Source organism: Nyctereutes procyonoides, unplaced genomic scaffold (assembly GCF_905146905.1).
Source record: "Nyctereutes procyonoides isolate TBG_1078 unplaced genomic scaffold, NYPRO_anot_genome, whole genome shotgun sequence".
In the NCBI taxonomy this organism is placed as follows: Eukaryota; Metazoa; Chordata; class Mammalia; order Carnivora; family Canidae; genus Nyctereutes; species Nyctereutes procyonoides.
The window spans coordinates 786,476-853,919 of record NW_026575024.1 but is presented as its reverse complement, the minus strand read 5'-3'; the positions used below and the strand labels follow the sequence as shown (position 1 = coordinate 853,919).

General features: G+C 64.4%; 3 protein-coding genes across 4 annotated transcripts; 1 reads left to right on the top strand and 2 right to left on the bottom strand.

Annotated features, from left to right (window-relative positions):
- Window positions 1-23,429: 23,429 nt before the first annotated feature.
- Window positions 23,430-36,009, bottom strand: YTHDF1 (YTH N6-methyladenosine RNA binding protein F1). 2 transcript variants are annotated; one of them, XM_055304551.1, is made up of 6 exons: window positions 35,872-36,009; window positions 35,638-35,662; window positions 34,389-34,468; window positions 26,889-28,409; window positions 24,647-24,712; window positions 23,430-24,519 (listed from the first exon to the last, which is right to left on the bottom strand). In XM_055304551.1, the coding sequence occupies exons 1-5, from the start codon at window positions 35,896-35,898 to the stop codon at window positions 24,686-24,688; spliced, it is 1,680 nt and encodes a 559-aa protein (XP_055160526.1). In that variant the 5' UTR covers window positions 35,899-36,009; the 3' UTR covers window positions 23,430-24,519; window positions 24,647-24,685. The 2 variants fall into 2 exon arrangements, with proteins under 2 accessions (XP_055160526.1, XP_055160517.1); XM_055304542.1 differs by having other exon boundaries at window positions 23,430-24,712.
- Window positions 36,010-48,191: 12,182 nt separating this feature from the next.
- Window positions 48,192-51,990, top strand: BIRC7 (baculoviral IAP repeat containing 7). Its single transcript, XM_055304385.1, has 7 exons — window positions 48,192-48,516; window positions 49,172-49,271; window positions 49,560-49,641; window positions 49,773-49,818; window positions 50,820-50,891; window positions 51,094-51,291; window positions 51,961-51,990. Exons 1-6 carry the CDS (start codon window positions 48,192-48,194, stop codon window positions 51,285-51,287), a joined length of 819 nt encoding a protein of 272 aa, XP_055160360.1. The 3' UTR covers window positions 51,288-51,291; window positions 51,961-51,990.
- A 304-nt stretch (window positions 51,991-52,294) lies between these two features.
- On the bottom strand, window positions 52,295-66,944 carry NKAIN4 (sodium/potassium transporting ATPase interacting 4). The gene is made up of 7 exons (XM_055303907.1): window positions 66,880-66,944; window positions 61,468-61,605; window positions 61,111-61,191; window positions 60,018-60,212; window positions 55,206-55,266; window positions 53,867-53,951; window positions 52,295-52,786 (listed from the first exon to the last, which is right to left on the bottom strand). Exons 1-7 carry the CDS (start codon window positions 66,931-66,933, stop codon window positions 52,777-52,779), a joined length of 624 nt encoding a protein of 207 aa, XP_055159882.1. The 5' UTR covers window positions 66,934-66,944; the 3' UTR covers window positions 52,295-52,776.
- Between the last annotated feature and the right edge of the window lie 500 nt (window positions 66,945-67,444).

Sequence of the window (67,444 nt, the reverse complement as noted above, 5' to 3'; positions counted from 1 at the left end):
CGGGCCCCTCCCACGTCTGGTCGGGACTCCCAACTCGTCCAGGTGGTATTGCAACATCCTCGGTTTCAAATTCTCCTACGTCTTTTCTAAACAAAAGAAGCAGGACAGCCCGGGTGGCTCAGCGGTTTAGCGCCCACCTTCAGCCCAGGGCGTGATCCTGGGGTCCTGGGATCGAATCCCCCATCGGGCTCCCTGCATGGAGCCTGCTTCTCCCTCTGCCTGTGTCTCTGCCTCTCTCTGTGTCTCTCATGAATAAATAAAGAAAATCTAAAAAAAAAAATCTTAAAAAAAAAAAGAAAGAAATGGCAACGCCAATCAGAGAGTCTTCCCACCAACTTTCTTCCCAAGGGGCTGGTCCCAATGTCCACTAGAAGCTCCCTCCGAGAGGACTGGCCAGGACGGAGCAGGGTTGACCCTCGGCTCCCCCTGGCCTGGGGCTGGCAGCCGGGCCCTGGACGCAGGCCCCATCGCAGCACCGGTCAACTCCTGCTCTTCCTAGTGCGTGAAGCTGACAGTTTGGCCCATGAAGCAGCAGAAGGACAGAGCCTGGGCATTGTCATATCATCCCTTCACCAACAAGACACAGGGTGGGGTGGGGGTGCTGAAGACACGCACCCGTGGCCCCCAAGGACTTGGAGTTCGGGGACCCGGCTGGGACCAGGTGCAGCAGGCATCTGAGGACGTCGCACCTGGGCCTGCAGCCTGGGCCTTCATCACCACCGTCCCCAAGGAAGGGAGGTGCCAGGACACCCAGACTGAGCGCAGGGCAGGGGAGGCAGGCAGTGGGGCCACACAGGTGCGCCCCAAGGGTCTGAGGTCTGCTGGTGGAAGGACGGCTCCTTTCCGTTCCCTCCTTGCACACACACCCAGACACACCTGTGTGCAAACGCAGGTACACATGTGCACACACCACGGCACAAAGACGTTTCCACCGCAGCCTATGGATTACTGGCTCGGGCTTTAGGGAAAAAGGAAGAGAGGGATGAATCGCTAGGCAACCAGCCAGGGTTGCTATGGCATCTGGGAGAGCAGCCGGGCCAATCAGGGCTGCGTGCGGGCTGGCGGCTGTCAGCGCCGACCGGGTATAGACCGGGTATAGCAGGCTCGGCGTGGGGGGCGCTGGATGCAGACCCGGCCTGATGAGGACAGCGCGCCTCATGAATATTCATGACACTGGTGGAGGCAAAGCCAATTAACCACTTGGTGGCTCCAATAGTCCTGGATCTGTTTTCTCTTCTAAGGGCTGGGCGGCCACAGGGGGGGCTCCCCTGACTTCCCTCCTGGCCCCCGGAGTGGTCTACACAGTCATACTGCTTGGGTCTTGCCAGTCCCAGCTCTGGCGTCCCGGCCACCCTGCAGTCAGGCCCTGGGGCCGTGGCGGTGGGGTTTAAATTCCTGCCCAGGACCCAAGAACATCGCGGTGGGATTCCTGAAGGTCACATCCACTCCCTCCCTCGCTCCTCGCTCCCCGACAGGGGTGGTGACAGAGCAGTGACCACAGACTCAGCCAGTGTCTCCCATGCCAGTCCAGCCACTTCCTGGGGCCTCAGTCCCTGTCTTAGCCCGGGTCCCCAGAAGGCAGAGCCTGAGGCAAGGGTTACAAACCTCATGAGCAGAGAGACCAGAAACTCAGCCAAGGAACTCTGGGGGACAAGGTGGGGGGGGCAGCGTGTGACCACGGGCCACCCTGAGGACCTTCTGCAGGGAGTCATCCCAGCCGGACGCCCAGAGGACGAGACAACCCCTGCCCCAGGCCCACTCCCATCAAGTTTGCGAGAGAGGCTGCACCTCAGAGCTGGCCACGGGGAGAGGTGGGTTTCTGTGCCTGGTCCCTCCTGTCTCCCCTTCCCTCGGGCCTCAGAAGCCCACCCCGTGTGTGTCCCCTGCTGCTCTCTGGGGTCACTTGGGAAGCCAGCTCCATGGGCAGCACTTAATCCAAATCTGGGGGTGGCCAGGTCAGCTCTGGCCACAAGAGGAAGCAGGGGTGGGGGCGTGGGGGAGGGGAAGGGGACTGAGCTGTGTGACCCTCCAGGCTCCTGGGGCATCTGCCCCCCTCCCCCGCTGGAATGCGGCCCTGGGGGCTCCCCGAGGAGCCTGTGCCTCCACATCCATCCTTGTCTTGGCTCTTTGTGTGTGTTTAAGGACAGATGAGACCTGCCCATCCACCCAGGCCTGGCCCCCCGGGCTCCAAGCTCGAGGGGGAGGGTCCAGGCCTTGTACCACCACACTGCTCTGGGCCCGGGGCACAGGGGATGCTCGGGAGCACGAGAACCCCGTAGCTTCCCCACCGTCCTCGGAACGGAAGCTTATCTGCGTCATTCTTTACTCTGACACCAGCCGTAGACGGGACTCCGAGTGGCTGCCCCCTGGCCTGGCTGCTGACCAGCCCACATGGCCAGGCCGGGGCTGCGGGTCCCAGGAGGCTGGGCTCAGCAGAGCAAGCCTGTCCCCCCCGGGCCACCTGCCACTGGGGGTGAAGGCCCAGCGCTCAGGGCTGTGGGGGACGCACTCTACCTGTGGGGCCTCAGCTTCCTCACCCCTAGGGGGAAACACCAGGACCCCCATGAGAAGACCCCCTGGGCCTGGCCATGTGTGGTCCAGGGGAGGGTGCTGTGGCCCCTGCCCAGCACTAACCGGAGCAGGCGCCAGGCGGGCCCAGCCACTGGCCCCTCTGGGCCCTGACCCCACCGCGGGGCCCTCCCGAGTCTGAATCCTGCTCGCGGGACTCTGCGGACCCTCCCCTGGAGACACAGCCGCCGGTCCCCATCCCCACGGGCCCTGGGAGCACGCCGCGGCTTCCCCAGACCCTGCCTCAGCTGCCCTCTCCCCAAGTCTGGAGGAGATACCCCCGGCCCCCAGCCTTCCGGGGCCCCGAGCCCCGCACGCCGCCTCGTGGGCCGGGATCCAGCCACGCCAGCTAGCGGCCAGCAGCTCAAGGGCCACGTGCCCATGCAGCGCGCCGCCGAGACCGAGAGATCTCTGTGGGCACACGGGGGAGAGGACGCCCGGTCACTCCTGGTCCCGACCTCCCCTTACCAGCTAAGGGCCCCGAGGGGCCACTGCCGTCTGAGCCTGTGTCTCAGCCAGAGAGACTCACGAGGCCCCTCCCCTGGTGCCGCCAGGACGTCCTACCACGCGGAGAACAGAGAAGAGAAATGGGGCGACCTCCACAAATGCCTCCCAGCCCCGCCTCTCCCCATCCGCTGTCCCGCCCTTGGGCCTCCAGCGGTCCAGGCAGGAGAGGGGGTCTGTGATGGCCCCACGTCCTCCCTGCCCTCCCTCCACCCGCCCCTGCCCCTGCCCCCGCCTGCCCCTCGCCCTCCGGAGACCCTGCAGGGCCCGCCCCAGCCCCTGGAATTGGGCGGCCACCCTCGGTCACCTGGGCTGCTGTCCCGACACGGGCTGGGCCTGGCCTCATGGGCCCGGGGTGGGTCCCGGAAACAGACAGGCCTGGGCAGCTTCCCCGGGTTCCCTCCTCGCCACCCGAGCCTTGGGGTCCTCATCTGAGACGTGGGGACGTCGGCAGCTCCTGCCCTCCCGAGCCAGGCAAGCGGCGCTCACAGCTCCGAGTCCCCGGGGAATGGGCCCTTCAATCGGGGGCAGGCAGGGCCACCCACCTCCCAGGGGGCCTAGTGCACGTGACGGGGAAGCTGCCAACAGGCAAACACGCCCGGTGTCGCATCAGACCTTGGGATCGAGATGGAAGCCTGGGGGGACTGGGGTGGGGGGGGCTGCTGCGGGTGGGGGCCGGGTGGAGGGGCCAGGGAGATGAGGGTGGGGACCAGACAGGGAGGCAGGGCCCGTCCTGCAGGGCCTGGGGCCACGGCACACTCGGGAAGCCGGTGGGGGGAGCACCCAGAGAGGACCGTGTGTCTCTGGGGAGTGGATTGCTGGCGGGTGGGGGCTCCGGCATCCAGGAGAGAAGGGTCCCAGCCCGGGGGCGGCAGAGGCGGGGCTGCTGGGGGACCACGGCACAGAGAGGCCCTGCCGTCACTGGGGTTGGGACGGGGTGTCCTGGCCAGTGCTGTGGGGACAGGTGACCCAGGTCCACGGGGAGGAGGGGGCAGGAGGCCTGGCGCCCCACAGGCCTCGGGGTGGGGAAATCCGCAGGGAGCCCTGGAGGGTGCTGAGCCCCTCCTCGTCCTGCGGATAAGGCCGGCGCCCAGATCAGAGCGGGGCCGTCTCAAGGTCCAGGATTGCCGGACGGCCGTCGGCAGGGCGCTATTGCACGAGAGGTGGACGTGGACGCTCCCAGTCCTGGGGGTCTCGAACCTGCCCCTTGCCAGGCTCCCTGAGTCTCCACCGCCCAGACCGTGGGGTGTGAGGCTGATGCACACCCCACACATTGGCGGTTGGATACGGGGCTTCTGCCCCCGTCACCCGTGAGCATGTTTTTCCCGAAGGCCTGTGCGGGCAGGGGGCGCCTTCTGGGTGTCCGTCCGGGGAGTCAGCCCAGCCAGCGCTCCCTCGGGGGCCAGGGGGGCCAGAAGCCCCCACGTGCCCCGAGCCTGAGGCCCCGCCAGGGGGGGGGCGGGGGGCGGGGGGCCGAGGGCAGCAGGCCTCTGATGTTCTGGGTCCCAGGACCACCCCGTGGCCCGTTTCTGGACACTTCCCTTCTGGCCCCTTGCCCAGTCCCGGCGGGGAGCAGACACCCCGATCGAGGCAGGTCGCTCCCAACGGGAGAAGGCGCCGCTGAACAAGGCTTCCCGGGACCCTCCGCGGGGCTTGCACTTTCATTCAAACGTTATCTCTACAAAGGAAACCCCCATCCCCGCTGAATTCTCTCCCGGCCGGACGGCAGGAGCCGCCGACGTCCCCACGTCTCTGGTGAGGCTCGGGTGGCGAGGAGGGAACCCGGGGAAGCTGCCCAGGCCTGTCTGCTTCCAGGACCCACCCCGGGCCCATGAGGCCAGGCCCAGCCCGTGTCGGGACAGCAGCCCAGGTGACCGAGGGTGGCCGCCCAATTCCAGGGGCTGGGGCGGGCCCTGCAGGGTCTCAGGAGGACGAGGGGCGGACGGGGGCAGGGAGCCCCTTGCCGCAGGGTCTGTGCGGGGTCACCTACGATGGGCGCACCCAGCACAGCCCCCCCAGCACCGCCTCTCATTGACGATGTCGTGGGAACCTTCCACGAGGCCCCGCACCCCCTCGACCCAGGTCCCTTCTGGGGTCTGGGCGGGCCGTGTGCGGCCTCCCGGGCTTGCAGCAGGGTCTGGTCCGTGTGGCTGCCCCAAGTCACCTCCTGGAGGAAGGCAGAAGGCAAGTGGCTGAGAGCTGGGGTGGGGAGCCCCGGGGCCCCGTCCACGATGGACAGGCCAGCACACGCCCGCACAGCAGCCCCCCTCAGAGCAGGGGACACAGCTCTGTCGTGCACGTCCTTCACAGCACTGTGAAGCCCCTGGAAGGCCCCAGGAAGAGCTGCAGCCACAGCGGCTTGGAGGACGGCGTGTCCCACGGGGACAGGAGAGAAGAGACACCAAGGCAGAGCCCCGAAGCCTCAGCTTTGAATTAAAGCAAACCGTGGACACCGGGCCCATGGGGGGGCCCGACGGCAGGGCCAGCAGGGACCAGGCCCCCACGCCCCTGCCAGGAGCAGTGCCCGGGGCACACGCCCGGTGCCTCCTGGGCTGAGCCGGGCTCACCCAAGGCCCGCGGGCACGGCCGCTGCCCCCCAGCGGAGGAAGGGGCCCTGCCCACACAGCAGGCCTGCGGGCTCCGGCTGCCGCGTTCTCTTGCACACAGGTAATGACTCTCCTCCCAGGGACCCACCGTGTCCCCAGCAACGGACCCCCACGTCCCTGCCTGCAGCCAGGGCCAGGAGGTGGGTGCTGCTTAAAGGCATGGAATGGGAGGCGGCTCGGTTCCCTCCAGCCGGGCCCCACCCCTCCCCTGGGCCCTAGGCTCCCTCGTCCTCCTCCCCCCACCTCCCTGCCTGGAGAAGGAGGCACCGGGGCCCCCGGCCTGCGCAGAGCAGAGCCCCACTCCCCTCCCTCGGGCAGGAGCAGCGCCCTGTGCTCACAGCCCTGGCTGCTGGCCCTGGAAGCCCTCCCCCGCCTCCCCTGCCCCCCTTCTTTCCCTGCAATCTCACCATCAGCCTCTCTACCCATCCCCAGCCGGGAGGCCTCCTGGAGCACAGCGTGCCCGTGCCCGTGCCTGTGCCTGGCCGGCAGGACAAGCTGCCATCGCCTCGGTGCTTGCAGGTCAGGCCGACCGGCAGGGCAGGGGCACGTGCGGCGCGGTGACGTGGGAGGCTCCGGAAAGGGGCACTGACCACGGCGTGGGCAGGGGCAGGTGGGCCACAGACAGCCAGGGGAGCTCGCGGGGCAGGGCAGGGCGCTCGCAAGGGGGCCACCGGGTAGACGCTCGCCCGGCCTCCGCCCTCGGATTGGCTCATCCCTCCTGCGGATTGGCTCGTGCCTCCCGCAGCCAAGGCCACCTGAAGCCAGAGGCGCGGAGCCCAGGGAGCCCAGGGCCAACGTGCAGCTGCCGAGGGCAGAGGGGGCAGCACACAGCCACACCCGAGGGGACACCAGCTTCGCGCCCACACACCGTGTCAGAGTCGGCACCCACGCGCGTTCCTGGGGAGCGTCCAGTGACCATGAAGGCTGTGGGCGGCCCAGGGAGGCCGTGACAGTCTCCTCAGCGTGCCCAGGGCCGTCCTTGCCTCTGCCCCGCCCAGCGGCCACCCAGCCCTGCGGACCCCCGGGGGCCTGGCTCAGTGCTGAACACTGTCCCCCGTCCCCCGGGAGCCTCTGCCCGCAGGCAGCCCGGCCCTCCAGCGCCCCAGCTCCGCACCCACGCCGGGCGCACCTCCCAGCAGGCAGGCTCTGGCAAGCCCAAGGCTGACGGAAGCCTTCTGTGCGGACACAGCGAGCCCCCCGCCCCGGGAAGGAGGCCCCCGGCAGACGCCCAGCGCTCCCCTCCTGCTCTCTCGTCCACTCTTCTCACTAAGGGACTGTGCCTCAGGGAGCTTTACATCCCACTGGTGGGAAACCACTGGCACCTGCGCTCAGGAAGCACACAGCGGGTGGACACCGGGAAGGCCTCGCTGGACGCCACGGACATCGAAGCCTCCCGTGCAACGCAGGCTCACCGCCCCCAGGCCCTTGTGCACACCCCCAGCCCGAGGTGGGCAACCCCCCGACCCGGATCTTGGGGCTCCCTACTGCATCTCCTGCACCCGCCGCTGGGCAGGTCCCCGTCCGCCAGCCCCACGTCCCTCCCCACACCTTCCTCCCTGAGCTCCCAGGCATGCGGCCCCAGCTCGGCGGCCACCCCCGGCCCACAGCACCTGCAGCACGAAGCCCCGGGCCCCTGTGGAACGGGCCTTCCCCAGGGTCCACGCTCAGACAAGAGAGCTGACTTTGCTGGGGCCCGCTGTCCTGCTCGGTCCCAGGGACCCGGGCTCGCGGTGACCTCCCGCCCCCTCCCCAGACCTGGGTCCCAGGAACACGTGGGGGGCTATCTCCTAGGGGCAAGGACGTTCTGGGCAGGTCTCCCTGCGTGGGACAGTTCCCGTGACTTTGGATTTGCTGTGTAGGGGCCACCCCTGAAGAGGAAAGCAGGAGCATGCTCCTGCCCCAGAGCAGATGAGGGTAAGCGGCCCCTGCCCCCCAGGGACCCCACTCTCCTGCCAGAATCACGCAGGAGAAGCAGATGGCCGGGCCCTGGAGGCAGGTGTGGATCAGGGAGGAGGAGGGAGCCAGAGACCCTCAGAGGTGGAGAGAGGTCCCGGGCCAGAGAGGGAAGGAGACGGGGTGGCCGGGAGACAGCCGGGTGAAGGAGAGAGAGCTGGGGGGCAGGGCTGAGGGTGGGCGCGGCCAGACTGCGGGACAGGAGACACACGGGGACCTGAGCGGGCCGGGCCGCACTGTGTCCCATCCCGTGACCAGATCTGGCCGCGTCGGCCCAGCCGAGGGGCTCCTGCTGTCCCGAGCCCGCCGTCCAGGACCCCACGTGCAGGACCCGCTGTGGGCCGGCCGGGCTCGGGGGCGCTGTGGTGGGACGCCCTCGTGTGGGCCCTGGGAGCCGAGGGGGCGGGGGCCACCCAGCCGGGCAGGCGCAGGGCAGGCCACCCCCTGGGCTGAACCCGCTCTGCCTCATGATGGGGGGCTGGCTGAGGGCCGGGCACTCCTGCCCCCACTCAGAGGTGGGGTTGGCCCCCAGGGGGGAGCCGGCCCTCCTCACCTGCTGCCCCGCTGGGTGGGCGGCCCCGGGGAAGGAGGGTGAACAAAGCCCCTGAGCAGAGCACTCAGGAGACAAGCGCCCCCACCCCGGGCCAGGCTGGCTGTGGGGAGGGGCCCCATGGAAGGAGACCTGAGGCCAAGGGTGTCCCTGCCCCTAGCTCCCAGGTTCTAGAAGGAATGTGGCTTTACAGGGCGTCCTTGCCCAGGGCATCCTGCCTGCCACCCTAGGGGCCGGGCCCTGCAGCCAGAGATCTCTGCGCCCTGCAGGCCCTGCAAGAATCCCGGGGAGACCGGACCCCAGAGGCCCGTTCCAGGGCTCTGAAGTGCTTTCTGGGGGACAGGAGTGGGGGTGAGCCCTCCACCCTGCCTTCCAGGACCACTCTGAGGACACCAGGACCCTAGGTGAGGCCAGTGGGGGCCGGCCCGGGCTCCCTCCCCACAACACAGCCTCTGGGACGGCTCCAAAGCCCGGACCCAGTCCAGTGGGGTGGAGAGGTCAGCCCGGGGAGGGGAGGGGGGGTAGGGGCTGGGAGGCTGGTGGGGAGGCAACTGGCCTTGCTTCTGCTTCCTAGCTGGGTGGCCACAGAGCTGCCTGGAAGCTCGGGGAGGTCCAGCAGGGGCGCCTCGGGGAACAAAAGGCCTGTTCCCGCCACTGGCCAGGCATCCCGCCTCCCCTCACGGCGGCCTAGGGGTACTGCACTGGCCTCCAGGGCACTGGCCTGGCCCGGCCCAGGTGCGGCACTTACCTGGCCTCCCGCAGCAGCCACCGGCGTGCCAGCAGTCCAGAGGTTCCACAGCCCTCGGGCCCAGAGACCAACCCTTCAGGGATCCGGTGGAGCCGGAGCCGCTCTGCGCCTGTTGGGCCCTGGGTCCGCCCGTCTCTCCCGGTGGGGCTGGGCGGGGCCGGGGAGGAGGGAGCCAGGGGCGGGAGCGGCAGGGAAGGGGCTGTGGCCTCATCTCCAAGCAGGGGCCCCCGGCCCCTGGGGGCCCACCCCATTGTGTGCCTGGCCTGGCTCACAATCACAGCCTTTGTGGTGGCCTCTCCCACCCGGGGGAACTCAAGCGTGCTGGGGGTCCTGGCCCCCACCAGCTTCAAAGGGCAAGTTCCTCCTCCCCAAATCGGCCCTGTGCAGACCTAAGCCCAGACCTAAGCCAAGGAACAGGCGGCTGGCTCCAGGCGGGGACCTGAGCCCGAGCTGGGGGGTTTGCTGTGTGGTTCCCCCACCTCCTAGTCATACGGGGAGAGGCAGCGGGGCCAAGCACGCTCTGAGCACGTGGGGTGGAGAAGGAGCAGCGGGCGCCCAGAGGGTCCCTCTCCTGGCCCGTGCCCCACCCCTGGGGGCCTTAGTCTGGCTGTGGGAGGAATGGGGAGGTGCTCAGGCACCAGGGCCAGGACCTGGGTCCGTCCCTCAGGGGAGACGGGATCTGTGGATGGAGGGGACAGGGCAGGTCTGTGGGTGGGGCCCCCCAGGTCAGGGTTGGAAGCTGCGGACCATCTTGTGGCTACAGGGGACCCAGAGCAGGGACTGGGCTTGAAGCCCCTTGCAAACTGTCCCCTCCTCCCTTAGGCTGGAAGCGTCAGCCTCCCCTCCCCAGGCTTCATCCACACTGAGCACCTCCAGCCACACCGGTCTCTCCCCCACCCCCTGCGGATGGGAAGACCCCAGTCCCCTCCTCCCCCACCTGGGAACGGGGGCAAAGGTCAAGCAGCCAAGAGCCAGCTGTTCCCAGATGTGACCGCGGCCCCACCCCTTTCTGGAGGAGCGCGGAGCCTCGCGCCCAGGAGGGGCGGGGGCGGGTGACGAGGCAGCAGGAGCCGGGAGGGCGGGGGTTCTTCACCGGTTTCTGTGGGTTTGCTTAATCCCACGCCATTCTCCATTCGCAGGCTTCCGAGGAAGGCGGAGGGGAGAGAAGGGGGAGGGGGTCTCAGCCCACGTCCCGCCCCCAGGAAGACACCTGACCCGTCTCCAAGTTGCCGGCCCGTGGCGAGAGGGGCCTTTGTGCGCGTGGAGGCGGCTGCCCGGGACCCGGAGCCCTGAGCCACCCCGGCTGCGCCGCCTCCCTGCGCCCTTCACGCCCAGCCGAGGAGCTCGCAAATAAATCCACAGACACAAAATCTTGTGTGCCGGGGAGAGACTGCGGCGTGGGCAGCGGCGGAGAGCAGGTGCGGGGCGCAGCGAGGCTGGGCGCGGGGAGGCTGGGCCCGCGCCCGCCCAACGGGAGCACAAGCCCGCGCCGGGGCCTGGCAGCAGTAAGTTGACTTGCCCAGACCTTCGGAGGCTCCAGGCCCGTCAGAAGGGGGAAGCGGGGCGGGCAGGGTGGAGGCTGGGGCGGGCTCCACCCCACACCGGGGGCGGCCCTTCCTCCCAGGGGGCCGGGGTGACGGGTCGCTGGGTACCGGGAACGAAGGGCTGAGCCTCGGTGCTCAGGACTCTGAAACGTAAAAATGGCAAAGAGGAAATGCCTGCCGGCTGCGCAGAAATCTGGGCTGATCCTAGAGAAGAAGCGCAGCACCCCCACATCTGCCCCGCCTGCGGAGAGGACGCAGAGGGGCGGCGTGCAGTGCCGGCCAGGAAGGGAGCGGGGGCGAGGGGCGGTGACCTGCCCGGGGCCACCTGGAGCCAGCCCCGTGGAAGAGGGACCCGAAGGAAGGTCTGGGGTCCAGTCTGTAAACCTGAGGACCCCCCCCCCCAGAATGCCAACGAGCTTCAGGGAGCTCAAAGCCAGAGCCGGCCTGGGCCTCTCCGGGAAGCCAAGGCTGGAGGGTGGGTGTCCACTTGGCACCCCTGGGTGGGAGAGGATGGGGTGAAAGGTCCAGAGGCCAGGTGGGAGGGGAGACCGCTTCAGGGTCGGTTTCAACACCATGGACAGCGGGTCCCCTGCCGCCAGAGGGGCTGTGCCGGGTCCTAGTAGGGTGACAGGAGCGTCCTCCACCACGCTGACTGACGGAGGCCCAGAGCGAGACAGTCCCTGACGAGGCTTCAAGTGCCAGCTGCCCCGGGGCCCCTGCCCTCCAGCCCACCCCTGAGGGTCCAGCCTGCGTCTGGCCATGGCGGTGAGCCCCACAGGCTGGAGGGGCCTTCCTCAGTGCTGGGCTGGGGGAGGCGAGGGTTCCACTTGCGAGTGGATGAGTGTGTTGCACGTCTCCGGCTGGAGAGAAGCGTCACCCTGACCCTGCAGAGGACGAGAGGCTGCGGCTCCAAGGGTCAGGCTGAAGCTGCACCAGACGGGGAGGGCCGTCCTGGTGGGCTGAGGAGGGGGCGGGGTGGGGGCAGAGCGGCTGGTGGGGGGCTCCCCAGGCTGGGGGGGTAGAGGGCCGAAGAGGAAGGGCGCAGGGCGGTGCACCCGGCGGGGAGGCCAGTGGGCTCTGCTGTCGGGCCCAAGGCGCGGCACCGGGTGGGCCTGGAGGGAGGGAGGGGGGCGCAGAGGCGTGCGGGGGGCGGGCGGCTGGGGCTGCCTCACCTCGCCCTGTGCACGGGAACAAAGGCCCGTGGGGGAGGCCCGAGGTGGCGCTTAGGGGAGCGGAGGAGCCGAGCAGGGCCAGTCCTCGCCGGGCTCCGGCCTCCGGCCTCCAGCCTCCAGCCTCCAGCCTCCAGCCCGGCGGGCGCCGGCGCGGCCCAAGGCCCCCGGTGCTGTCTGCGCTCCCGCGGCCCGGGGCTCGGCGTCCCCATCCCACCGAGGACGCGGGAGGGCGGAGCGGCGGGATGGGGCCTCCGTGCCGCGTGGGCGCCGGGGAGGGCGCCCGGGGCCGGCGGCTGTGCCGGTGCGCGTGGCCTCCGCTTGCGGAAGGGCGGCGGGGCGCGGTGCGGGGCGCGGTGCGGGGCGCGGTGCGGGGCGCGGTGCGGGGCGCGGTGCGGGGCGCGGAGGGGCAGGCACCGGGGCCGGGCGCGGGGCCGGGGCGCGCGCGGGCGTGTGCGCGGGCGGCCCGGGGCGCAGTGCGAGTGCGCGCGTGTGCGCGGCGCGCGTGCCCCGCAGTTCTCAAGGACACCTCGGGGAGGCGGCGGCGGGGCCGGTGTCGCTGACGTCACCGCGCGCCCCAGTATAACCGCCCGGTGCCCGAGCCCAGCGCGGATACGCGCGGAGCAGCTGCGGCGGCGGCGGCGGCGGCGGCGGCGGCGGCGGCGGCGGCGGGCGCGGGGCCGGGCGGGGCGGGGCGGGGGCGGCCGGGCCGAGCCGAGCCGGAGCCCCCCGACCCCGACCCCGACCCCGACCCGACCCCGACCCCCCCCGCCCGCCCCCCGGCCCCCGGCGCCCGCGGACTTGCCGGCGTCCAGAGCCCCCGCGCCCGGGCCGGGGCTGCGGGGCGGCGAGGAGCGGCTGCGAGGAGCGGCGGCGAGGAGCGGCGGCGGCGGCGGCGGCCCCCGGGGACGGGTAACTGCGCGGGGCGGGCCTGGCCCGGCCCCTGGGGCTCCGCGTGCGGCCCGGCCCGGGCGGGGAGGGCGAGCTCGCGGGGGCGAAGGAGACGCCGGCGTCCGCCCCCGAGCCCCGAGGCCCTTTCTTTGGGCCGCGTCGCCGCGCGCTGGCAGGCCCGGGGAGGGGCGCGGCGGGGAGGGCGCCCGGCTGCCCCGAGGCCTCTGCGCCCCCGGCCCGCGCCCCGGCCGCCCCCGGGGCCGCGCCGGGCCCCCTCCCCGGGCTTGGGCCGCGCGCGCCGGGCTCCCCGGAGCTGGGGGCGGGCCGGGCGGGCCGAGGGAGCGCCGTCGTGGCGCAGCTCCCGCCCCGCGGAGCGCCGGTGGCCTCGGGGCCGGACCCCACGCGCGCCCGCGCCCGCGCCCGCGCCGCGCCCGCGCTCGCCGCTGCCTGAGGGCCCCTCTGCGTGTTCACAGCGGACCTTGATTTAATGTCCATACAATTAAGGCACGCGGTGAATGCCAAGAGAGGCGCCTCCGCCGCTCCTTTCTCATGGAAATGGCCCGCGCGCCCCGCCCGCGGAGGGGGGCGAGCCCGGCCCCCGGCGGCCCCTCGCGCCGCGGACAAATCCGGGGAACAATGCGCCCGCGCGGAGGGCGGCCCAGCTGCCGGGCCGGGACCAGGCCGCGGGACACAAAGGGGCCGCTCGCCGCGGGCGCCGCAGGGCGGGAGGGGGCGCGGCCGCGGGGCTGCGCGCACCCCGCCCGGCCGGCCACGTGCGTCCGCAGCTCGGGGCACCGCGAGGTCCGGGCGGCGGGCGGCGGGCGGCGGGGCGAGCCGGGCCGGGAGACAAAGAGAGGGGCGGGGGCGGGGGCAGCGCGGCCGGGGCTGTCGGGGCGGGCGCGGGGAGGCCGCTGCTCGGGGCCGGGCGCTGTCCGCGGTGCTGGCGGGGCGCGGGCCCCCGCGGGGCAGGAGGCCGCGGGCGCGGGGCCAAGCGCGTCCCGAGGGCCGCTCGCCCCGACCGCCCGCGGGCCCTCCGGGCAGTTGCCGTGGCAACGAGGGAGGGAGCGGGCTGGGGTCTGAGGTCACTGCAAAGTCTGTCCCTCCTCGGGCCGCTGCGCCCCGGGCTGGGGGTGCCCTCCCCGAGCTCCTGGCACGGCCCCCCTGCGCGGAGGAGGTGACTCCAAGAGGGATGCGGGGGACGGGGAGGACGCGTCCACACCTGCGTCCAGGCCCCGGACGGGGACAGGTGCGTGCGGCCGCCCGCATTCCTCCCGAGACCTCGCTCTGGACTATGCGGGACTCGGGCACGTGAGGCTCCGCAGCCGAGGGGGGGATGGCACGTCCCTCCCCCACCATCTGCAGCCGCAGTGACACCCACTCGGGTTTGCTGCAGGCATTTTTTTTTTCTGTCCTCAGGAGCCAGCGCCACCTGCTGGTGCCCTGGCAAGCGATCTGTGTGGGCTCCTCCTGCCTCCCTTCAGCCGCGGGGCTCCCCCATCCCTGCCTGCGCCCGCCCCGGTCACTCAGCTGCCTCCGCCCCGGGGCAGACAGGCCCTCCGGGTCCGCGGTCCGTGCGGAGCCACGACCCGCGCGTCCCTTCCGCTCTGCAAGGCCCCAGCCCGGGTTTGCAGCTGGGCAGGCAGGCTTTCCTCCTCCAGCCCGGGCAGGGGCTTCGGTCCCCCCACGTGTTCCCTAGACAGCACAAAAAGGACCACTTAGGTTTCAGGGTGTGGCCCCCTCACCCTCACCCCCACCGCCTCCTGCAGCTGCAGGGCAAGAAGCTTGCCTCCCCAGCTCTTTCTCAGCCCAGACATCCATCCTGTCCCTGAGATGCACGCTTCAGGCACAAGAAGCCAGGGGACCCCATTTTCCCAACCCCACCCAGGTCAGGGTCACTGCAGAGGCAAGGAGAGTCCCCCTACCTCCTGCTCCCGGAGAACCGGGAAGCGCCAAGGTGGCCCCAGCAAGCCCCAGCCTGACCATCGTGCGGGGAAGCGGACCCCAGAGCACTGATCTTGAGCTTGGTGGCCCCTTCTCTTTCCTTCTCCAAAGGCATTTCTCATCTGGAGGGGACCCAGGGTCACTCCAGGACAGCACCGAAGGGCCTGGGGGTACAGCCCCGGGCCTGGGGTCCCTACTGGGCGTGGAAGGAGTGTAGCCCTGTTCGGTCTGAGCTTTCTCCTGGGGCCGCTCAGAACGTTCCCGGACAGGCAGAGCGGACGCTCCGTTCCCGGCAGGTGGCCCCTGCCTCCCGGGCTCTCTGGACCAAAGATGAAGCCGGGCTTTGTGCCTCCCACCTCTCCTCCCGGGGACTTGGCTCCTGACAGCCAGAGAGGGCAGAGGAGGACCCTAGAGCTGAAAGATGGCCCTCGCGCTTTCCTCTGGGCTGGTGAGTCTCTGCTGGGGGTCCCCCAGGAAGAAGCTGGGGAGCTTTGTCCTTCTAGAACCTTCCCACATAGGACGCCTGAAGTCGCAGAGCACCTACACCCCAGTCCCCTGGGTGGGTCCGAGTTCTGTGGGAGTCCTGGGCCCTCCAAAGAGCAGGCCTCCCAGGGCTGGGCCGCAGCCGAATGCTGCATTGCAGGGGGGCCGTGTGCCGTGGCCAGAGCCTCGACTTCAAGGCCTGAGCCCCAAACCTGCACTCTGCACCAGCCTGGCGCTATGTGTCTGTGCTCAGCCTCCCTCTTCCTCACCCAGGGACGCACATACACCCACACACAGACCACTGACCCCACTCCAGAGGAAGAGCTGGACCCCCGGACCAGTGCTAAGTGCCCCCAAGCTCCCGGCCAGCACCTGGCCCACAGGATACCCCCTACAGAGGTGCTGGGGGGTCCCCCTAGGGGACAGCAAGCTTGGATAGTGCTCAGAACACCCCGAGATCCGGCTAGGCACCAACTGTGGTCCAGCTCTGGGCTCTCCAGCAAGGGGCCACCCCCAGTGTGGGCCACTGAAGAGGACATGACCAGATGGCAAGGGACACCCCCGCCGTTTGGCCTGCCAAGGATCTAGCCCTGCAGAGAGGACTTCTCCACTATGAATAAAGCCTAATAAACTGCCAAGGCTGGTGCCGCCCAGCCACAGCCCCCTCCCAAACTCATCCAGGGGTCCCCTCTAGATTTCCCAGCACCAGCTCTCTCATGATGCAGCCACGGAGGGAGGGGCTGCAGGGCCGGCGTGGCCACATCCCCCCTGCTTGGGTCCCCTTGGCCCTGCTCTGGCTCTACCTCCCAGGCAGGCCTCTGGCCAGCGCAGAGATTGGGAGCCGGGGTCTCTGGGCTGTTTTCCCTTGGCCACCTCCTGGCCCAGCCCATAAGCGTGGACACCGGTAGCAGATGGTCCCCTAGAGTGCAGACCCTCAGCAGCCCTGCCTTCACCTATGGGCTCCCAGTAGCCAGATGGAGTAGGGTGCAGGGTAACGGTGTCTGGGAGAGTGAAAAGTCTGGAAGTAAGAAGGGTGAAACGTTGCTTCCCCCTCAGACCGCCCTGGCTCCCTTGCGGGGGAGGTCAGCAGCAGCCAAGATGAGCAGCCACAGAGACGGACGCGCACCTGCCTTTCCCAGGCCGACACCCCACCTCCACCGGCCAGGCTGATCCCCAAACCCTCACCAAGGGAGCTTGCAGCAAGAAGGCAGGGGGTTCCCTCTCCAAGTCGTTCCTACAGATGCTCTGATGGCGGGGGGGGCCCCGCTGAAAGTTGAGGGCAGCCAGTCCGCTTCCCCAGGCCAGGGGCGTGAGACTGAACAGGAGAAAAGGGAGCCTCTTTAGATAACAAGGCTCTGCTCACGGGGTGCCGAGCCCCATCTCGGGTGCTCAGCCATATTCAGCAGGTCCTTTCTGGCTGCCCTGAGATACCTGTGGGGGGCCCCTGCGGCCTCTCCCTTCCCCGCTCCCCGTCTGGGGCTGCCACGGTCTCCAGGCTGGGCTGGACTTCACAGTCACCACCGGTGGGGACCTCCACATTCCAGCCTGGCCAGGATGTATGTCAGGAGCTCTAGACACTTGGGAGGGCACCTGAGCTATCCTGGGGTGTGACCACTCCAGATCCTTCTATTGAGACCCCCCCTCCCCAGACTGGGACCAACACTGGTGAGCAGCCCCAGGGAAGTCCAGCCCCGCGCACACCAGAGGGATGGGGGACAACAAGAACAGGCTTGGGACACTCTGAGCCCTGGGCTGCGTCCCGTCATGGCTCCAAGTGCACAGTCCCCACTGCACCTGTCCCTGCAGGTGGCCCACACCGAGCTCAGGTAGGATCTCCAAGTACAGTGGGGCAGCACGGAACCCTCCATTCAGGCACCTGTGGACACCTGGATCTGTCACTGGACCCTCCTGCAAGGGCCCACAGTCACGACATGAGGATTCTGTACCCGGACAGGGCCCAGAGGGACCCTGGGCGGTGCACGGACAGCAGAAGCCAGCCCCGAAGGCCGTCTTTTCGAGTGTGACAACAGAGGCAGCCCCCTCCCCACCGGGAAGGAGCCCCTTGCCACAGCACCTCAGACCAGGGGAGGAGGGACACCCAGGCCCACACGAGGTGAGGTCCCCACCCCCCTGAATACTCTTCATTCATTCATTCAACAAATATTTCTGAGCCCCGCATAGGGGCCAGGCTACAGGTGCCTCCGAGATCTAGGCAAGGCTGCAGAGCACGGGACCCTGATGGCAGCGGATAACACAGATTCCCGCGCCCGTCCCTCCCGGGCACCCAGCTGGAACGGAGTCTGGGGCAGAGCAGGAGCCTCTTGGTGACGGCAGACAGGACGGTGGGCGCCCTGCAGCCGTCACACGTGAGCAGTCGCAGGCCTCACCCAGTTCTTTCTCCTCTCTGTGCCTCTGTTCCCTCGTCTGTGGCTGGAGAGGGAGCGCGATGTGGTCAGCCGACGTAAGCGGTTATCATGACCGCCACCGCCACCACCGTCACCGCCACTATCTTTACAATTGTGTCACCAGAGCCCACGTGTACACACGTGCGTGTGTGTGCATAGGCTTGAGTGTGCACATGTTCATGTACATCGGTGTGTGCATGTTTACGTGTATGTGCATAATGGTGTGTTTAGAAGCCCGTGTGCATCCGTGTGCATGTGTGTGCTCCCGTGTGCATGTGTGTGCTCCCGTGTGCATGTGTGTGCTCCTGTGTGCATGTGTGTGCTCCCGTGTGCATGTGTGTGCTCCCGTGTGCATCTGTGCATGCTGCGGTGTGTGTGTGCGTGTACCCAGAACACAGGGCAGCTTCAGGCTAGGGAAGAACCAGCAACCCTCTGGGCCTCTTAGTCCAGGGGCTCTGGGCTTTCCTGCCCATGCTCCTGCTCTACCAACCTCACCCTCTCCCCAAACCGCCCGTCAGGCCTCAACGTGACGTTTGTCTTCTGGAGGCTTTCCTGACTACCCAGGGACAGGCGACAAAGCCCCAGTGCTCCCAGGGCACAGGCTCTCCTTTAGTCATTTCCTTATTCCTCCCCACTGGGGTCCTTCACTGGCCACCAGGGCCACCAAGAGAGGCAGACCAGAACCCTAGCCATCACCCCAGGCTGCTCAAAGTCTTCCCTTTCTCTCTAGGTTCTGCCTCCAAGCCAGGCAGGGGCTCTCCCCGCCCCACCCCATCCTGGTGTCCACCAGGTGGCGCCTCTCTGTGACCAGCAAAACCGTGAAACGGGCAAGAGCTGAACCAGCTCCACGACCAGGTGCAGATGAGAGCTGGCACCCCCAAGCCCCACCGCCCCCACAGGGGACCATCCCAGGGGGGCTGGGTGGGCTGCCGGTCTTCTGGGTAGCACCCACAGTTACCCCTGCCCTCCTGTACCCTATGCAGCTGGGACTCTGAGCACCAGGAAGTCCTCCCCCCCCAGAAGCCCGGGACCCCACCCCTGGCTCTCAGGAGTGGAGACAAACAAGGAGCCTGCTCAGGGCAGGGCCACGGCTCAGGGCAGGACCAGCTCCCAGCAAGCAGCTTCGGGTCAGCCTCCAGCTTCTGGCCTCCTCACCCGCTGCCCTGGCCACGTCCCTCTCAGACCATGGTCCTGTGCCCTTGCCCACTCCTGACCTCCTACTGCAGATGCCTAGCTGCCTGCTGCTCTCCCACCCGCACCCAAACACTCCCTCACCCCCGACCCCCCAGGTACGGGCTCCGCTGTCCTGCCCCACAAGCTCCCTTACCTGTGCTCGCTGGAGAGACCCAGACTTGCCGCACCCTGCCCCGGGGGCGCCGAGCAGTTCACAGCCCTGGTTCCTCCTGCACCCTGGCCTTCAGGAAGGCCTCGCAGCCAAGCACCCATCCACACCGCAGCAGCAGGCCGCCATCTGCTCGCTCTCTGAACACACAGTGATCCCTGGGAGTGGCTCACCCCCCAGCTGGCCCAGGGGCCCTCGGTGGCAAGGGATTGTGTCACCAAGCTCTGTTCCCTTCAAGGTAGCCAAGGACCAGAGTCGCAGAGGCTGAGTTCCAGTTTCCAGTGACTTTAGGGCTTGGGGGGTGGGGGAGTGGGGAGCGCTGCAGGAAGGAATAGTGACAGGATTCAGGTGCCTGCGCAGGAAGGAAACCCAGACACCAGCCCAGGGCGAAGGGTGCCACTCAGCCGACCAAAAGGGATGCACCACAGGCACCAGCGCCTCTGGCCTTGGCGGGACTGTCACAGGACTCGGGCATGAAGCACAGGGACCTCCTCCTGCCAGGGCCGCATGAGAACCTTCACTGGCACCCACCTGGACACAGGGCGGGAAGGAGCCATTCTGTCCACACTGCATCACTGAAACCCACAGTGGGGCGGGGGGGTGCAGATGTCTGCTGTCACTCAGGACACCACTCGGGTGATGGCTCCCATGAGCTGGCGGTTGGTGTCACGGTGAGCTAGGGGACCTCTGCGTTAACCACCCCCAGCGGCAGGAAGGGCCCATGGTGCTGCAGCTGCCAGGGAAGCAGCAACCTCCTGAGTGCCCAGGTCAAAAGGAGGGGGCATCAGCACCGAGCCAGCCCAGCCCTGGGGCCCCTGACACCTACCTCTGCTGGCACGCGCCGCCTCTCTCTGTGCCGGCCCCCAGGCTAAACCCACTTCCACTTCCAGAGGCCTACTGTGTAGGGCTTCCCTGGCCAGAGACATACTCAGCAGTCACCAGCAGCCCCTACCTCCATCGGCCGAGAAGCCCACCCAAGGGACACTGCGAAGGGTGGCCCGTCCCTTGGGCCTGTCAGTTAGGCCTGCACGGTGTATGTGGGGTGTCATCTTCCAGAGAGGGGCGGGGGTGGTCCGTGGAGTGTCGGCCTTGAGGCTTCCTCCAGACACAGGGTAAGACCTGGGCGAGAAAGCCTTCTCACCTCCCCAGAATGCTCCAAAGGACACTGTGCTAACGATCAAACCGGAATCAGGGGGTGCCTCGGGTCACGGCCCTGTCCCCCTCACTGAAGAGCCTGACCCACTGCGGTCAAAAACACCCTGGAGTATGTGGGTGAAAGATGCACTGCAGACCTCAAGTAGTGCACGAAACATGCACACATGCACATCTGCACACACCTGCATGCACAATCATGCACACCAGCACACACCCTGCAAATATGCCTGCATATATACACACCTGCATTCACTTCACACACACAACCCTGCAGTATACCCACATAACCCTGCACACACATCTGCACACAATGCCTACACACTGCATACATGCACACCTGCACACACGCAACTCTACGCATATGTACACCTGCATGCACACACACACCTGCATACATACACGAACATTTGCACACATTTGTATGCACAGAACCCTGCATACAGACGTGTACCACACATGCACACACATATACATACACAACTCACGTATACACACACAAACATGCATAGTCACATGTACAATACAAACCACACACACACACACACACATACCCACATGCATGTACACAGCAAGCACAGGACCAAGGAAATGGGGCAAAGTGTTAACAAGCAAATCCAAATTTTAAAAAAGTTGCTCTTGCAACTCTTCTGTAACCTTGTTATTCCAAAGAGAAAATCCGGGGCACCTGGGTGGCTCAGTGGTTGAGCATCTGCCTTTGGCTCAGGGCGTGACTCCGGGGTCCTGGGATTGAGTCCTGCATCGGGGTCCCCAGAGGGAGCCTGCTTCTCCCTCTGCCTCTCTCTGTGTCTCTCATGAATAAATAAATAAAATCTTTTAAAAAATTTTTTTGAAAACAAGAACTGGCTCCCCAGCTCCTGCACCCACACTCAGCTGGCCAGGCCTTCGGTACGGGTGCCCTCTACTTGGCAGGAATGCCCTCTCCCAGGGGCATGGCACCTGGGTGTTCGGGTTAACCCTTGCACAGGACACCACAGCCTCGGGGTGCCCTATCCATCTCCATGTCCACTTACAGCTCACAGGTCAATCTTGGACAGCCTAAGTCTGTCCTGAGGCCTTGGAGCTGGCAGGAAGGGGACGAGGTGGCAGGGTCACGGCTGCACAACAGTGGCACTTGGCATGTATCCAGAAGACACCTGACATCACCCATGAGCCTTGAGCTGCATCCAGCTGGTGGCAGAGGTTGGTCACTGACTCCGAGCAGACTGCACTCTCGGAGGGAGGCCACCAACATCCTGTAGGCGATCAAGACCGTGGCCTCGCATGGCCTGGAGAACCCTGTGCTGCAACGGGTGCTGGCAGGTAGGGGCACTTCCCGGGTCACTCCCAGAGCTGTCCTGCAGGAAGGCCACTTGGCAGGGGTAAAGCCTGTTACTGGCTCCTCTTGGACAAGGGCAGGTGGTGCAAGAGGGAGCCCTCATCTGGGTGCACATCTGGCGGGCACCAAAGCCTGTTCCCGGCAGCTGAGGAAGGAGGGTTCTGAACAGTTACCTCCCAGCGTGTGGCTACTTCGGTCATACCTTTACCCGGATCCTCTTCCAGGGGTGGGGGGCGCTTCCCAGTAAACAAAAATGGACTCTCAGTCCTCTGCGTGTTCTTAGCTCCAAAAAAATTCACTGTGACTCTCATCCACAGAGTAGCAGAAATGCCAACGCGGGACAACTGTTCATTTTCTAACATTGGTTTTGGGAAAAACACCTGAACACCCCAAATCTTAACTCCAAGCTGAGCGAGAGGTGATGGGCCACATGGGCACAGGCAGGGAGAGCCCAATGGGGTTGGGGGGAGGGGGGTGGAAGTGAGTCTGCAGGACCCATGGCAGGCCATGAGGAGCCGGAGGCGGCACAGGCAGGTCCAGCCAGCAACGTCTCCGTGACTCCCTCAGCAAAATGCCCACACACAAGAGCCACCTGTGAGTGTCATGCTTTTGGGTAACAACCAGAGCTGACTTGGTTGGCTACTGGGGAGGCAGATACTGGTGTCATGCAGCCCTCTATACGCGAAACCTGTCCTGTTCTCAACTGCAAGCACCCCTATAATCCTTTCCAACACATATGGTCTTTCCTTCCTCGGATGGGGTTAGCCTCAAGTGCCAGCGTGCAAGCCAACCCCTGACCTCTGCTCCCAGGGGCTGGACCGGCTGGCGGGGTGTGGAGCGAGCCTCAGACAAGGAGACATCGAAGGACTAGGCACCCGCCAGATGGGAACTGATACACCACCCGACTGGTCGCCCGGCCTCTGCTCCTTGGTAACCAACACCCGGCCCTCCCCGCAAGCCTATGAAAGCCCAGGGCCCTCTGTTGCTTCGGCCCCAACCCAAGGTGGGGGCACCGCTGAGCCAGCCATTTTGCAAGCTGGGGATCATTTAATCTCTAAGGAAGCCGGGTGAGCAAGCACACGGAAGCAAATGGCACTGCAGGAACCCACACCCACGGCCTCATGAGCACCTTCCAAAATAAAATCAGAGAAATCTTTCTGAGCTACATCTTCTGGCCAGAATACTCACCGGGTGGGGAGTGCAAAATCCCCAGCTGGACCTGTTGGGGGCAGGGTTGGGCTTCCTGTGTTCAAGTGCCCTCAGATAACTGGGTCCTGGCGGGGCACACGCCCAGGAAAGCACGTGAGCAAACCTGCTGGGGTGCTGATGTCCTGTGTCTTTATCTCTAACTTTAAAACTCTTAAGGTTTGTGCAGGTCTGTAAATTTTACTGCAACAGTAAAACTCAACAAGCATTAAACCTTTTTTTTTTTTTTTAAAGATTCTTATTTGAGACAGAGATAGCCACCGGGAGTGCAAGAGCAAGCACAAGCAGGGAGAGGGGTGGAGGGAGAGGGAGAAGCAGGCTCCCCGCTGAGCAGCTCCAACACAGGGACCCTGAGCCATCCAGGCCCCCCCAGAGACATGAGACTTCTGATGCCCATGCGGACTTAGGGAGAACATGAGAGAATCTGTGGCTGATAAGCGATGCTGGCATCCGGGCAGTGGATGCAGGACGCCCACACTACAGTATGTTCACATCTGAAAGGCCTGCATTATGTTGGGGGAGTTACAACTGATCTTTAAAAAGTTCCTCTAGGCAGTGCTGGCTCCCCAGTCAGTAGAGCACCCAATTTTTTTTTTTTTTAAGATTTTATTTATATATTCATGAGAGACACAGAGACAGGCAGAGACATAGGCAGCGGGAGAAGCAGGCTCCATGCAGGGAGCTCGACCCCAGGACCCTGGGGGCATACCCTGAGCCAAAGGCAGCTTAACCACTGAACCACCCAGGCGTCCCAAGGATGCAACTCAATCTCAAGGTCCTGAATTCAAGCCCCATGTTGGACTGGAGGAAACTGAAGAAGAATAAAAGAAAAAGAAAAAGAAAAAAGCCCCTCCGATCTTTCCCACAAACCATAATGCAGGGTGAGTGAAGTTAGGATACCGTCTCGGATCACTGGCTCCGTGGGGCAGACGAGAATACTGAGGAACACACAACAGCTTTGGGGCAGGGACACCCCCAACTGGCTGTGCAGCTAAAAACGCCATCACCCGTAGAACAGGGGTGAATGATGACAGGATGCCAGATTTGCTAAATAGTATTGTTTATTAAGGCTTGTATTCTCCAGAGGAAAATTTATCCGATGTTGTCCGTGACTCCATACAGGCAGTAACAGTTCAGAGAGTGACACGTTCTCAATACAAGTCTAAATAATACAGCTTAAACTTTAACTCAGAGGGTCTTTTGGAGTAAATAGTTTTAGGAAAGTATTTGCTCTCTAAACAGTAAGATCCCCTACAATGGGCGCGTGCAGACTGTGCCAGAGCGACAGGCGTGAGCACCATTTTCATGCTGAGACTCAGACTCCGGGTGGCAGCGAGTTCCTCCAGGTCCCCCATTCCACAACACAGGACAGCAGATTCAGTTTCTAAAAGGTTTGCTTTTTTTTTTTTTTTAACCCATTCGACAGGAAAATGAAATCCGACGCACACGGTGGAAGTAACAATTGTGGCACCATCTGTACGAGCAGACCCTACGTGTGAAGCTCAGCATCGCGGGCAAGCAACTCAGAACGGCACTGGGACTCACAAGTGAAGGGGGGCGGTATTGAGGATGATCTGCACGCAGGTGAGCACGGCTGACCGCTGAGCCCAGCCCTCCGCCTGCAGCCCTGCATCCGCCCCGCTGGGTCGAGGAGCTGCGAGGGCCGCGGCGGCCGCTGTGGGGCCTGACGCTCTGCACCAACACAGCATGCTCCCGAATCTGAAAAACTCAAATCTGTCTAGTAGAAAAATCAAGTGGACAGACAAGTATTTTAGACAGATAACGGGCAATCAAAATGACAAACCGGCTGAACGAGGTGATCATTAACCTGTTGATTTCAGCATTTTGAAAAGTATTTAACAGAATACAGTAAATGACAAAAGAAGTCATGGTTTCTCGTGTCGCTAATAAAGCAATAAAAGGGTGAGAAATAAGTCCCACGTAAAGATGTTAAAGGACAGTGACTCTGAGTAAGAACATAACCTCTGCCAAACCACCACAACGGAAGCTTCGGGATGTATTAGGTTTTCTGTTCTGTCGTGAGGGTACTTGTGTTTCACGTTACGTCTGACTGATGAGTGGACAAAACACACTTCTTTATTAGTGAGCTCTGTAATCCTAGAATACATAGAAAAATACAAATGAACGCAGATCCATCTGGGCAAAAATAAAAGACAAAGAGCGTAAGATGCAACGAGTCGGGCCCTGCACAAGACAACAGCACCAAGCACATGTTCTCTTAAACCTTTTCAAACGTCAGCACATCGAGGAAACTGGTTCGTCCTTATGGTTTGTTTCGATTCTGCCGTTCCTGAAAAAGAGAAGGGACAGAGTCTAACAAACCGGGTGAACCTGCCCCACACATCCATCAAGACCGAGGCCCGCCCTGGCCTGTGCACCCCGCCGGCACGCGGCCCGGGCCTGAGCACCACCCAGCCGAGCACCCCCTGCTCCAGGCAAGGCCTCTGGCCAGGTGTGGCTCCCACCTCTCCCCACGTCTACCTGGCTGGCTTCTCGTCAACAGGCTCAGAAGCCACGTCAGTCCGTCCTTACCACGGAGCAGCTAAACGCAGCCCGAGACGTGGGGACAGTCCAAGCAGCGGCCCACCACCGTGCTCTGGCCGCATTTCCAATCTCTCGGGCTCACGGAGGACAGCTCCAAGCCACGAGCATCCCCCGTCGGCCTGCAGGCAGGTACCCCCTGGACCGACTCAAGGGTCTCTCTTCCCAAGCCCCACTTGCTAACTATGTTTAGGACTCCGGAACCTTAAACACCAACTGAGTCACGGGCAGAAATTTGTCCCTAACCTCCCCACAACTTCCAGAACCTAGTGAGCTTCAAGAAAAGACCCAAGTGCCACGGAACTAAAATAAACCATAGCCACATGCACAGCCAGCTGCCAGCCTGAAACCCACCAAGGGTCTTCAGCTTCATGACCTATGATCTCTGCTCTATCCCTGTGAAGTCAACAATTCAGTACTTTATTTTATACCTAGAAGAGTTCAAACACAGAATTTCAGTAACTGAAATGACAAGCCCCTCTCTTTCCCACACAGATGAAAGAGGGACCAGCTCATTCTCAGCGTGACAAGCTGGGCTGTTAGAACAGGTGTAGCTTCTAAACTGCCAACAGCACTATCATCTACGTGCCCCGTTACATGCCTTTCAGCTAAAAATTCTTTAGGACATTTGCCATTCACAGATGGGTAACGCTTTTCTCAACATGGGAAGCTAAAAAGGGCTGCAAACCCATGTATTGTCAACTAACATTTAATTTAAAAAGGATGTTTTTGGGGCGCCTGGGTGGCTCAACCACTGAGCATCTTCCTTTGGCTCAGCACATGACCCCGGGGTCCTGGGGTCGAGTCCCCCATCAGGCTCCCCACAGGGAGCCTGCTTCTCCCTCAGCCTGTCTCTCTGCCTCTCATGATAAATAAAATAAAACTTTAAGAAAGTAAAAAAGGGGCAGCCCAGGTGGCTCAGCGGTTTAGCGCCTTCAATCCAGGGCCTGATCCTGGAGACCTGGGATCGAGTCCCACATCAGGCTCCCTGCATGGAGCCTGCTTCTCCCTCTGTCTCTGTCTCTGCCTCTCCCCCCCCCCCCCCGTGTCTCTCACGAATAAATGAATAAAATCTTTAAAAAAATAAAAATAAAAAGGATGTTTTAATATCAGCAGAACGAATCTCGGGATGAAGTCTCCCAGACATACCAGCTTAAAGAAGTGTGTTACGCTGTCCTATCTTTCCCATTTCTGGGCCAGGTCACAGGCTCTGCACACACTTCACTCCAGGGGCTGTGCCAGCTCTGGCTCGGGGCGCTCCCGGTAGTGGGACAAGAAACGGAGATGACCTCACAGCTCACCTCGAGGCTTGCACTCTGGGTTCAAACGTCTGCACTCCAGCCCTGCCCCAGGCCCAGCTCCTCTTTACCACCCGGTGCAGAGTTCAAGTTGAACACATTGGGTTTTCAAGGGGCCTCTAGACTGGGGCTTCCCACGTGCTAAGGGCAGGGCCTGCAGCCCCCGCGGCCTCGCTAGTCTACCCCACTGCCAGAGTGTCACTTCTGAGTGTTCCTGATAGAATTTGTGCACAGTGGTCCCAATCATTACGTTCCTTAAAAATGGAAAAGTTGGTTTTGTTTTTTTTTTTTTAAAGATTTTATTTATTCATGAGAGACACAGGGAAAGAGAGAGAGAGGAGAGACACAGGCAGAGGGAGACGCAGGCTCCATGCAGGGAGCCTGATGGGGGACGCAATCCTGGGACCCCAAGATCAGGCCCTGGGCCGAAGACAGATGCTAAATCGCTGAGACACCCGGGCTGCCCAAAATGGAAAAGTTACGTAGTGACATCCACTTCATCACTGTCCTAATGACCACGCTTGGTAAAGCCCAGGTGATATGGCCCACACCCTCCCAGGACCGCGGCTTTCAGGTCCTGGACCTGCCTGGAGCCACCTACAGCACGGGTCTGAGAGTCAGACTCACCTTGCGCACCACCTCCTCCTCCTCCTGGCGCTTCTCATAGTGAGAAAAGTCGTCAAAGATGGAGGTTGTGTGCTTGTAGGAAGCGATAATTTTCAGCACTTGCTTTGCTTTTTCTAAGGGCACCTCCTGGGTGTCGCGGGAGTTGGTGACCGGCTTGTTGTCATTATTCTCCAGCCTGATGTGCCGGAGCTGGTTATTGGGCACGTCCTTCACAAAAATCCACTTCACGTCAAACTTGCCTTTCCATTTGTCCTGAGACCAGACGCCAGCGCTTGTGCCGTAGTCCACGGGTGACTTCATCTCAGCCACCCCGCAGAAGTGCCCACTCCCGTTGACGCTGAAGAGCAGGTACACAGGCCCCTTGCTGCTCGCAGCGCGAAATGCCCCGTCCAGGCGCTTGTTGCCGTGCTCTGTGCTGCACCAGATGGAGTACTTAATGGAGCGGTGGATGTCGTCCTCAGAGTAGCTTTTTATTATGAACACGCGTCCACTTTTAAGATTCCAATCAAACTCTTTAGGGTTATAGCTGTGGGCAGCTTTCAGTTTTTCAAGAACCGGGTGGGACTCCACGGTGGGGGCAGAACTAGGCTGGGTATTTCCAGGCGAGTTACCATCACCGCTGGTCCCTCCGCTCTGCCCAAATGCCGCATTTCTATTGCGAGGGGCGACCCAGCGGGTTTGGGGTGGCTGCTGAGGGCTTGGATACTGTGGTTGGGCCAAAGGGGGAGGCTGAGTAGGAAGAGGCTGCACAACTGGCTGAGGCTGTGGGGCAGACTGGGGGGCCGGAGCCTGCTGCGGGGCTGGAGCCTTGGGCACGGGCCCCTGGTTGTCCCACGTGCCAATGTCCATGTTATGCTTTATCGGCGGAGGGGGCAGGGCGGCCCCAATTACAGGTCCGCTTTTTGCTTTCATTTTCGGCTGTGGTTTTGCCGGCTTGCTGGCAATGGCAGCCCACGAGGTTGGCTTTGAAACTGGCATATTGACGTTTGTCCCACCGTTGCCAGAAAGGACACCAGTCATCGCCACACTGCTAACGACCGACCCCACAGTTTTGACGGCAGAGGTGGTGACGTCCCCAATCTTCAGACCCACCATGCCCTGCTCCAGGCTGTTCATCCCAGGGGCCTTGTTGAGAGTCTCGCTGTGAAAGCCTGTCTGCCCGTCCACAATTGTGCCACCCAGGGAGCTTGGTGGGTAAGTGTAGCTGCTCCCATATGCCGAGCTCTGAGCCTGCTGCCCCTGAGACCCACTCGTGCCCCAGGCTGAGAAGGCAGGGTTTTCAGGGAAGAAATTAAACCTGTGCTGATAGATGTTGTTCCCCAGACCCCCGGGCTGCCCAAACACAGCATCATGCATAAAATGATGGTCTCCGTTACTGAGCTGTCCGTAAGTGGTGAGGTATGGGATCGGAGGGTCCCCTCCGGTAGACCAGGGTGCCTCATTGAGGGAGTAAGGAAATCCGATGGACGGTGGGTAATAGCTGGACAGGTAAGGATCCGCCATGGAGGGATAACTGTTACTCTGGGGAAACAAGCACGGACGAATTAGACTGCCTCCAAGACACAAGCTGGAGGAACTTCCTGCTTAGGTAGAGGCTGACCACAGAGCGCCATCGCTGCTCACAGGAAGGCAAAGAGCACCGAGCGACAACAAAGCAAGGACTGAGAGAAGGCAGGTGGCCACCTGCAATGTCCTGGACCTGGGTGACACAACCAGGCCATCAGCAATCTACCCGGCAGCCCCCTCTCTCCCCTCACGGAGCAGACTGTTTGAACCCATCAAACTGGCAGTGCTGCTCATCCGCACACCAACAGCACAGGCAGCATGGCAGCAGGTGAAAACATCTTAAAAAGGCAAGGAGAGGTTTCGAGCCACAGGACAAACTGGGGCGCTCAGGGCGACGGGGCAGCCTGCCCCGCAATCTGGTGTCAAGCTCTCTGATGGCTCAACACGCCCAGGCGTCCCACCTCATCTGCAACACCCTTTCCCACCAGACTCCTCCCCACCCAGCAATGGCCACTTCAGAGTGCCCTTCCCCACACCTCTCCTGATAGCCCACTCCCTCTTCTGAGTCCCAAAGGGGCTTTGCAGCCCACATCCACCCTGTCCTGGGCATTGCCTTGGGCTCTCACAGTGGCTCTGGCAGCATGGAGGGCCAGACCAGCTCCTTCACCAAGACTCCTTGTCCTGCCTGCTCTCTGGGGTAGAGAAGCCCTCACAACGGGCTCCAACCTCAACTGAGTCCATCACTGAGAAAATACCTGTGTGGCAGCCAAACCCTCAGAAAGGGGTTTTCAAGGGCTGCACCGCCCGTCGAGGCAGGAACTCATCTCAGGAGTCTCTAGAAGTCAGCCCAGGGTGCAGATTTATACCTGGGATCAGCAGTTCTGGCAAAGGGTCTCCCTGGGGAAAGAGTCACCAGGAATCTGGCCAGATCTGGGCCCCAGAGGCCATGCCACTGTTGGGTGACTTAAATGGTATTCTAGGGAGCGTGAGTGCTGGGGGATGTTGAGGGGTACAGGAAAGGGGTAGAGGCTTTCCCCGCCCAGGGCAGCTGACCTAAGAGTGAAAAAGGCTGTAAGGAAAACAAGAATAGGGAGCAACAGCAAGCTTTTGAGTCTGTGACACCATCTTCTGACTGCTCAGCGGTCCTCATCCTTTCCCCTACCTTCCACCTCAAATAACCAAGAAGTTCTACATGGAGAACACTGGCTAGAGACTTCCTCCTCCAACCCCACACCTATCTTCAGGTGAGAAGACCAGCTACCCTGGCTGCACAGGGTGTCTGGTGCCCTCGGTGCCACCTTCAGGCCCAGGACCTGCCAAGGTGGCAGCCAGGGAGGGCTAGAGTACCAGACATGCAAGCATCTCTGCCTCCCTACAATGAGAATGCAGAGTAACTCTCCAGAGGACCCTAAGGAGAACGGGCTGCTCCCTCAGCAGTCCCTGCCCCAACACATAGCTATGGTGACCCAGCCTCCTGGCTGCCAGGCTCCAGAGCCACATCCTGCCTCCCTGTCCCGTCTAAGATTCATGGGGTTTCAGGCATCACAGTTCCGATGTGCTGTTCCCGTTGATGGCAAACTATTCCAGAATCACTGTTTTTAAATGCAATAACTATTTCCCTATCGCAAAAAATCCTTGAATGCTCAGGAAGTAAAAAAATAAATAAATAAATAAAACGAAACAATCAAACCCAGACAACAAACAGCCACCATCCATGTTCTACAAGCCTGGAAACAGCTAGCACTACCCTCCCTTGAAAAGACGTCCACGACTGGCCCCTTTCTTGTAACCTCTCCCTCAGCCTGCCTGCACCCAACCTCAGCCCTCAGAAGAGCCTCTTCAGGCACCAGTCAAAAGGGGAGAGCACATCACCAGGTCTGGGCAGGGGACGTGCTCTGCAAGGCAAAGGGCAGCCATCCCCCCAACCCCCGGCGCCTGACCTCAGCACCCAAAGATGGTTCGATAAGACACCAGGTGCTCTGCACCGGACTCCCACGAGGCCAGGACCTCACTTGTGACTTACACTTAAGTCTTAACCGTAACAGGAAATAATTTAAGACACAAGATGACATCCATCACGTTCACCACTTACAAACCTAGCATTCCAGGCCCGCGGACCCCACCATGCAGAAACGCAGCTCTCCGCTGCCTCCAATCAGGACTATCCTGTGCAATGATGAAGCAACCCAGCTGACATCTCCTGAACCCTGCATCTCTGCTCAGAAGGCAGACCTAGTCAGGGGGCATCTGGAAGAGGAGGGTCAGCCCCGGTGGTAGCCCTGAGAGGACTTAACCCTCTCTTCCTGTGGTCTGCCAATGTAGGTGGGTCACGGTACAGCGAGCACTGGTGGAGCTGCAGCTTGCTGACAAGTCACAAAACAATTTCGACTACAGCTCTTCCTTGGGCACTAAATTCTCACAATAAAAGAAGCGAAGACTCATCACTTCCAGCTCCCAGATGGAGCTGTCCGTCAGTGAGTGTCCTGACCAGTGGCTGCAGGTCCCCCAGCAGCTGTCCCACTGTGCACTGTGCCCCACCCTGCACTATCATTCACGCTGTCCTCCTCCACACAGGGCCTGGAACCCCCCCCCCCCCCAACCAGCCCACTACCTACACCCAGGAGCCGGGCTCCAGGCCAGCCCTGCACACTGCCATCCCTCTTCACTGGGGCACGAGGGGTGCCCTGCTGCCTGCCAGGCTGTGTGCCATGACTCCACCTTACACCTTTACCCCAATATCTCACTGGCAGCTTTTTCCTGCTGCATCAGCCACCTTTCTTTCAAAGCTCCAAAAGCCAAGCAACAAATCAGTCTGCAAAACTCTGTGAAGTGGGTCATTTGTCCTGTAAAGAGACAAGGGTGCATTTACCCCTCACTTGCTACTGGGACCCACGCCCTCCTCCCCCGGCTGTGCTGGGAGTGAAACCCCCCAGTCCGTCTGTCCACCCGTCTACAGTGTGTAGGGGCTGACTGCTCTGGCCTGATCTTCCAGCAAAACTGACATTCTACTCACTTAAGGGTGAACTGGAATGTGACCCCACTGACAGGCCTCATCCTGGACAAAGCCAGACGCAGCCTGCCTGGAGCACTTGCTGCCAACGGATGTACTGCCACCTGACCACTCTTCAGCCCATTGTGCACCCAGGGCCACCAACGAGCAGCCAACATACCTGGGACACGGGTGCGTATGCTGGGTGGTGGACACACATGGCCAAACAAAGCATAGCACACGACAAATCCCCTCAAGGACAATGCAGGTAAAACTACCACCCCGACTGATGCTCTCACATACACAGACTTCTAATCATAGCCTGTGGGAGACACAGGACCTCAAGAAAGGAAGACAGACACATCTTCAGGGCAAGAATAGGCTACAGAAGAGACTACGACAGACCAGCACTGAATCTCGGAACTGAAGAGTTTACACATCATTCCCATAAAGTGAACGTGCCCTATTACACAGACGGCACAACTGAAGGATTGAGAAGAAACTAGGAAAGTTTATTCCTGTTCCTTTCTGTCCCATCAGATGTGACCAGGAAAACAAGTGTGTCGATAACTGAATGTATTCTGAGTATGGTCGTAGCTGCCCACACTGGCCGGCCCCTCACCCAGAACCCCACCCAGAATCCCCATCTAGGGATCCCTGGGTGGCGCAGCGGTTTGGCGCCTGCCTTTGGCCCAGGGCGCGATACTGGAGACCCGGGATCGAATCCCACGTCGGGCTCCCAGTGCATGGAGCCTGCTTCTCCCTCTGCCTATGTCTCTGCCTCTCTCTCTCTCTCTCTGTGTGTGTGACTATCATAAATAAATAAAAATTTAAAAAAATATATTAAAAAAAAAGAATCCCCATCTAGAGCCCCTCTAGAACCCCACTCAGAACCTAAGAGACCCTCACCCAAAATCCCCAGGGAGCCCCTTACCTAGAACCCCTCCAGAGCCCCTCACCCAGAGCCAGCCCCTCTGCTCCCCAGCGCTCCCCCGCGCCCCCCGCCTGCCCCATTCCCTAAAGCTAACATGTATTCCAAGTCACACAAGGGGCCCAGACCATCAAGATGGTCCTGGGGGGGGGGGGGGAAACTAGGAAGGAAAAAATGCACACGAGAAGCAGTGTCCCAAGACCTTTCTGGGGGGAAAAAAATCACCTACCCCAAGGACAACAGTTCCTTCACAGCATGTTACAAGTTATATTAACTTGAAAGTCCTGCTTTGAAACAGTTTCCTAATCATCCCAGGTATGAGAACCTCAAACACAGAAACAGAAAGAGCTTGCTACCAGGAACATGTGGGCTAAAACAGCCACAAAGTAGCAACCATGGGGCTGACAGCTCTACCCCCACCCTCTCTGTGGCCAAACACAGGCACACAGAGTCACTCATGAGGCTGCGCCCTTCACACACGTGCAGCCTGGCACGTCAACAATACCTCAACTGACAACTGGAAGTGCTGCTCCAGGCCACACAAACCACTTCTCTCACTGACTCGCCAGCACTCTGGCTGCCTGGACACCATGGTGTACCCTCAGCCTGAGACCTGGAGGACCAACACGCAAGAGCTTTCCTCAACAGGGATCTTCGCCAGCAGAGTCCGAAAACCAGGGGTGTCATCAATTCCCAGGGGCTTATCAGCAAGGAGGCCACACTGCATGGTGCCCCCAACCCCCCATTGAATAAAGAAGTGACAAACACAAGCACAACAGGAGCCCTTGCCATGGACACGCATCCCCGCCCCCTCCCCCCAATCAGTGGGGAACCAGCTGCCAAACTGGCTCCACCACCTGGGCAACCAGGCCTCTCCAGTCCCACTTTTTCATCCACAAAACAAGAGGACCAGGAACATGAGGATCTGAGAGCTCTCCTGTTACCTGCTTCCTACCACTCCCAACAGCTGGGTGTTTCTGGAAAATCTTTTCTCAATCAAGAGCATGCATTTACTCTTAAGGAGCATGCTGATTAACCATCTTGCTGAAAAGCACACACCCTAACGGCCAAGATAACGCAGCTGTTTTAAGGCTGTTCATGGGAATGTCAACCTACAATGGTCTTCACAGCCAGCTTCCCCACGGAGAAACAGCTGTAACTACCCTCCTGACAGAAAATCATCTGCTCCACTTCCAAAGCAGTCCTCCCAAATAACATGAAAGCTCCTGCCTTATAAAAACGTATTTCAAGAGTAGTAAAGCAACCCCCTCCAATTTTCTCTGGTTAAAATTTAAAATACACTTCTGCTATATTCAAATCACATAAGGAAAAAATGAAATACCAAAATGAAATTAAGTCTGTTTTACTTCCTGCCATTAGCTCTAACAATGCATCACTGCAGCCAGGCCAGTTCTACTCTGCAGCTCCAGGTCCTGTGCAGAGAAGGGCTGGGGCTGGGTCCAGGGAGGCTCTATAAAGGGTCTCCTTGGTGCCTCTGCTGCTGAGCTGCTCAATGCAATAAAAAGGAGAAATCTGGAGAAAAGTTCTAAAAAACTTAAAACTCTTTAGACAAGAGCAGGAACAGGAAGAGAGGTAGAGAGAAGGCAAGTCACCTAAGGAAGGGGTAGGGAGTCTGGTAGAGTGAAGATTCAAACATGAGACCAAAGTCTGGCTCCAGAGCTCAGTTCTTAGATCCTCTCCTAGGCCACCTATGCTATTCTAATTGCCCAGAGGTAAAATAAATCACCAGAAAATTTCAGAAAACTGCACAGATTTCCACTCCATCAAAAACAGTGCATCACTGAGCCATCCATGTGAGGCCAGCAGAAGCCCACCTGCATGCAGCCCCCGTGAGACACCACTTCCTCCGAGAGCACATCCGCTTCACTGCACTCATGCCTTACGTGTAACTCAAGGACAGTCAACCAAGCAAGTGGTCAGTATGCTCTCTATTGCTAGTACTTTATACTGCGCTTCTTGATCGTTCAGGAGAATAAGGTGAAAAACTGTTAACAATGTGTTACAAAACTCAACAAAAATGAACATAAATATATAGGCCATAAAATAAACTCACCTGATTTGACTGTCCAGAAAGGTAGGGCTCAAAGTCATTGTCATGGACCGTATCCTTCTGATGCAAAGAACCATTTTGTACTAGAACAAAAAAAAAAAAAAAAAGAAAGAAAAAAAAAGGAAAAATATAATTTTTGAATCTTAAAAAGTTGCTTTGATGCACTAAGATCAAAAGTAGTCAAGTCTAGGGCAGCCCGGGTGGCTCAGTGGTTTGGCACCGCCTTCAGCCCAGGGCGTGATCCTGGAGACCCGGGGATCGAGTCCCACGTCGGGCTCCCTGCATGGAGCCTGCTTCTCCCTCTGCCTGTGTCTCTGCCTCTCTCTCCCTCTGTGTGTCTCTCATGAATAAATAAAATCTTTAAAAAAAAAAAAAAAGTAGTCAAGTCTACACCCATCAATTCCTAGAACCTGCCTTTATTTAAAAAAGAAGACAACCAGCATCCAACTAATAGGTACACAAGCAATTAACGCGGTGATGCACAACTTCCAGTAACTTTACGTTTTTGACGCAAAGCTAATCACAATTTGATAGAAGTCGGCAAGACGCAGGTGCAGACAGAGTAACACAAGGAACTAGTAACTGGGTCCTGGTTAAGACGACCAAGCGGAGGTCAGCGGGCCCAGGGTGTGTGCAGGCCGGGGACCCCCGCCGCGGCTTCCAGCGCAGGGCAGCCGGGGAGGCTTCTGAGCTCTGAGCTCGCCGTTGTCCGGCTCTCCACTTACTTCCCAGTTACCATGGCTCAGCCAAGAAAAAAAAAAAAAAAAGAAAAGAAAGAAAAGGTAAATAAAGCGTTGAGCCTCTTCCAATCTTAAAACGTGATGAACCATATTTGGTTACACCCGAGTTAAAAAAAAAAAAAAAAAGAGCGTCTTCCAAGTAAATAAGCAAGTGTCACTTACGGGTTCTCCCCAGATCGCGTTCTGGGGGTTTGTCCGGAGCCACAACATCCCGGGCGGTGCAGGGGGCCGGGGGGTGGGGGGTGGGGAGCGGGCGGGCGGCCCCTTCCCTCCCCTCCCCCTCCCCCTCCCCGTCCCCGTCCCCATCCGGCCGAGGGGCCCTGAGCACCCGCAGGAGCCCCGTGCTCCACCGCCCGACCGCGGCTCCCGCAGCCTCGGGGTTATCTCCCGGAAGCACACGGGAGCAAAGTTTCCGGTTCCAGATGCCCTTCCTGGACCTGCCCCCCCCCCCCGCCCGCCCCACGGCCCGCCGCCGGTCGGGGCCCCGCGCAGCCCGGGCCCACGCGGCTCACCTTTAGTGTCTTGTCCTTTTGTTCTCTGCGTGGCCGCAGAGGCCGGAGGGCGCGCAGCCGGGGCGGGCGGGAGGGAGACACAAAGTTACCCACGAGGACCGGTCCCGGGCGCGCGGCCCCGCCCCGCCCCGCCCCCCGCCCGGCCCGGCCCGGCCCGGCCGCCCCGCCCCCCGCCCGGCGCCCTCCCCCCCCGCCCGCCCCCGCGCCCCGCGCCCGCGCCCGCCCGGCAGCCACCTGGGGGTCCACGCTGGTGGCCGACATGCTTCATGAACGGCGCGGCGCGGGGCCGGGGCGCCCGCCGGCTCGGGCCTCCCCGCGAGGCCGGGCCTGTCACCCGCGCTCTCGCGGCCCCGGGCCCGCCGCCTCCTCCCCGGGCGCCGGCCGGGCGGCGGCGGCGGCGGCGGCGGCGGCGACTACCGGGCGCGCGGGGCGCTCGCGGGGCGACGAGCCTGGACGGGACGCACGGACGAGGCGCCGACTCCAATGGCGGCGGCGGCGGCGGCGACGGCGGGGACGAGGCTGCGCGACGTCAGCGCGCGCGGGGCAGGCCGGGAGCGCCGACGGGCCGCCACGCGCCGCGCCTGCGCGCCTCCGCCGGGCGGGACGGATCTCGCGCCGCGGGTCCTGGGTTCGCGCGGCGGGGGCGGAGCGCGCCCGGGAAGTCACGTGGGCGGCGGCGGCGGAGCGGCGGGGCTGCGGCGGGCCTGCTGGGGCGCGCCCCCGCGGGGTCTCGGCCCGGGGCGCCCGGGCGCAGCAGCCCCGAGGCCTGAAGGTCAGCCGGCGCGTGCGGCCCCCAGCTACGCCGCCGAGAGCAGGCCGGACCCCCGCCCGCAGACGTCCCCCGGCCCTCCAGGGGGCAGCCTGGGTGTGAGCGCCGCGGTCGCTGGGGCCGCACCTGCGGGGTCCTGGGCTTTGTCTGCGCTCGCCTTCTGCAGCCGCCGTCGCCGGGGGCCCTGTTCTGCGGCCTCCCGGAGCGTCCTGCTTGTCCAGCGCTGTCCTGGGCCTCCAGGGCCGCCCCCAGTTCAGCCCCAGATTGCACGTGACAGCGTCCGCCGCAGATTTCACCGCGGGGGGCAGAGAGGTCAGCGCGGCCGGTGCCCTAGTCCGGCAGGGCGAGGGGCCTTTTGGCCTCTGTTTAAGGATGGACGGCCGCTTCCCGCGCGTGACCTCCTGGAAGGAGTGCGGTTCTATTCCACGCTCACCCTGGACCCTGCTCCCGGCTCGAGCCCCTGCAGCCGCTTCCCACCCTGGCTCCCAGGTGCGGGGGAATCTTTTTCCCCCTTCCCAGCCCTTTACGGCCCACTCCTGTAACATCTTCACAAGCCCCAGGTCTGGGCGCTTGTTCCGCGGAAGGAAGGGGAGAGGCTGAGTGCTGGCTCAGGGTGGGGCATCAGGCAGGTGGGCATCGAGAAGAGCACTCCCCGAAACAGGGCCAAGGCAGATGCCAGCAGGCGGGCCATGCTCTAAGCAGGGGGACGGGGACTGCTAGGATCGTGGTGGGACGCCAAGACCAGCTTAGAGCCGGCACCGGCGCTGGGGAGACAGGAGCAGTGGGGAACCAGACAGCATCTGTAACGGCTGCAGGAGGAGGTAGAGATGACGGTGGCAGGTGGGTGGGCCATGGGGGCATCCACTGCTCCAAATTGCTCATCACTAGGTCTCCCTGGGGCCCTGCCTGACGTCAGGATGGGAAAGGCAGGCTGGGCACAACCCAGAGGAACATCTGATGCCCTGCAGGTGACTCTGGGTCCAGCAGGACTTTGGTTCACTTGGGCCACGGGCAGCTCATGGTAACGTGAAGTCACACATTTAGGGTGAGTCCTGTCCAGAAAGGTAGTAGATGCGGGGTTGCCAGCAAGGTCGTGGAGGCGCAGGGCACCTAGTGCTGTCTTGCTGCTGCTGTCTGCCTCTGCGTAGGTGAGGACTTACCACTTGGAGCATCCTCCTCCCTGGGGCCCAGAACAGCAGGGCGCCTGTGACCAGAGCCAGGAGAATCCAGTGCTCAGCTCTGTTGGAGCCCCTGCTCCTTGCTTCTCCAGCTGGCAACCCTCAGGCAGGACAGCATGGTGGTCACAACAGGGTCGTAGGGCCACACAGCCAGTTACAGCCCCTTCCCTGTCCTATGCTCCATTCCTCCCTTGTTTGGGGCAGGACAACTCTCCTCTTCCAGGTAAAGCACGAGGAGTAGATGAGGGATGCACAGCTTCAGCGCCAGGGCAGGCCCATAAAAGCTGGCCGTTATGCCCCATCCTCCCCCACATCTGCCTAAGGAGCCGTGGGAGGCCACATGCCCCGGAGGAAGTGGCTGCTGGAGCTCGGCTGGCCTTGGATGAAGCCCCCGGGGGACCGTGGGAGTTTCCGTGGCTGCTGTAATGAAGGACCACAAACTGGGTGGCTTCCAGCACAGGAGATTGATTATCTCCCGGTGTCATCAGGCCCGCAGTCCCTCCAGGGGAAGACCCTTCCCGCCTCTTGCAGCTTTGGCAGCCCGAGGCCTTCCCCAGCTCTCTGCCTCCAGGGTCACATGGCCTTATCCTTTGTTTGTCTCTGAGGCTCCCTCTTAAAAGAACACCTGTCATTGGATTTAGGGCCCACCTTGATCCAGTAAGTTGTCCTTCCAAGTTCATTCTGTCTGCAAAGATCCTATTTTCAAATAAGGCCACGTTCACAGGCACCAGGTAGATGCGAATTTGGGGGAGCGCTTTTCGGCTTGGGACACAGGTGATATCAACTGGAAAATTTGGAGAAGAGGGTCCAGGGGCTGAGCTGAGTTACCTCCACAAAGGGGAAGGACTGGCCCCGGAATGAAGGCTAGAGGAGGCGCAGTCGTGCCAGCTTGCTGGTCAGGAAAGGGGCGACAGGTTTGACAGCCACCACACAGGCCCGCCCCCGGCCACTGCCCGCCCCGCCCGAGATCTGGAAGTGTTCTGTGCCAGGCTTGGTGAGGGGCGGAGCGAGGGCTGCCCGGGACAGGGGACGGGGGCAGGAGCGTGGGCCCCAGAGCAGCTTGAATCTGCAGCCCAGCACAGAAGGCTGAGGCCCCCTAGGCCACCCCAGCCTTTCCCTCTGCCAGGCCTGAGGACCCAGAAGGGGTGGCGGGACACAGTCGAGCTGAGCCACTGCCAGGGCCAACGGGCGGTTGGAGAACCTGCCCCCGTTGTGCCCTCCCGGGCCAGCTCCTCAGGCCAAAGAGGCTTGGGCCCTGCAGGCTGGGGACAGGGCAGCCCCTGGCACGGTGGGCTTAAGCCCCCGATGGCAGTGACTAGCTTAGGCTTCGGAGCAGTGCAGGAAACTCCGGAGCAGGGGTGGCCCAGCCCCAGGGTCCGTGCTACAAGCTACGGGCTCTCCCCATGGCCTGGGACACTCTGCTCCTCCCCTCCCCACCTGGGCCCCGCTCACCCTTCCGCCTTAGGGAGGAGCCGAGTCCACGCTGGCAGTTGGCTCAGGCTTCTCGCTGCGTGCGTGTCCTGTGGCAGAGAGCGTGCACCCCATCCTGGGTCCAATTTCCTTACACGGGTGCCTCCTAGAATGGGGTCTTCTAAACCTTGCCACTACTCGAGGCTTGTTGCGATGTTCCGTTATCTCAAAGGCACACAGGTGTGAGCTGGGTCTAACACCCAGGGGAGTGTTTGCTCCAGCCGAGTGGTCACCTGGACTCAGGGCCGCCTGCCGTTAGGCCCCGCTCCCCCGCTGGGATGAATCTGCGCAGCCTCTTTCGGGGCCATCTCCCACACCCGACGTCGCGGCCTGTCCACTGAGTGCCCTCCGACGCGACTCCCCGGGCTGGGATCCTCACTGCAGCGACACCAGAGCCTGGACAGCCCAGGAGTGACCTTGGGCGGGACGAGGGGAGCCGTTGGTGGGTACTGTCACCATCAGTGCGGTGCAGAGCTGTGTGCAGGCTGAACGGTGGGGTGAGGGACAGACAGACCCATGGGTACATAGCTCACCCGACAGCTGGCCTTGGGGGCCTACAAACGAAGACCCCCGTCCACCCAAGGAGTAATGAAAGCACCCACGCCGGCGTCCGGTTGCTCCCTGGTCACCTGCTCAGCCACACCCAGAGTTTATCCCTGATCAGGGACTTCCTTCCGGGACCCCCTCCTCTGCCTTCTGGGGGGCTGCTTTGTCCAGGACAAAACCTGCTCATTTCTCCAGACATGCAGCGCCCCCACCCCCGGAAGGAACCTTGCACGCCTCCTGTGATTCACAGTATTTTACCGTTCTGAAACCTCCTCTTTTTAAATATTTCATCGGGCCACTCGTTCCATAATGCTCATTGAGCACCTGCTGCAGGCCCTGCTTAGGCGGGGTGCTGAGGGTGCGCAGCGGGCGGCCCTGCGGAGCTGGCGAGGGGAGCGGGGAGCATTGACACAGCCTGAACAGTGGCTCAGCTTCTCTATTGAGCACCTGCTGTGTCCCGGGAACCAGGCACAGGGACAGGGAGCGAGCCAGATGCTGCCCTGTGACCCAGAAGGGACCCCAACGGGCATAAACAGGTCACCTCGGATTAGAGCGGGGCCAGCAGGCAGGGTGCTAGTCTGGCCTCAGGAAGGCCTCGGGCCCGTCCAGCCCTGAGCTCTGGTGGGCAGCTGCTCGCCCGGAGGCCGAGGAGCCGGGGCACAATGCGAGCTGCGTGCCGCTGATGGGCAGCTCCCCGCGGCCGGGCCGGGCCTGCGTCCACTGCCTGCCAGGCAGCTGGGCTGCGGAGGCGCCTGGGGACAGTGGGGAGCACGCGGGGTGCGGCCGGCAGGTCTGGGCCCCCGGGGCGGCGGAGCCTCCACAGTTAGAGAGCTCGCCAGGCCGCACAGCGGATCCACGGCCAGCTGGAGGACTTTAACCAGCCCCTGGCTCCCAGCGCCCGGTCCTGTCCGCAGCGGGTGCCCTTGCTCCACCTGCTCCGTGTGACGGCCCCGCAGGGCCCAGCAGCACCCCCCAGGCCGTCTGTGCCCATCGGCTGCACCCGGCTCTTCCGGGAGCTGTGCCTTTAGAATCTTTTTTTTTTTTTTAAGATTTTGTTTATTTATTAGAAACAGAGAGAGAGGCAGAGGGAGAAGCAGGCTCCATGCAGGGAGCCCGATGTGGGACTCGATCCCAGGACCCCAGGATCACGCCCTGGGCTGAAGGCAGCGCTAAACCTCTAAGCCATTGGGCTGTCCCTGTGCCTTTAGAATCTTAACCGCACTTTGCCGACACATCTCTGCAGGTGTCTCCCAGGTGTGGGGCAGGATAGAGATGCACCCTGCCGGCGGCGCGTGCCACAGGGGGGTCGAGGGGCACTGCACTGTTGTCCTGATGCAGGTGGCACTGACCTTGGCAATGGGGCCGTGCAGGGCTGTGACAAAGGGAGGGGCTCACGGCCCCTGACAGCCGGGGGGCAGCACTCCGCCCAGCAGGCCCTGCGCCAGGTGAATGCCCGGCTCACTCAGAACCCTCTGTGGGCCCGTCGTGGCAGGCTGCATAATGTCACACTCCCGTGGGCACAGCGTGCTCTGAGGGGGCACACGGGCCCTCCTGGGCTCCCCAAGCCCGTGCCTGTGGCTGGCTGCCCCTCCACCTTCACACCCAGGCCCCGCGGGGTGAGGGGCAGTGGCAGTCACCTGGCAGAGGACCGTGTGGTGGGCAGCTGAGGGTCCCTCCTGGGGGCAGGGGAGCAAGGAGACCCCCGGGTCCCCAGCACTCGCCACATCATCCCCCCAGATGTCACTTCACAAGTCCAAGGACAAAAGCATTGAGAAGGTCAAGATGGTGACCACGGAGCTTGAAACCCCAGGTGCCAGCCCGTGGAGTGTGTGGAATGCCCCGAGGCCAGGCCCGGGTCACAGGGCCGCAGGGTACCATGAAGACTACACGCCAGGGGCTCAGGAAGCGGGGGGACCGCAGGAGCCAGCGGCCAGAGAACTGGGCCCTGGAGCACCCCGGGCCTGCTCCTCTCGTGCCAGCGTCGTCCCCGTGGAGCAGGGCAGCCCGCGTTTCTTTCCCGGACGCTCACCTCGGTCCCTGGGGTTTGGAGGTGGGCCCCTCACCTGGCTGGCCGGTGGGAGCAGGGGAGCCCCAGGGTGGGGCCTGGGTGTGGAAACGAGACGCTTCCCCTGGTGTGAGGCGGGCAGCCAGGAGTCAGGGCCTCGCTGGCCAGGACGGAACGCGACGCTGAGGCCAGAGCCAGAGGGGAGAAGCAGGCCAGCCCCGTGCTTTGGGCCGCAGGATCCCATACGTTTCCCTTCTGTGAAGCTTTGACTTTCCGTCACTTGCCCCTGGGAGCTCTGACCACGGTGACCGTGCACAGCACGCGAGGCCCAGACCTCAGACTCCCGACGAGGGCGTCTGCGGAGCCTGGGCTACCATCGTCAGCCTAACTGCTCCGGTGGCACCCACGACCTGCTGCACCACGTCCTGCGCCATCCAGCGCCTCCGGTCCTCGCGACAACCAGCCGCGGGCTCGTCTCCTCTGCCGTGATGCCCTCCCGCTCTCTGACCGGCACACTCAGCCCTGCTTCGCCTTCCCTCCCAAGCCTGCCCGGGCCTCCTGGGTGGTCTGATCCTCAGGCTCACTCTGGGGGACCTTGGGGCCCAGCCGAGTCATCCCTCCTCTGCAGGACCTATACCTTTTTTTTTTTTCTTTTTAAGATTTTATTTACTTACCCATGGGACCCAGAGAGAGAGGCAGAGACAGGCGGAGAAGCAGGCTCTCTGCAGGGAGCCCGATGAGGGACTTGATTCCAGGACCCCGTGGTCACACCCAGGACTGAAGGCAGACGCCCAACTGCTGAGCCACCGGGTATCCCGAGCAGGACTCGGCGTCTCATGGGTTTGATCATCCAAAGCGAGGGAGAGACAGAGAGGTCTGGAGGGCCTATGGTCCACTCAGCCCGTGAGCTCTGCCTGCATGGGGTTGGGGGAATTTGGGGCCCGTTTACCGGTGCTACCTGTCAGCTCTGCTTTCCCTGGAGCCCCCTACCTGCCCAAGCTGGGTCGAGCTCCCTGAAGCTGAACCCACAATTCCCCAGGCCCCTAGGCTGGGATCTGGGCCCAGATACGGGCCGCTCAGGGTTCCGGATGACGCCAGTGGGCTGCCGAGAGCAGAGCTGGCCCGAGGACGTCTGGCCGGTGGGCCTCCCAGGCTTTGAGGTAGGACAGCGGGCTGCTCGCTTCCCTCCTTCCCCTTCAAGCCTCGTGGGCACCGTTGTCCGTCCCCCGTCCTCGGGGCTCAGCTTTGGGGGGCACCTGTGCTTGGGGAAGGAGCAGCAGGAAGCCAGGCTCAGCGGCACCCAAGGCCGTCGGCCCGCCCAGGCCCGCGCAGCCCAGGAAAGAATCTGATTCCATGGGCCTGAGGGGATTCGGGCCCCGCCAGCAAGGCAGCCCCGTGGGTCCACTGTGCTCGGCGGGGCAGGCGGGGAGAGGCCGGAGGCCCCGGCCCGGGCTCAGCTTCCCCACGCGCCACCTGCTGGCCTCTGGCAGCTCTGCCCGCGGCCCCCTCCAGCCCCCCCTCGGCCGCCCTCGTCCCCGTGCCCGCCGCGGGGTCCACAGGTCCCTAGGCCCCCAGCAGGGCTGCAGTGACCCCCGAGGAACACCCCCAGGATCAGGGACTTGCTCTCTCCCTCCTTATGCTTCCTGCTGTGACCCCAACCAGCACTTATAACCCAGGGTCCACTGGAGAGCGCAGGCAGGATGCAGGGGTGAAGAAGGAGGGGCACAGGGGCTGGCTTAGGGGTTACCATCTGCCGTTGGTTCAGGCTATGACCCCGGGGTCCTGGGATCGAGTCCTGCATCGGGCTCCCTGCCTGGGTCTCTGCCTCTGTGTGTCTCTCATGAATAAATAAATAAAATCTTGAAAAAAGAAAAAAGGTGGGGTACACAGAGGCATCCTCTGGGGGGACGACACAGTGGAATCCAGCCCGCCTGGCTCCCTTCCCTCCCCACCCACCCCTGGCTGGCCTTCCTCCCGCAGGTCCTCGTGGCACCCTGGCCAGGCACCCTTCCGGGCCGGGAGGAGCCCACAGAGAACCACCCAGACGTGGTTCTCGCCCTCCAGCGCTGGCTGCCTTGGCCTCCACCGTGCCGACGGCCTCCCTGTGCTGAGGCTGGGATTTCTGCTGGCGGCAGCGCAAGGACAGAGTCCCCGTCACCATCAGCAAGGGGCCCGGCTGTAGCACTGGGTCCGTGGGGGCCTTAGATGGAGCGCGGGCCACCGGGCAGGGGCCGTGAGGTGAGGAGGGCGGCAGTGAGGACACGGCGGGGGGAGCGTGTGCAGGCTCCCAGCGCCAGGGCTCTGCCCCCATCCTTGCCCACCTCCTCTTGGCCCCTCCGAAGCCCAAAGCCTCTCTTGGCCTCTCGTGCGCTTGCCTGCTGCCCTGTGGTCGCCTGGAGTCCTCACTCCGTGGCCGCAGTGGCGGGGCTCCTGGGCGGAGAGCTCACGGAGCCTGTTCCCAGCAAGGAGGGGGTCTCCTGCCCCTCTCAGGGCGGTCTGTGGGATGCCTCCAGGCCTGGGCAGCAGGCCCGACCCGGGCGCCCAAGAGCCAGGGGCTGACCTTCCACTTCCCTTCCCCTCTTTTGTGGACTCAGGCCTGGCCTCAGAAGCCTCACCCCAGGGAGTGTGTCCAGTGGGTGGACACCCCCCGCCCCGACCCCGCAGCCGGCCCGGCCCCAATCATCTGCAAGGAAAGCCGGCGCTGTGTGAAGGGCACGTCACACGGCTTCCACGTGAGAACCTTCCCAGGTGGGCGTGTGGCTCGGGGAGGGGGACTGTGGGTGGTGATGCTGAGCTGGCCCCTCTCCTACCCGACAGGCCAGCCCCTCACTCTGGTGGGGAGAAGCCCCCCCGCCCCGGACCTTCCCGTCCAACCCCAGCTGGCTCTGAATGTTTCAGGCAGGGCAGGAGTCTCGTCGGGCTCCAGGAGCAAATCGCGTGGGTCCGGGGCGGCCTTCAGAGCCCCAGCCGTAGGTGATTGGGGTGACCCGGGTGTCTGCTCATGTCCCGTCTGGCATCGTCCTACCTGGGAAGACTTCGCTGTAAGGACACAGCAGCCCCGAGTCAACGACGGGAGCCATCGGGGCGTCGGCACACGCCCCTCCGTGTGTGAGAGCTGCCCGGTTAGCAGAGAAGCCGGGCGGCCCGGGAGTGGGCGGTGGCGGCGGTGGCGGCGGTGGCGGCCGAGCTCCTCTCAGTGGGCGAGGCTCTGGGCGCCTGAGCGGCTCGTTCTGAAACAGGTTCACAGGGAGGTTCAAAGAAGCAAGCAGGGGTCCCCCCCCAGCCCCAGGATGACACCTTGAGACACAGCTTTGGGACAAGCTCAGACCCAGAACCTGGCCCTGGCGGTGCCTCCGCACTGGTTCAGACGGTGACTTATTTTCTCTGTATTTTCAATATTATCAACATCGCCAGAACAAGCGTGCGAGAGCTGTTTGCATCTCCCCGTTGCTCTTTAATTATATAAGCAACTCGCAGATAATTCGTTTCAAGAATTTCAAATGTGGGTGCGGATGAGCAAGGCCGTGGGCGCCGGGCCTCCTCCCCCACCCCCCGCTTCTCGCCCACCCTCCGATGCACCGCAGGGGCGCCCGGTCTCCAGCCTGCTCCCCGCCAGGGCCCAGGCTTCTGCTCCCGCGGGCGGCTCTGCACGGACGCGCGCCGGGAGGCCTGTGGAACACCTGCCCCGGGTGCAGAGGGGAGGGTTCTCCCTCGGCTCGGGCAGCAAACCCTCCTTTCGGGGGAGATTCCACATCAGGAGACGCTGCCTTCCCCCCACTTTGTAATGAGGGAGGGACCCGCTGTCTCTCCGTCCCTGCGCCCAGCGGCAGGATGGGAGGCAATAGGCCCCACAGGCACCCCCCAGGGGGAGCCGCCTCCACTGCCAGGGCCCCCCCGGAGCCCCCGGCCGGCCCCAGGTCCAGAGGGCCCACAGCAAGCCGGGGGCTGGACGGGCTGGAGACTCGCTACCCACCTCTCTGTCCATCTGAGCCTGGGGGTGCCGCGGGGCAGAGGGGTCGCCCCTGAGGAAACCTCCCAGACGGACCCTGGGGCAGGTGCCCTTGGGGTTTGCTGAAGGGGCCACAGGTAACGACCCTTCTGTATCCAGGGCAGTGGGGCACGGACGGGGACAAGGGCCCAGACATCCTGAGACCAGCCCATGGGCCCAGCCCCCCTGTCCCCGAGGCGTCCCCCTGTCCCTCTCTCCACTGTCCACTGGGCACTGTGCCCTTGGGAGCGGGCATGGGGCGTGCGGAGAAGGGGGTGCGGCTGCTCTGGGCACTGCTGCCTGGTTTCCAGCCACACCTTTTCCTGGGATCTCCTGCAAGGAACCCAGTGGCTTTGGGTCTCTGGTAGGAGAAGGTTTCAGGGGCTCTGGAACCCTGGCAGCACTGGGGCTGAGCAGCGGGTGTAGCCAGGACAATGACGGGTTTCCTCAAGGGCGAGGGGCCAGCGCCCACCCCCGGCACGGGGGCACAGGCTGGCATATAGGAGCCCGGGCTAGGTCCAAGGCCCAGTTCACGCACCCCTACGCGGAAGGGAGTGAGGGCACCTGGGACGGGCACCTGGCCAGGTCTAACCTGGGTTACACCCCAGACCCCTCCGCCTCCTCACAGTCCTCTGTGAGCCCCCCTGGGGCATGGCCCTCCCTGCCGGCAGCCCTAACCCCGACCGTCAGCCCCTTCTGCGCCCCCATCCTGCCCTCCCTCCTCACTGTCAGCACCCCCCGGCCCCCCATTAGTCCCCCCTGCCCCCGATCAGCCCCTACAGCCCCTACCACCTGTCAGCAGGCCTGGTTCCTCATTTTACTCTTTTTTCTTTTTTAATGTATTTATTCATTTGAGGGAGAAAGAGAGTGAGCATGAGCAGGGGAGGGGCAGAGGCAGGGGCAGCAGACACCCTGCGGAGCAGGGCGCCCGACATGGGGCTCAACCCCAGGACCCCAGGATCATGACCTGAGCTGAGGGCAGACGCTTCACCGCTGAGCCCCGGGTGCCCCTCCTCACTTTGTTCACACAGTTGTTTTGCAAGCGCTGCTGCACTGTGGGCGGACGTGCTGACACCAGCTGGGCGCTGCCAGGGAACGCGTGTTAGGGACGAGAGAGGGCTTAGGGCCTGGGCGGGCAGAAGGGCCAGGTTGGCTCCGGGAAGCAGGCAGTAGCTTGGGGCTGCGGGGCAGGCACACGGCCCCCACCCCCCATCCAGCCTTTCTGTCCCTCCGTCCGCATCAGAGCCTGCTCTGCCCACCTGGGCGGCGCTGCAGCTCCCCGGGGTGCAGCCGTCCTCTCACGTTCCCTAACTGTTGGGGTGGGGGCACCCGGGGCCCTGGGCTTGAGCGGCTGGTGGAGACCGCGTGGCATGACTAGCTCTGAGTGAAGCCCGTCCCACGTGGCCAGCGGTTCTGATCTGGGCCTGGGCGAGTGCGGTACTGGAGCCTGGGACCCCTGGCCGGCAGTGGGGCCACCCCAGGCCTACCCAGCAGGGCGGGTGCCCCAGCCAGGCCCGGGGAGGCGGGCCGGTTCTGCCGCAGAGCAGGGGGCCCCAGGCCGGGCAGTGGGCTGGCTGGTCTGGTCGGCCCAGCAGCGGGACTGGCCCGATGCAGCCGGCACGGGCGGTGGGAATTGTGACCCCTCCCCAAAGGTCCCTGCTGTCTGGGTCACCGGGCCGCGGGGGCTCTAATTCCAATGGGGAAACTGATCCTGTGCTGTGCGGCTTCACCCTCCAGCCTCGTCCCAGCTGGGCAGGGAGGTCACAGAGGTCACAGAGGTGAGCCCAGCCCCTTCCCCAGAGCAGGGGCACAAGCCCAGGTGTCCCCGATCTCCATGGCTTACGGCCCAGAGCTGCACAGCGACCCGCGGAGGCCCTCCTGCTCCGGCCCGGCAGCCACACGCGTGTCTCACGCCCCCTTCTGCTCAGGCTTCAGAGCAGGATGGCAGGTAACGTGCCCCAGGGGCCTGCCCCTCCCTAGGTGTCCCCGTCCATGGGAGCCCGGTGTCCTCCCTGTGGGAGGGGCTGCCCTCCCCCATGAGGGGCATAGCTGCACAGGTCAGAGCCCCTGGAACCTTCTGCCCTCGGGAGCTGGCACTGGCATCTGGCCCAGGAACGCGGAGCTGACCCATGGCATGGCCTGCCCCTTCTCCCCCTCCCCCTACGCTAGCCCTTGCTGCCTCGGGAGGTGTGTCCGGGCTCCCGCCCTGCCCTCTCCTTCCTGAGAGTCACCGAGAGTCATCGAGAGTCACCCCCCACCCCTGTGCAGCCTGTGCATGGAGCTGCACTGCAGCCCCTGCAAGGCTCGCAGCACCGCGGCCCCTGCCTGGGAGCCCCATGACACAGCCCTGCTGCAGAGAGCGCGTGATGCTGGCTGCCACGCTGGCCCCTTCCAGAAGGCAGTGGGCCCCCCGGCCGCTCCCCCACCTGGGGCATCGGGGGCAGGACCGTGCCAGCTGCGGGAGGCAACGGCCACTGCCGTCCCCAGGCAGGGCCCAGGGGTCAGGAGGCGTGAGGTGGGCCGGCTGGACGCATTCCAGGACTGGCTCCCGTGGGTCCCGTCACTGCCGTGGGCCTGGCCAGGGCCTGTGTGGGCTCCATGGGGCCCGAGGACAGGGCCAAGTGCTGGTGCCGTGGCCCCGAGCTGGGCCGCGGACGTCTCTCTCCCTGTGGCCACACCGAGGGCCAAGACGGCCGCTGTGCACGGTGCTGGGGAGGCCGGGACCGCGTGGACGGGCAGATCCTGGGCCAGCTGCGCCCCCTCGCAGAGGAGGAGGAGGCAGGGGAGCCCCGGGCTGGCCCCCCGAGGCCGGCCTTCCCCGGGATGGGCTCGGAGCAGCTGCGGCTGGCCTCCTTCTCCGCCTGGCCGCTGACCGCCGTGGTGCGGCCTGAGCTGCTGGCCGCGGCGGGCTTCTTCCACACGGGTGAGTTCGGGGGCCTGGGCGCCGCTCAGGGGGCTTCTGGATGGAGCTCTGCAGCCCCCGGGAGCCCCTGCGCCCCGCATGGTGGGTCTGGCCCCATGTTAGGGGGGCAGGGGGCAGGGGTCCTGCGGCCTTCCCGGGCCTGTCTCCCGCCACCTCCTCGGATGCCTCAGACCGTGGCAAGTGACAGGGCAGGGGGGGTGCGCGGGCGCCCGCGGGGTCCCCGGGGCCCGAGGACAGGCTCTCGGGGTCTACTGGAGCAGCCCCGACCTGCGGCCTCTGTTGAAGGCTCAGGGCAAGGCCGGGTGAGGGCTGCGGGGGCAGAGACGGGAGGCGCCGCGTCCCGATGGAGGCAGGACCCCGGCAGGCACCCGTCTCCATCACTGGGAATCCATCCTGGGGACGGAATGTTCGGGGCTCCAGGCCCCCACCCCTAACTGTCCGCCTGCCTTCCTGTGAGTGAACCATGCGCCACTCCCCGGGCTCCACTCTCCCCACTTCACCTTGAGAAAGTGGGGTGCCTGTGAGATCCAAGAATACAGGGCAAACGGGGCAGAGACCAGGGGTCCCCACAACCAGCCTCGGGGGCACGCTTGGCCCAGTGGGCGGGTGCCGGGAGGCTGGGCGTGGGCAAGGCCAGCGTCCACCCTCCACCTAGGCCAGCAAGACAAAGTGAGGTGCTTCTTCTGCTACGGGGGTCTGCAGAGCTGGGAGCAAGGGGATGACCCCTGGACGGAGCACGCCAAGTGGTTCCCCAGGTAAAGACCCTGCAGGCCGCTCCTGGCGCTGGGCACGGCCAGCTTCCCTCTCCGGGGGGTGGTTCCTGGGGATGGGGCCCCTCTGGGAACAGCATCCTCCCTGTCTCTTCCCCGATGCTCGGCAGAGGCTGTCTCCAGGACGGCCCCCAGCAGGTGCTGACGCTCGCTGCCCCGGCTGCCCTCCGCGGGGCACTGCGCGGGCACGACGCTGGCTGGAGGGGCTCCCGAGCAGCCCGGGCCCACTGCCCTGACGCCTCCCCCCTCGCCCCCTGCCCCGGCTTTCTCCAGGTGCCAATTCCTGCTCCAGACAAAGGGACGGGACTTTGTCTGCAGCGTCCAGGAGGCTTGTTGCCACCTGCTGGGCTCCTGGGTGAGTCCTGCCTCTCTCTGCAGGGCTCGGGCCGGGCGGGTCCTCCCCTCCCCTCCCCTCCCTCTCCCCTCCCCTCCCCTCCCCTACTCCTGTGTCTACTCACGGCACAGATGTCCTCTGGCTCCTTTCAGGACCCATCAGAAGAACCAGAAGACACGGCCCCTGCCACCCCGTCAGGTGAGCCGTGATGCGTGACGTGTCCTGGGGCAGGGACAGTGGGGCCAGGTGTGAGGGTGGGCTTGCTTTGGGGGCCAGGGGGCTGTGCGCAGGCGTTCGGTGGGTCTGGTGCTCAGGGGAGGCCAAAGCAGTCCCCTGCTACCTCGGAGGAGGCCACCGTGGGCGTCGCCAATCCCAGGGCTGGCAGTGGGAGCACGAAGAGGAGAGGTGCCGCCTGACCCCGTGCCCAGCACTGAGGGTGGTCAGGTTCAGGTTCAGACCCCGGCTCTTGTAACTGCACAGCGAGGGACATCTGCTCCCTGAGCCCCGAAAGCCGATGGTGCCAACCCTGTTTAGAACTAAGCCGGGTCTACGTGAGCAGCGCCGGGCACCTGGTTGGGGGCTGTCTCTAGGGCCTTGCTGACGAGGCTCTGCTCACTTTGCTGTTGATGACACCCCTGAACAAAGGCTCGGGGGACAGCCCTCACGGGAGCGCCGCCGAGTGGCCGCGGAGGCCCCTGTGTGGAGGTGGCCCTGGTGGCGGGCCACAGGGGCCAGCCGGCTGCCCCTCACCCTGCCTTGCAGATGCCAGGGGCAGCCAGGAGTGGTCCGCGTGGAGCCAGTGCCCGGCGGTGCAGGCTGCGCTCCACATGGGCTTCGGGCGGAGTCAGGTGCAGCAGCTGGTGCAGCAGAAGTACCGCTGGGCGGTGCCGGCCAGTGTATCCGCGTCCCAGCTGGTGGCTGACCTGCTCCAGGAAGAGGACGGGGGCTGCCCCGCGGAGGCCAGAGGTGCGCCCCCGCCCCCGCCCCCTCAGCGCACGGCCCTCCCTCGCTGCCCCCCAGTGCCTGGCACACAGCTCCCGCGGCCACTGCTCAGGGGCTACAGGGGCATGTCCCGGGGGTGCAGGCTCGGGGGTTCAGGCATGCTGTGGGAGGGGCGGGAGGGGGACCCCGCCTGCGGCCCCCTCTGGGTGGGGTTTCACTTCCCCTGGGGGCCTCTGGTCTGTTCTCACCACCTACAGCTCCTGTCCACATGAGTCCTGAGCTGCCCACGCCCAGAAGGGAGGTCCAGTCCGAAGGGGCCAGGGAGCCAGGTGAGGGCGGGCCCACTTGGGGGCAGGGCCGGCTCCCTCGGATCCTGGGGGGGCGCTCCTGGCCTGGCCCCAGCCCTCCTCCTCTTCCATTAGCCCAGTACACAAGGTGGAGGTCTGGCGGGGGGGGGGGGGGTGGACGTGTGTCCAGGCGAGGGGGTGGAGCCCAGGCCCAGAGGGTGCTGTTGGGTTCTTGAACCCCCAGGAGCCCGGGATGCAGAGGAGCAGCTGCAACGCCTGCGGGAGGAGCGCGTCTGCAAGGTGTGCCTGGACCGCACCGTGTGCACCGTCTTCGTGCCCTGCGGCCACTTGGTCTGTGCCGAGTGCGCGCCAGCCCTGCAGCTGTGCCCCGTCTGCAGAGCCCCCATCCACAGCTGCGTGCGTACCTTCCTGCCCTAGCCAGGTGAGTGCTCGGAGCTACCCACAGGCTTGTCCCAGCCTGGCCTGGCCTGGGCAACCCCCGCCCGGGCCTCAGGGACCTCAGACAGCCCCAGGCTGTGAGCCCAGCTCACCGCGTCTTACCAGGGGGCTGCCTGGAGGTGGCATTTCTGACTTCTCCACCTCCCTGGTCCCGGCAGACGTTGCTAATCAACCCCATTACCTTCCCTGGACGCTTAGATCCTGGCTCTGGGTCCTACCCAACGCTGCGCCCTGGTGGCCACTACCGCTCTGCTGGGGCACCTTAACCCACCGGGGCCATCTCTGCCCTGATTTCCCCAGTGATGGGGGGGATAACACCCCCTGTCCGGCCGGGTGTGCGGGGCTGCAGCCAGGCCCAGGGCAGCATGGCTCCGGAGGTGCATCGTTATGAGGACAGGCCTGGGCAGGACCTTGGCCTGGCAGCCAGGGCCAGGCGGGTGAGGGAGGGGAGCGTGAACTTAGATTTTTACGGATGGCAGGAACCTCCTCCTGGTTGTCAAAGGATTCTGTGCCCCCACCATCTCTCCGAGAATCTCCCGGGGGGGGGGTCAAGTGGCGGGGGGGGGGTTTCGGGGGGACTCCCTGCAGGCTGAGGTCCCTGGCTGGCGGACAAGCCCACTGGGAGCAGCCCGCTCATCCCTGCCTCCCCCAGGCGCTTCCAGTGCTGGCTGTCACGCGGGCGCCCATCCATCTCAGCCTGTCCCTGCGGCCACGCACAGGCCCCCGAACCGGCCGTCCCAAGTGCCCAGACACACCGCACGGTGGAAGGAAGCGGGTGTAAAGGCACTTTTACTGCGCTTGAGTGCTTTTGGAGATTCACAATAAAGTGCTGGGCTTTTCCTGGACGGTGCCCAGCAGCCTCTGTGCCAGGACAGGCGGCCGGCTCACACCCCAGGGCAGCAGGGCCCCCGCTCCCCATCTGCCCCCCCCCCCCCCCCCCCCGGCCCACCTAGCCTCAGGCCTTCTGGGACTGGGCTCGGATTCCCCAGCAAACCCCCGCCTCTCAGGAATGAGGCCTAGGGGGCAGCGTCCTTCTACTTTCCACTGGTGGGAGGGGGTCGCGGGGCTTAAATCCCTTCGGTGAACAACAGCGCCCCTGGCTCAGGACCAGGACCTGCCAGGGACTCTGTCAGCAGGGCGCTGGGTGGGCGGGGACTTGCCCGGAGACCCCTCCCTGCGGCAGGCAGGTGCTGCTCAGCGGGCGGGGGCGTCACCGTGGGTTTACACTCCCCTCGTGGTGAGCTCACACTTTCCCGTCTCGACGTCCCTCCCCCAGCAGCGGGTGTGCAGCAGTCCCAGGCCGGCGTTGGGTGACAGAGATCAGTCTGTTCTTTCCCTTCCTCTTTTGTGTGTGTGTGTGTGTGTGTGTGAAAAGTTGCAGCATCTCCAGCCTGGGACGCCCCGAGGGCAGGGAGGCTCGCTGGTCCTGGTCATCTGGGGCCAGCAGGCGGGACTGGCGCTTCTTCCCTTACGCAGGCCTGCGGGGAAGGCGGAGGTGGGCAGAGGTCAGGGCGCCCCTGGGGAGCAACCCTTGGTGGGGGGGGCAGCAGTCGATAGGGGCTGCCGTGCCCTCGCCTCGGAGAGCTCCGGATGCAAAAGGGGCAGCATCCCCGTGGGCAGCGGGGAGGGCTTCCGGGCGGGCGCAGCCCCGTGTCTGCAGACACCTCCCCAGGCGTTGGGCCGGCAGCTGGGGGCAGTGAGGGGCCCACCGTGGTCCTTCTGGCCACCCAAGCTCCAAGGGCTGGAGGGAGACCCCCAGAGGCCCTTCCAGCCTGGCCAACTCCTTCAGAGGTGCGTGCTCTGGGTGGTGCTCCGGGTGGTCGGCTCTCACCCCCTGCCCTGGCGCAGGGCCCGAGTGAGCGCCCTCCGGTCACGGGACGTCTAGGCTTGCTCCCCCAGACGGCCCTAGGCTGAGGTGGGCCTTCTCTTAAGGGGCGGAAAAGGTGTGGCTGCCAAGAGGGCCAGGGTCCCCAGGGGATGCCACGGGTGTGGCCCGAGGGCAGGATCCTGTCTGACGGCCTGGGTGGGATGAAGGAAGCGCAGCTCTACCGGAGGAGGACCACCAGCTGCCTCTGGGGCCCCCCAAACTTCAGGCTTAGGTGTGGGACCTGGCAAAGCTGGCTGCTTGAGAGGTGGGCCGGCGGCCCAGGCACTGTCACCCTGAGCCTGGGGTCGTGGATACTGCTTTTTAAGAGAAAAGTCTGATTTTTCCAAAGATAGGAAACCAACACCCCACATTTCCTGGCACAGTGAGGCCCCTAGAGAACAGCCACGCCGCCCTCCTGGGAGGTGGCCTCCCCATGCCTCCTCAGCCCCAGAACAAAACTGTCTTAGACCCGACTCCATATACTGCTGGGCATGGAGCTCCAGGGGGTGGGGGCCAAGCCCAGAGCCCGCACGGAGCTGATCTTGGAGAAGGACGGAATGGGTGGACGAACAGATGACGGATGGACGGACGGATGGATGGACAGATGGCTGCCTGGTGAGGCCTCCACAGGGAGAGAAGCTAATCCGACTGGCGAGGCCGAGCCGGGGCAGGCTCTGCTGGCCGTACTTACACGTACACCTGCTTGAGCAAGAGGTTGGAAGGCTTTTCACTGACGTGGTAGCGAGGAAATGGGTCAAATCCACCAATGAAATCAACTGAAAGAAATCGAGACCCAAATAAAACAAGACCCAAACGATGGAAACGAGGGCAGATGGAGCACGCGCCGAAGCCCGAGCGCTGGTGCGGTGACGGCAGAGGCCGGCGCGAGCCTGAGGGCCCGGGGAGGGCAGGCACCAGCCCAGGCCCAGCTCAGAGCTGGCCGTGTCCCTCCAGGGCACGAACAGTGGGACTCCCCAGTGGACACCGACGAGCTCAGCCTGGGGGTGGGGGGCCTGGGGGGACAGAGCAGGCCCGGACAGCCTGGATCCTCAGAGCCGCAGGGAGCTCACTGTGACTCAACCCCTGGCCCCCCACGTCCACGAACCTCAATCACCTGCCCCCCGAGGCTGTGTCTGCATGGCCAGTGGGTAGCAGGGCTTGCTGGGCAGAGCAACGCCTCTCCAACCCCCGGGCTGGCTCCCCTCCTGAAACATCCTCACCAACAGGTGAGGTCCGCTTGGTTCTCTCCCGGCCACAGTGGTCTGGGAGACGGTGTCGGGGTCATGGGGCACAGGAGCTGGGGCGCCTGGGGGCCGAGGACAGCGTGCCATTCGGACACGTGCACTCCCAACCCCACAGCCACCTGATTCCCGGGGACAGAGGCTCTGAATCCCCATTCTGACCCCAGGGGGAGCTCTGCCCACTGGAGCCGTGGCCCCCTAGGTGCATGCACCCAGTCCCCACCCACCCAGCCTTGTCCTCTGCAGGGTCTTCCCAGAAAAGCACGTCAGAGCCAGAGGCAGCCAGGGCCGGCGAGGCGTCTCAGCATTGACGTTGCAAAACAGAGGAAGGTCAAGGGGACCCAGCTCTGGGAGCGGAAAACAAAGATGCGGCTCAGATGGGTCCAGAGATGGGGACACCACAGCCAGTAGGGCCTGGTCCTCAGCTGCCAGGAGGCAGAGGCACCCATCCCTCTGGAGGTCTGAGGGCTCAGCCTTGCATCCACAGTCGCTGTGAGGGCCCAGCCCTGCAGCACAGGAGCCCTCGAGCCTGGGGGCTTGGGGGCCAGACGACCCCTGGTGCCACAGCCCGCATCCCCTCCTCATCTCTTCTCAGGTGGCTGGGCCCGTCCACCCCTCTGCTCAGGCAAGGACCCCAAGGGCATGGGGACCCAAGAGGCGAGGTCTCAGGCTTTGCCAACAACAGGCCAGGAGGACGCAGAGTCACCCCCCGCCAGCCCTCTGCTTCCCTGTCCCTCCGTCTCTGCCTGGAGCGTCCAGCCGGGCGCTCACAGGCAGCCGCACACTCACAGCTGTCCTCCTCCTCGGTGAAAACGCTGACCACATAGCAGGCACAGACGAAGCCCACGAGCTGAAAGACACCGAGAGGTCGGGATGAGGACCCAGGCAAGCTTGAGGCGTGTGGGCCACAGCCCCTCCTCGGCCTCAGTTTCCTTGTCTGTAAAATGAACAAGGAGAGTGGATCTCGTGTGACGTTTTTAGCTTCGAGGTTCCAGACGGCGTCTGGCTTCCTCCGTGGGGCTGGCCCGGCCCCTGGGGGTGAGGGGTGAGAGGGGGAAGGGCTGGCCAATGGACCAGTGAGTCGGGAAGATGACCGAGTCCCTGCTTTAAGGGGAGGGTGAGATGCAGAGAGAAGCCCTCAGCCCGAGGGACCCCCAGGCTGAACCCCCCTCCAGGTCCAGCCAAGCCACATCCCCCGGGGCCTCTTGTTAACCAGCCCACCACCGGGTCTCTCCTCCTTGGGGAGATTTAGGACGGCAGCCCCGGCTGGAGAAGCTGGAGCCAGCCTCGCTGGATGGTTCGGCTGCAAGTGCCAAGGACCCAGCCAGAGGGCAGAGTGGACGGGGCTGGCTACCGCCCTGGGACCCGGGGGCCTGGCTGGGCAGAGGCTCCCCGCCAGGCTCACAGGAGGCCGCTCAGCTTCAGGGGAGAGGGCAGGCTGGCATTAAGTGCCCAGGGACAGCCACGCACCAGGGCCGTGGTGGGACAAAGGGCTCTAGCTGAGATGTGAGGGCTGGCGCTGCCCGTGGCCCAGTCTCTCCGCACTCACGCGGCCCAGGCAGTGCTAACCGAGGATGAGCGCCTCGCGAGGGTGGCATTCGATGCCATGGGGGAGCTGCCCCGTCCCTGAATGAGAACAGCCCCGACTCCCGACCACAGAGCCAGAGCGGTCCCTGAGCAGACCTGCTTGTTTGTAACTTGGCAGCGAAGCACATCTGGGCGGCACAGGGCAGCACAGATTCCCGGGAAAGGCCCTCAGCTCTGTGTGCCCGCGGGGTCTCGGGAGGGGCCGGCAGCCCCAGCTCATCAGGAGGCTTTGCACACGGAAGCAAAGGCAGCCTCTACAGATGCTGGGAACCTGGGAGGCGGCGAGGATGGGGGGACCACGCTCTCCGGCCTCCGGAGGTCAGACCTGCGTCCTCAGGACCAGGTGCTCTTTGAGCATCTCCCGTAGGCAGCAATGGCCTCAACCCCACAGACGCGGCTCGGAGCAAGAGTCTGATGGCGGGGCTTGGAGGGGCCCCGCATGACCCTCCTCCACATCCTCCACCCCTTGCAGTGTGGATGGTGTCCAGACTCCGGCACCCTCCTGCTCGGGTTGCCCGTGGGGAGCCCAGCAGGAGATGGGAAGGAGGGAAGCAGAGCACGTACCCTCCTCTGCAGGGCTGCCCCCCAGGGGCGGGAGGAAGAACTCTGCCTGGGGTAACTCCTCCCCACACCCCTGCAGGCCAAGGGTGGGGGTGGGGGAGGGCAGCAGCTCAGTGGCTACACTCCCAGGGAACGGGATACCGTGTGGTCCCCGGCAGGGCACCCACTTGGAACGGCCGCCCCACGGCCCCCAGGATTTAACCTAAGCGCACCATCTCCGTCTTGCTGGACCCCGATGGGTCAGGGGACAAACAGAAAAGATGCCTCACAGCGGCACCTGCTCTGGAGAAGCTACAGCAGCTCTTCTGAGCGACGGTGGTGGGGTCCGTCCCTGAGGCAAGCACAGGCCAGGATGGGGTGAGACATGGGACGGGGGGTAGGACGGTGGCCAGCAACGCGGTCTTGGAAGCGAGGGGCCTCGGGGAGGAGAGCGCTCCCAGCAGCCTTCCTGGCGTGGCCGGCCCTCCACCGGCAACGGGGAGACCTGAGGCCTTCACTTAAGCTCTGGGGCTTGGTTCCTGCACCCACAGATCAGGCCCAGTGGGAGGGACAGACCACAGGGTGCTGCGCCCTGCTCTGGAAGCCCCCATCCTCCAGGGAGCAGGTGGTGGGCCTCCTCTATGCCGACCCCTCCTCCAGAAGGAAAGGCAAGCCTGGGCCGGTCCTCCGGGCGGGCACTGCTGTGCCGTTGCCCCCCCCCCGGTGGTCCCCCAGTGGTCCCCAGTGGGCCTCCATGGTCCCAGGTGGGCCTCCCTGGCGGGGTGGGGCCAGGGCCTGAGCTGGCCGTGGTGCTGACCCCGCCCCACTGCTCCTTCTCCACTGGGTCCTGGGGTGGGGGCCGCCCCACGGCCTCACCCCCCCTTCCACCTCCTGCGTGCCCTCTGGGCTCCCCCCCAGCTCCCCCCCGAAGCTCCCGGAGGCCCACAGGATCTGCAGACCCTGCCCCGCCAGTCGTGCGGCCCTGCCTCCTTCGGCTGGTTCTCTCCTCGCCAGCCCGGCTGCAGGGCCCGCTAAGCCCGGCCAAGCCCAAACAAGCAGCAGAGGGTGGGCTCCTGGGAGGCAAAGCAGGTGCCCGCTGGCGGGTATTCAGAGACGCGCATTTCGTGATCGAAATGTCCATCCCTGGGGGTGAAGGAGCAGGCAACCCAGGGGCTCCGCCTCTCCCTTCCACACGGGGCGCGCCCCTCCGGCACCAGAACCAGCAGCTGCGCTTCGGAAACTCCCACCAAGAATTTGTTCCTTTGCAGTTTCCTTTTCGTTGCATTTCTTACACAGTCTGTAAATGCCTTCAGAAGCACCGAGGGGTCTCCTCGGCAAGTGGGTTCTCTCTCCTTTCAAGGAAGGCACCCGGGTCCCTGTGTGTTTTCTGGTAACCGTGGCCCCCATTTTTCGTCGTGAGCTGTGGAGGATTAGGTCCTCAGACCCAAGGGAAGGGCAGCTCTGACTCCCGGCTATGGGGGCAGCACCCCAAGTGCGCCACAGCCCGACTGTCCGTAGCCCTGGAGAGGAGGGACCCTGGAAGCGTGCAGGCTGCCTGAACTGCTGTGGTTTCTCATGCCGTGGTCGGCCGTGGGCAGCCGCGGATGCCCCACGCCACGGATGGCCCTAGATCTGGAATCTGTTTTCCAGCGTCAGCAGCGGGATGCAGAACCTCCGTCCTATAAACACATTATCCGCCAGACACATTCACGCTGACCGCACTGCGTGCAGCGGGCGGTCGGGAGCCTGCAGGCCAGCCCCCTGCAGTGGGGAGGAAGGGTCTCCCGAGGGCTCAGGTCCAGAGACGGTGGGCCTCGGTGGACGATGGGAACCTGGGCCCCACCTGCCTGGTCACCGCAAAAGACCAACAGCGGGGAGAGCCTGCGCCCCTGCAGAAGCCCCCGGGCGGTCCTGGGGGGCCTCCCCCTGACCCCACGCCCCGGGGGGCCATCTCCCACCCTGACTAGGGCTGGCCTGGGCAAACGCTGAGAGTCTCCAGGAATGACCGAGTGTGATGTCCAAGGCAGGGTGCAGGGGGTACAGCTCGGGGGTAGAGCATTTGACTGCAAGGCAGGGCACCCCCCTGCCTCCCACCCGCTGGCCCTGCAGGACCAGCCGCCCCGCGGTGAGGTCACCCAAGCAGTCCTGGGGAGAGTCCACGCGGCGAGGACCACGGCAGGGCCTCCTTGGAAGCAGCACCTGCAGCCAGACCGGCCCTCAGGGCCCCAGAGCCCCAGCCGGGGGCCCGACTGTAGCTTCCTGCATGACCTCAAGCCGGAACCAGCCATCTAAGCCCCCCCACGCTGCCACCCTGCACAAAGCTTTACTGTTTCAAGCGGGGACATTTTAGGATATTATGTAGCTGCTACGGCTGCCCACCAGCTCTGCGGCTCCGTGGGCCTCCCTCCCTGGACTTCGGTTTTCCCATCCACATGCTGGGGACACAAGGCAGGCACAGGAGAGCGAGTGAGTGACACCAACCCCGCCGTGTGTCAGCACCCCGCGTCCCCCCACGGCCGCCCCCACCCGCCAAGGCCCGGGCACCGTTCTCCCGCGGGTTTCACTCTCCGCGTAGAACAGGTTTGGTGAACGTGGGTGGAAGTCGCTTCCGAGCTGAGTGTGGACGGCGGAGCCTGACGCAGCTGCGAGCTGGGGGCCCAGCAGAGCGCGCCCCTCGCCCCCGCCATCCCACACGGTTGTTGGTTCAATCCCCAGCCCTCCTGGCCACCCATCGGGCCCCAGAGCCCCCGTGGGAGACGGGGCAGGGAGGCGGGGGCGCAGGAAGCTGTTGGCTCACAGCGGCTCACAGGCTTCCCCGAGCCAGTGCCAGCAGCGTCCTGGGTTCCCGGGGGGTTCCCCGGGTGGGTCCCCGGGAGAACGGCTCCCACGGCCCGTGCAGGGCAGCCCCCAGGGCCTGCAGACTGGCCTGACGGCAGATCGCTCCTCTCCCCTGGGCTCACAGGGCAAGTCCACGGCCGCGCGGAAAGCGGAGGTCTGGACGCACAGGAAGCGTTTCTGGGCAGAAACGCGTCACAAATGCCACAGGGACCCCGCGCTAACACTCGTCCTTTATCTGAAATTCAGGTGTGCCGGGGCCCTGTGGCCTTGCTCAGGGGACCACAAGCCTCGGGGGACACAGGCGGCAGGGGGCCAGCTGCTTGGAGGAGGCTGTGGTGGGGCTCTGGGCTGTGCCCTGCCCACCCGCCTCCGGGCTGCCCTCCTTCTGTCCCCCCGCCCCCGCCCCACAGCATCAGCAGAGCCTCGGGCTCCTCATGTGCTCCCCGGGGCTGGAGCCAGCTCGAGCCCCCTCTACACAGCAGGACACCGAGGCTCCCGTGGCCCAAGTGCACAGGTGGGGGCGGGCTGGGAGTCCTTACCTGCCAGGCAGGGCGGGGACCCCTGAGACCTGGGAGGCGGAGACCTGGCCCAGCCACGGGGTAACCCCCCCATCCCTCCCCCAGGCCCCCAGCTCACCGCCAGGAGGATCTGCAGGGCGCTGTGCAGGGCCTCGATGTAGCCATACTCCAGGGCGCAGCCGACACCTGCCACCAAGGCCTGGCCACCCAGGGGCCCAAGGCCAGCCTCTGGCTCGTTGTGCAGGCAGCCCGGGCGGTGCTCACGCCACCAGGAGCGGTGGCGGGAGAGGTTGAAGGTCAGGAGCTCGCTGTCCTGGGGAGGAGGGCGGGACCTGGTGAGCCGCAGGGACACTGCCCACCCACCCACCACAGTCCAGTGTGGGCCCTGTCAAGGGTGAGGGGCGCCCTGCCCTCCAGCCAGGGGAGGCAGGGACCCCAAGGCCTTCTCAGTCACTGCCCTGCAAGGCCTCCCTCTGCTTGCCCGGGCCCCGGAGCCTGCTCACACCCCCTCCTCCAGGAAGGCCTCCGTGCCCAGGTCAGACCCTGGGGTGTGTCCTCACAGTGCTCCAGGCCCCTCTTTTACGTCTTTGGCCATCGCTGCCGCTTGAGGTCTCGCCCCCTGCAGCCCCAGGTGCGGCCCCACCAGGCAATGGCCAGTCTGCCCCGCGCCCGCCGGGAGTCAAGCCCGACCCCATTCCCAGCTCCGCGCTTCAGGCGAGGCTGAAATAAAACATTCCAAAGTGCCCACAACAGCCGCGCAGGATTTGTTGGCACCGATGCTCCTAACCAAACACGGCTTGGGTGTGGTGTCCCCTCCTCCCCGGGAGAGACCAGCGGGTTTGACCAGCATTTGAAAGAGCGGCTCAGGGGACCGACCGCCTGGCGCCTCTGAGAGGTGTTCCCAGCTGCACCCCCTTGCAGCCCCGGTCCCTTTGCCCCTGGCGCCCAGCCCTGCCTCCCCTTCCAGGTGCCGCCCTGGTTCCCAGGCCCATCCTCCAAGGCCACCTGCCTGCCAGTGCTCACCGCCCCTCTCCAGGTCACTAGTCCTCCCCAGAGCTTTACTGAGTCACCCCTGTGGGCCAGGGCTGTTCTGGGTGCCAGGGCCAGAGCCGCAACAGACCACGGCGGGGGGGGGGGGGGGACATGGTGACAAGCAGGCCGTCCAATGCTCACTGTGGCCTGGCCACAACCCCTGGACTGACTCTACTCACCTTTGAGAGTCCACCCACTTCCAGGTAGAAGCAGATAATGAAGACATTCCAGGTGACCCAGACGGCCTCCCACACAGCGTACTAGAAAGCCAAGAGGGGGGCAGGGGGTGGACGAGGCCAACTCAGCAACCTGCTTCTGCGTAGCACCTTGGAGGAGACGTCTGCTCCCGGGTCTGGCAGCCAGGACGCTCCACTGGAGGGAGGCCCCCCGAGCCCACCCCGGGACAGGTCTCGGAGTGCAGCCGCGGGCCCTGGATTCCTGGGTTCTGCTGGTTTCTGGGAGGCGGCCCTTGGAGGCCCCAGCCGGTCATCCCCCCACCTGCCCGTGGGAGGGGTGTGGGAGCAGAATGAACTCACCACCACAATGTAGCGAGGCCGGTACTGGATGGTGCCCAAGAGCCCCAGGATGACCATGACGATGTGGACAAAGGTGGCCAGGATGGGTGCCCACTGGTAGCCCAGGAAGTCGAACACCTGCCGCTCCAGGGCAGTGACCTAGGAGCAGTGCGGGCACCTGAGGCCAGCAGACCCCCGAGGCCGGCCCCTCCTGTCTCATCATCACCGTCCAGCATCTGCCACCGTCTTGGATCTTCCAACCAAAATCTCCACCTGAGTCTGCCCGGCCCTCAGACCTCACCTTGGGGTGCTCCCTCTACCTTGAAAGGCTCTCTGTGGGCGAGCAGCGGCCCCTCCATCCTCCATTCCCTCAACCTGAGAGTGGGAACCGGGGGCTGCATTCCTGACTCACAGGGTCAAGGCCCTACAACAAACCCTGGGGCAGGATACACGAGGCCGAGTCATGGCCGAGTCACGGCCGAGTCACGGGGCTCTGGGGCGCTCTCTGCAGGAGGTGGGGCTGGGGCTCTGTGGCCTGCAGGTCAGCACCCTCCCCGTCTACCGGGCTCCCCCTCCTCCATGGACTGGTGGCAGCAAAGCAGCTTCTCCACCTGGAGGACATTCCTGCCCTCTCGCCCGCAGGCTTGGCCGACGAGAACCAACCAGAGCAATCAGGCACATGTAGGGGCCCGATTTTTTTTAGGTCTGTCTGCCTTCCTTCCTTCCTTCCTTCCTTCCTTCCTTCCTTTCCTCGTAATCTCTACACCCAACGTGGGGCTCACAACCCTGAGATCAACAGTCACGCGCTCTACCGACTGGGCCAGCCAGGTGCCCTGGGAACTTGATGTTTCGTCTGTGGGGGAACCTACCGGCTCTGAGCTCAAGCTCGACTCCAGAACACACGCACGCGCTCACGCGTTCATTCATTCTGCGGACCTGGCCCATCCCCAGAAACCAGGAGCACATACCGGGAGAAAATAGGGCCAAATCCGCTGCACCTGATACCTTCCCGTCCATGTTTGAGACAAGGCGAGTCCAGCAAGGGTTGAAGGGAGACCGGCAGGGAAGGGGCAGCACCCTGGCGGAGCTCGTGGGTGCGTTCCACAATTCTACCGCGGGCCCACTACGCACCAGTGCACCACTGGCACTGAGAACCGGTTCCCAACCCAGAGCGACCTCAGCTGTGTTGAGCCCTGGAAGGACTCTGAAGGGTGGAAGAGGGAGGAGAGCCCCTCCAAGCAAGCCCCCCTCAGGTCCCTCCCACGGGCTGGAACCATGAGCAAGCACGCCGGGCGTGCACCGCAGAGAGGGACGGACGAGCCCAGCAGGGCGGGCCTTCGTGGACCTCACAGACGCCCCGACCCCAGCAGGAGCGCCTGGCCCTTCTTCCACGCTGGCTCCTGGCAGGAGCCCGACCAGGCCCCAGGAACAGCTGCTGTGGGGGCATCCTGGGCACTGCCAGCGGCTGTGTTTGGCCCCAGAGGAGTGGCAGCTATTTCCAGGACGTCTCTGGCAGGGGGACATTCCAAGTATGCCCTGCAGAGGCTGGGGTCCGCCCCAGGAGACAGCTGGGAGTGCGGCGTGGGGAGCGGGAGCAGGCCCGAGGGCAGGGCACAGGAAGCGTCCAGCGGGCACTCGCCAGGCTCTGGGCCGCTTTCCTGCACGCCACAGCCCCCCACCCTACAGGCCCGGCGTGGTGGCCTGCTCCCGACCAGCCCCCCGAGGCCGGGCAGCTCGGTGATGGGCATCGTCTCCTAAGAGGCGGACAGTCTCCGAGGAGAACCAGGCCAGCCCAGCCCCTCACTGCTGTTTCCTACTTTGCTCCCAACGCCCGGCAGGAGGACCAGGGGCTTAGCTTCAGCTCAGGCGGTGATCTCAGGGTCCCGGGATGGAGCCCCGCGTCGGGGTCTGCGGGAGACTCTCCCTCTGCCCCTCCTCCCACCCACGTTCTCTTCCAAGGCGAGGAGCCCACAGGAGGAGGCTCCCGAGCTCCCTCGTGGAAGGAAGCGTCCGTTGGGCTACGAATCGCGGTAGAGAACGGAGACCAGGGCGAGCACAAGCCGAAATCAAGCCCCCTCCCGTCCATTCCGGCCTGTGGCCACGGAAGCCTCTGTCCCAGAGAGGGTGGCACCGCCGCCCCCCACCCCCCGCCCTGAGGGACGCGTGTTTCTCTGGCCCCGTTTCAGGGATGCCCCTGGCTCACGCAGCCCGACCACCCAAGCCCTGCAGACATGTCACTGCTGCCCCATGGGGACCCCGCACACGGCTGTGCGTGCGTGATGGAAAGTCCCGGGGCCAACTCCTCTGTCCCTCAGGCCTACGCCCCTGCTCTGCACCCAAAAGAGCCCGGGCCGCCTCTTTTGCACCGATGACCCTAATCAAGGGGCTGGGGTACATTCCCTGCAGGCAGCCCACTCCCCAGGGTCCCCTGAGGTGCTAGCGGAGCTGACCCGCGGCAGGGACAGGTCTGTCTCTGTGCAGGGCCCACTGCCCGGCCCTTAATGTGCCTCATTGCTGGTCAGGGGGCAGCGGCCCCATCCCAGCGTGGGTCCCGGTGCCCAGAGGAGGCCCCCAGACATTCGTTCCTTAGTTAGAGATGTGGGAGAAAGAGATCAGCGTCGGAGGGCAGAGATCTTGCCTCCCCCTGCCTCTGTCCTAGGAGGAGAGCCCAGCCTGAAGGGACAGCTGAGGATCGGCAGCTCTTGGCCAGCCCAACGGAGGACAGCCCCACAGACCCCGGCCACTGAGGGGTCAGGGACTGGGTGTTCCCGCCCAGGAGGGCAGAGGAAGCCCTGGCCCGGCACAGGTCGGGGTGGTCGGGGTGAGTGGAGGGATTGGCATGAGGGGCAAAGCTCTGGGGGAGGGGGGTCCCCACGCAGGACAGGCCTACACGGTGACGGGTGTCCCTGCGGGGCAAGGAGAAAGAGAAATGCACACGTGCGCACACACGCACACAGGCATGTGCGCCTCACAGGCTTCACGGGCACAGCTGGCCAGCGCCACCTGTTCTAGACACAGACTGAAATTACATTGTGAGCCCCGGGCCGCCTCTTTTGCACCGATGACCCTAATCAGGGGCTGGGGTATGTGCCCTGCCTCAGCACCCCCTGCCAGTGCCAGGCACTCAGGGGAGACGGAATGAGCCGGCCCCGACTCCCCTGCCACCTCCCCTCACTCCCCGCACCATGTCGCCGCTGGCACCGTTCTCCGAGGTCCAGGCTCATGCCGGGACTGGAGGAGCGTCCCGCTAACGGCTGTGCTCCCCAGGGAGCCTACAGCTTGGGCACAGTGTCCAGCGCAGGCGCTGGGCTGTAGGGGCATCCTTTTCCTGTCTGAGCCACGCACCAGAGGGCTTAGCACGCCCCGGCAGTGCTCGAGCAGGGAAAAGGGAGAGATTTCGCTGCAGGGCCCGCCCACCCCACACGGCTACTGAGCTACTGAGCGCAGGCTTCCCTCTTGTCCACGTCGTGGCACAGCCTGGGAACCCCCACAGCACCCTCCGCTGGCTCAGGGCGGGCCAAGTTCACGCTATTCTCCAGGGACAAGGCTCCCAGAAGAGGTGCTCAGGCCTTTGTCCAGTAGCTTGGTAACGAGAGAAGACTCTCAAGCTCAGCAACAAGAGAAAAAAAAGGCCCCAGGACTCCCCCCACGGCGCCCCCACCCTACACGCGGTGACCAGAGCTCTACGGTCTGCCGCCCCCTCCCCCCAGCAGAGGAAGCACGGGGGGGGGGGGGGGGGGGGGAAGGGGTGCCCAGGACAAAAGGCCTTTCAAAGCTCTCTGCTGCTCTTCCGCTGGGCCCCGCTGGCCACGTGGGGACACAGTTCTGTCCTAGCTCTGGAACTTGCCTGGGTCACCCTTCGCCCTTGGTCGCAGCAACTTCTCCAGGGGCTGTGGGGGTGCCCCTGCGCAGGATCCACCGTCTGCTGCAGCGGTGAAACACGCAGCATGACCCTACCCAAGCCTTCCAGACCCGAGGCCACATCCCTCACCCGGGACATCTATTTCTGGGGCCCTGAACCTCAGGTCACAAGTCAACCCTGAGTACGTCCCACACGCCAAACTTAACACACGAAAACCAAAGTCCCACCACCGCCAAAGGCCACTCTGCTCTAGGATCTCCAGGCGCCAGCAGGCTGGAGAGCTCCGGACCAGCCTGGGCTCCTCAGCGTCCTTCTCCCTCAGACCTTCCCTTCCCGTTTCCTGCTTCCCCACCCTACCCCCAGGCACCTCCCCAGGGCTTCCACTGAGGGAGCCTCCTACCAAAATGTAGCAGGGGATGCCTCTGCTGCATGGTGGCGGGAGCTCCCTGTTGCCCCTGGAAGAGCCCTTGAGCCCAGCCTCCTGCACAGCCCTGAGCAATCTCCCCGCCTCCCCTGTGCAGCCAGACCCTGCAGACGCAGCACCTCCTCCATGCTGCCCTTCACCCCACCCCCTCGGGCTCCCAAAGCACTGGGTGTGCACCCGCAGGGAACCCCTGGAAGCTCCCTCCTTCCTCCACGTGGGACACAGCAGCCTGGTACCTCAGCCCCCTGCCAACCGACAGCAACCCTCACCCCCACACAGAGGGCAAGCGAAGGACAGGAGGCCACAGGCCTGGGAGGACTTGTGCTTAAAACTTCGTCTTCCCTGGGCCTCCAGGCTTCAGAGGGAGAACGCCCCCTGCCCCGCTGAGCCGGAAGCCCACCCGGCCTGGTCTCAACAGAGCAGGATTTCCTTTTGAAGATGGGAGCCCAGGGACCCACCAGCATCCCCTCCCCAGCCCTGCGGCCAGACCTCGGCTTAGCACTCCCCACCCCCACCCAGGGTCCTGGCTGCGCTCCGGGAATGTGGGAACCGCCAGGCGGCCTGGAGCTCCGACGGCTAAGTGGAAACTGGGCGGGGAGATGCCCAACTTCTCTGACAAAGCTCTGGGTCCGGGGCACCAGTTAATCCGCAGCGCAAAAGGGCCCAAGTGCAAGTCCGGGCGCCAGCTCGCGCCCTCTTCTCTCCCCCGCATCTCTCCCGGACTGGGGAGGGCGAGGGGGCCCTGCCCCCAGATGCACACCCGACTGCACCTCACAGTCCCGCACCCTCACGGCACACCGCACCCGAGGCTGCCGCGGCTCGCTCAGCGCCCGGCGCCGACCCTGGGTTAGGAGCGCGCAGACGACACGCACACGGCCCCGGCGCACACCCGGCCCCGCGCCTTCCCCGCCCGACGCCGCGAGGCACCGTCCACGCCCGGCCCGAGCCCTTCGTTTCTCCCGCGCCCCTTCCAGCCGCGCCCCGCACCTGTCCCCCGCCCGGTGCCCGCCGCTGCGCCCTCCCCCACGAGCGCACGCGCCCCCGGGCACCGACTGGCTGGCTCTGGACGTGCCTGCGGGGGCCCCGCCGAGGCTGCAGCCCACGGCGCCGGATGCCCCCGCGGGCCCGAGGACGAGCCGCCACTCACCAGCTGGAAGGAGCAGAGAAGGAGGAGCGCGCAGCGGCCCGAGCAGCAGCCCATGGTGCCCGCGCCCCGCGGCCGCCGCCCCCGCCACGCGCGACCCCGCCGCCCCCGCCGGCCCCATCCCCGGACCCGCCCCCCAGGCCGACCCGCCCCTGCCCCCGCCCCGCACACTGGGGAGCCGCCCCGCAGGGCCCACCCGCGCTGCCCCCGGACCCGGCCCCGCCCCCGCCCCGCCCCCGCCCCCGGCCCCGCCCCCGGCCCGATCCCCGCCCTCGGGCCCGGCCCCGCCCCGGCCCCATCCCACCCCGCCCCCCGGCCCCATCCCACCCCGTTCCCGGCCCATTCCTGCCCCCACCCCACCCCATCCCCGTCCCCGGCCCCATCCCCGCCCCGGCCCCATCCCCGCTCCCACCCCACCCCATCCCCGCCCCCGGCTCCATACCAGCCCCGGCCCCATCCCCGCCCCCGGCCCCATCCCAGCCCCGGCCCCATCCCTGCCCCCCGGCCCTATCCCCGCACCCGGCCCCACCCCATCCCCGCACCCGGCCCCACCCCATCCCCGCACCCG

Coding starts and splice junctions, on each gene's coding strand:
- YTHDF1 (XM_055304542.1), bottom strand. CDS start 35,898: ATGTCGGCCACCAGCGTGGACCCCCAG. Junction 35,663..35,871: donor CCACCAGCGTGGACCCCCAG/GTGGCTGCCGGG, acceptor GCGGCCACGCAG/AGAACAAAAGGACAAGACAC. Junction 34,469..35,637: donor AAAAGGACAAGACACTAAAG/GTGAGCCGCGTG, acceptor TTTTTGTTCTAG/TACAAAATGGTTCTTTGCAT.
- NKAIN4 (XM_055303907.1), bottom strand. CDS start 66,933: ATGGGCTGCTGCTCGGGCCGCTGCGCGCTCCTCCTTCTCTGCTCCTTC. Junction 61,192..61,467: donor GGCCTCGCTACATTGTGGTG/GTGAGTTCATTC, acceptor TTGGCTTTCTAG/TACGCTGTGTGGGAGGCCGT. Junction 55,267..60,017: donor CCCTGCAGATCCTCCTGGCG/GTGAGCTGGGGG, acceptor GGTGTCTTTCAG/CTCGTGGGCTTCGTCTGTGC.
- BIRC7 (XM_055304385.1), top strand. CDS start 48,192: ATGGGGCCCGAGGACAGGGCCAAGTGCTGGTGCCGTGGCCCCGAGCTG. Junction 49,272..49,559: donor CACGCCAAGTGGTTCCCCAG/GTAAAGACCCTG, acceptor GGCTTTCTCCAG/GTGCCAATTCCTGCTCCAGA. Junction 49,642..49,772: donor GCCACCTGCTGGGCTCCTGG/GTGAGTCCTGCC, acceptor GGCTCCTTTCAG/GACCCATCAGAAGAACCAGA.